This window comes from Abrus precatorius, unplaced genomic scaffold (genome assembly GCF_003935025.1).
Source record: "Abrus precatorius isolate BTA unplaced genomic scaffold, Abrus_2018 Scaffold11, whole genome shotgun sequence".
Classification (NCBI taxonomy): domain Eukaryota; kingdom Viridiplantae; phylum Streptophyta; class Magnoliopsida; order Fabales; family Fabaceae; genus Abrus; species Abrus precatorius.
Window position 1 is genome coordinate 9,938,389 of NW_020874303.1, and position 61,612 is coordinate 10,000,000.

A 61,612-nucleotide genomic window follows, 5' to 3' on the forward strand; every position below is an offset into this window, starting at 1 on the left:
TTAAATGTTGTTGAAAATGAATATAGGTTGTGTGCCGTGTGTTGTGACTGAATATGGGTACTGTGTGTCTTATACGAATATGAATGTGAATGAAATGCTAGAAAAAGTAATTGTAATACGGGAGTCAAAATAGATGAATGGATATAATTGCAATACAAGTATTATGGTACTATCCAAACGACGTACTCATAATATATGTATTGTAATAAACCAAATTATTTGGTTAAGGGTCACGTATTATGACTCGCTCTATAAAAGAGTGCGGAAAGAATAAGAAATGTGGTTGTAAGTTTAGATATCTATAGTGATACAACTGGGGTATAGAGTCCGAAGAAGATTTGAGAAATCTTGGGGAAATGAGGGTGGTGAATGCTTGTGTGGATAGTGCACAACGATTTACTGAAAATAAAAGCATTCACAGGCCAAACACTCATTCATTGACGAGACTCCTAACTATATCTTTGCTAGAAGAGACTGGGTCGACACACGTGTATTCGTGTTGCTGCGGCTAATCGGCAGCTATCTAAGCTGTGAAGTCCTCAAGGGATCCCAGGGGCATTGAATGTAAATGTGAAAAGAATGTGAAAGAGTGATGTGCATGAGATAGTATAGAAATGGTGCAGTTGGAATAGATGCATTATGTCATGCTGGTTGATGTTGTCATGATACATGTGTTGTAATACATCGACGGGTGTGATTGGAGCACATGTGTGGTGACATGTTGATTGACGTGGTATAAATCATGTATTTTGACGTGCATGATAGTAAGCATATGCATGTTATGAAAGTTAGCAGATATGATTGGTTGTTATCTTGCATGTATTATTCTATGATAGTAAAACATATGATTTGAGTGTTATTGTGAATTAATCCCTGTTGATTAGTGTTATTAAGTACTGCCTATGCATATAAGTATTTATTTATGTTAAACCAGAGATTTAGTGGGGCGGGAGATACTCACCCTTACTAATATTTTCAGGTGTTGGATGTCAAAGGAGAAAGATGTCTGCCCATCCTAGAATCATAGTCCAAGGGTATTGAAGGGAAGGCTGCTCTATAGATATTAGAAATGTTTGAGAAATTGTACTATTTTATTCAAAATTGTAATTTGTGATAACTAATTGTGTAAAGGATTTTAAAGGTTAGATTTAGAATTTATGATACTTGGGTCAATTTCATTGAAATTATTTCATTATCGTCCTTAGTAAAAATCCCAATTTTATATGTATTTGTAGTGAGTTACATGTTTTGTTGGAAATAAAGTTAAATTTTATCTAATCATCTCAAGTTTTCAAAATTTTACCCTTGGAATAATATGAAACTTTCACAAGAAGAAATTTGTAAATTTTGTTATTATGTTACTATGGAGTTTGAGAGTGAAACTAAGTAAATTATTTTCTATTCGCTTAAAAGTTTGTTTATTTAAATAAAGAAAATGAAGGTGTTACAAATTTCATTTCCATCATAATAGTATTATTAGGTACATCATTTACATCTATTGCAATCCTAAAGAAACAAAGTCTTTGATACTCATTAAATACATAATTCAGTCTATTATTTACAGAGCTGTTTACTAATTTAATCATCTCGGTGGGTGTTGTCATCTGGGTTCCCTGAAATGTTTATGTAAGGATGAGTCTCTATTCATATTACCAAACATACATTCACACAGTAAAACAAAGATAATACAACAATCAATCATGTTACAAAGTCATACTCATATTCATGCAATAATCTTTAAGTATTCAACTCATTACTCTTCATCTCTTTCTTAATACTCGGGATTCTCATTTCACTTTCATTGCCCCTAGGATCCCTCGAGGTCTTCCTTAGCATAGATAGTCGCTGGATAGCCGCAGCTACACGGATACAACGTGTGCTGATCTGGCCCTTTTTAGCAAAAGCATAGTTAGAAGTATTAGTCAGGAAACGAGTGCGAGGCCTATGGTGCTCCTACTCTCATTTGTTTTGCACAATTCAAGAAAAGCATCCACCACCCTCATTTCCCTAAGACTTCTTGGTCGTCTCCATCTTCCACTCTCCTAGTGTACCTCTGAACTATCCATACTCATCCTTATCATATTTCATTCTCATTTCACTTTCTCTTTCCATATTCCCATCTCATCTCTATATTTCTTACTATCTATTTATTCACATATTATTCATGCTTTTATATCTTTCTTTTACTCTAGTTCATTATTATATCACACATAAATCAATCCTTGCCAAGAGTTAGTTCCCTCGGACTCATTCCACCATGTACATGCATATACAGTCAAAATAAAAATCATACACATCATCAAACATCACAAAGCAGGCTTCAAATATAACAAAACATGTTTTCATCCAACATATACTTAAAATCATATATTTCATCACAACATCTTCATGAATACAAGCATACCACTTCTTTGGTAACAAAATTAAGCTCTCTTTACCTTAAAATGAAAGTTTAGTAAAAGGTTTTCGGAGGATCTTGCTCAAAAGGCTGAGTTCTTTCTAAATATCACAAGAGTTTCTCTTTAGAGGAGGAAGAACAAAAAAATAACTAAAGAAATAAAGAACAAAGCTCCAAAACTTATCAAAGAACAAGAGAAGTGATCTTCTAAACTTTGATCGGAGAAAAGTTGGGGTTTTTCCAAAGATTTGCTAAGAAAATGAAGAGAGAAGTCAAAGAGAACGTATGAGGGTCGTGACTTGGATTATAATCCAAGTTTCTTAACTTGGAAACCCTTAAATACCCTTCAATTCGCAATATTCTTGCTACAGCGAGCCAATTCTCGCTACAGAGAAAAAATCAAACAAAATTGCATTTTGTTGTCTGTCATTCTAGCTACAGCGAGAGCATCCTCGTTATAGCGAGAAGATCCTCGCTACAACGAGAAAGCATCAGAATGCCTGATTTTGGACGCTGATTTCTCGCTACAACAAAAAATCTTGCAACTTAAACATCTAAAACTCTCCTAATTTCAAGCAACATACATTAACAACTCATACCAAATACAAAACTAATAAATAATAAAAATAGGGGTGTTACAGAAATTGTGTGGTTGGATATAATGTGGCTGAACATGGGTTGACATACTCTTGATTGAGAATGTGAGTGAATGTGTGTGTTAACATGCCATCGATTGATGTCGAATAATTTGAATGGTTGAAAATGTATGTGAATGGCATGTTGGATGTGATTGTGATGATGTTTGGAATGATTGGAAACTATGAATGGTTCAAAGATACACTGAGGATGTGGAAGATGGGGGCGGTAGAGATACCTTGGGGAAGAGAAGGTGGTGGTGACACTAACAGTGAGCGTGGGTGCATCATAGGCCACACACTCTCCTCCTGACTCAGTCTTTGACTAACACCATAGCTTGGGGGGCTGAGTACTGCACACGTTGTATCCGTGAAGTGGGAACTATCTGGCGACCACCCATGGTGTGAACTGAGTAAGTCCTTGAGGTTGAGGGCATTAAGAATCTGTGATCATAGTGCCACAGTGAGCATGACTAGCGTGCAGTGAGCGCACATGGGTGTTGAATGATGACAGTTTATGATGCAATGAGCGTACCTATTTGTGAGTGAAAATGGAATAATAGAATGAGTACCTTGTACTTGTTGATGTGTGATTTAAATTATGTTAGAAAATGTGTGGAATGGGCAAGGTGAGACTTTATGCTTGTAGAGTACTCACCCTTATATTTATTTTTTAGGTGACCAAGACAATCAGTACCGAACTCAGTAAAGGAATGGATGATACTGCTATAGGGCTTAGAATAATTATTTTTGGAATTGAAATGTACTAATTAAGTCATGTAGCAATGATTGATTCAAATTTGTATTCCATCTTTATTTTCAAATACTTTCATGAAACTATGCATTGGGAACTATTGAATGAAAAAATTTTATTCCCATTTATTTTCAAAATTTATTTAATTAAAAATTAAATTAAGGTGTTACAATGATTGCCACTAAACCAGACCCTTATATTTGTAAAATATATGTTTATGAAATCTATATATCCTCTCTTTGTGAGTGTTTAGCATGATAATATTAATTTTTATGTCTTAATTATTTGATATTAATGCTAACATTTGGCTCTTTGGAGAGAATTAATGTTTGGTGATGAATATAATTTTAATAAATTGGAGAGTAGTCACAGCACCTTTGATTGATTAAAAATCATATATATAGTTTTTAAATAACATTGAAAAACATTAATTGTAATTGATTATATATGATGTGATGAAATCTACCCACAAAAATTTTATTGCATGTGTATGATTAATTAGGATAAAATATTGGATTATATTTCTTAATCTACCCACAGAAATTAAGAAAAGGAACATAATTTGATAGTTGTGTCATAAAGATGTGCAATGAGTCTAATTGAATAGAATTTTAGCCACAGGCAAGTTTTATGTTACTAGATTATAAATTAAAGCATGTTTGCATTGGTAAAACATGATATTTATTTTATCCTCAAATTATGATGACGAGCATGTGGTATTTTGAACTTTGCAGTTTCTCAATCTTTAAGTACTTCTAATATTAAATGTGATATTCCTGAGTTAATGGGTGACAACTATAAGGTCTGGAAAGAGAGAGTTCTTCTTCATTTCGGGTGGATGGACAATGATTATGCTGTTAGGAAGGACGAACCACCAGCTATTACTGTAACCAGCACTCCAGATACAATTGATCTTTATAAAAAGTGAGAGAGGTCTAATCGTCTTCTCGTGACTTTCATAAAGACCAATATTTCTGCTGGTTTTCAGGGTTCTATCAATTAGCATGATAAAGTCAAGGATTTATTTAAGGCCATTGATGAGCAATTTACTACTTCTGATAAATCTTTTGTCAGCACCTTTATAATGCAATTTTCATCCATAAAGCTAATTGGGATTAGAGGAGTACGTGAGGACATCATGTGCATAAGCGATATAGTGGCTCAGCTGAAAGCCTTGGAGGTTACTATGTCATATTCCTTCTTGGTACACTATATTTTGTGTACCTTGCCTCATCAATATGCCCTATTTAAGATCTCTTACAACACACATAAGGATAAGTGGTTTATTAATGAATTGTTGACCATGTGTGCTCAAGAAGAGGAAAGGTTACTAATGGAAGAAGGAAAGAGTGAACTTAACTACCTCTGCGAGGAGTAAAAGAATCAAGTTAATCACAAAGGAAAGATTCTTGTTCAGCTGGATATAAAGAAGGAGTCAAAATGTTTCTTTTGTAAAAAGAAAAGACATATGAAGAAAGACTGCCTAAAATTTGAGACATGGCTAGACAAGAAGGGTAATCCATTTGCTTTTGTTTGTTATAAATCTAATATGGTTGATATTAATCATAACACATGGTGGATTGATTCTGGTTCTACAATCCATGTTTGTAATACCTTGCAGGTTATGCAAAACCTAATAAGGCCAGTGGGAAGTGAACAATGCATCTATTCAGGGAGTAGGATGAGTTCACATGTGGAGGTCGTTAGAACGTGTAGTTTAACTTTAAATAGTAGTTTTGTTTTAAGTTTAGAAAAGACATTTTATGTTCTTGGTTTTTCTAAGAATTTGATTTCAATTTCAAGACTTGCGCCTTTAGGTTTTTCTTTTAATTTTTCAGACGTTGGTTTTACTTTATTGAATAAATATGAAATTATTGGTTTTGGTGAACTATGTGACGGTCTTTATTCTATTTTTTAGCAAAATAATGCTGCTTATAATTCCATGCATGTTACTGCTAGGGTAAAATGATATGTTGTGAATGATGATCTTTTATGTTGTGGCATTGGAGATTGGGACACATCTCCATTGAGAGAATTAAGTGATTAGTAAATGAAGGAGTACTTAGTGCTTTAGACTTTACTGATTTTGAGACTTGTGTGGATTGCATTAAGGGTAACAAGTCTAAAATTGGTGCTAAGAGGAGTTCAAACCTGTTAGAGATCATTCATACAAATATTTGTTGTCCGGACATGGACGCAAGTAGTTCGAGATATTTTATCACCTTCATAGATGATTACTCACGATATATGTATATCTATTTGCTTCGTTCTAAGGATAAAGCTTTGGATGCCTTTAAATTTTTTAAGGCTAAAGTAGAGCTGCAATGTAGAAAGAAAATTAAGATTGTGAGATCAGATAGAGGTAGAGAATACTATAGTAGATACACAGAGAATGGACAAGCACCTGGTTCATTGTCACAAAGCTGAAAGAACACTAACTAGCAAGTGTACTAGGTAGTTGTAGCAAGTAATAAAATTTGAAATTCAGTTTGAGTCCCAAGTATCGTCCTTAGGGATTAATTCTATCAATTATCAATTCACAAATCAATAACTAGTTGAGCTAAATGAATTTTGGAGTGTTTTGAGCATTTGTAAATAAAAACAATAAATTGTAGAAATCAAAAAATCACAGCAAAATAGAGTGATGAATTTAGAAATGAATTGATGTGTGAATGGAGTTAGGACTGATTTCACCTCTTTATCAATTACAAAACTGAACTCTAAGTTCCTTAATTGATTGATGATCAATTTCACTTATTTAATCAAAGAACAATCCCTTGCCTCAATGATCCTAATATTCAATTAACTACCCTAATTTCTTAGATGTAAATTAATCAAACATTGCATTAAGTATGAGAAATTAAGAGATCACAAATTCTTAACCCTAAGATATCCATAACCTTGACATTCAATTCAGATTTGAGAAATTAACTCAACTTTCATTGATGAAAATTCTCTAGGTTCAATTCAATTGAATAGCTAATTCAAGAATTGCATTAAAAAAAGAATTAAACATTCAATACAATCCAAATCTTAAAATCCAAATCCACAATCAATTTACAATATCAAAATCAGATCCATCAATCCATAAGAAAAAAAAATCAGAACATGTTCATAGAAGAAAAAGAGAGAGAAGGAGTAGAAGAAGAGGAGCTGCAGAATTTTCTTCATAAATTCAATCCCCAGTCTGATTCCTCAAGGTCCAAAGCTTGGAAGTCACTCCCAATCTCCCTCTCTAACTCTCCTAAGGTGTAAAAATGAAAAATGAGAAAAATATCCCAAGTTTCTGGGCTAATCTCTTATTTATAGAATTTTTCACCTTTTTGGCATGATCACTATTTTTCATCAAAGTAACAACGTAGAGGTTCATGGTCTGCACGTGTTTACTTTCATGAACAATAGGAGTCACACGCAGCTTACTTTGCTAGAGGGCTCTCTGGAACGATCACTTTTGTAAACAAAAGTGATCATGCGTAACTTGCTTTGCTAGAGGCTTCTCTGGAACGATCACTATCATCAACAATAGTGATAACGCAAGACCTCTTCTTCATGAGCGTTGTCACTTTTGTGAGAAAAAGTGATAACACACAGGTCGACCTTCAATATTAGGCTCTGGAACGATCACTTTTGCAAGGAAAAGTGATCACGCCCAGCTCTTGCTTCACCAAACCTTGTTCCTTGATTCCAATTTTGCTACTTTCTTCTACTTTCTCTCTTGATCCTCCAACCTTATGATCTCAGCTTAGAGTTTCCTGTAAAACTAACAAAATTACATCAAAATTCTATCAAATTCACAAAATCTGAATTATTAAAGACAACAATTTACTTTATTGAACGTTTATATATTTTTGTTCAGTTTTCACTTTCCAAATTACATTTTCTATCAAAAACAACCTAGAAAACTAAATAAAAACCTAGCAAAATCTGCATTCATCATTCATTTGCAAAATCTCTTCAAGAAAATGGGATTGTTGCCTAGTACACTATGCTAGGCTCTCCGTATCAGAATGGTGTGGTAGAAAGAAGGAATTGAACTTTGATGGACATGGTGAGAAGCATGAGGAGCAATGCAAGGCTTTCTCAATTCTTATGGATTGAAGCACTTAAGATAGCTGTCTATATATTAAACAGAGTTCCAACTAAGGCTGTCTCAAAGACACCTTTTGAACTATTCAAAGTTTGGAAACCTAGTTTGTGACATATACGCGTTTAGAGATACCTGTCTGAATTGAGAATTTATAACCCACAAGAGAAGAAACTTGACCCTAGGATTGTTATTGGGTATTTCATTAGATATGCTGAAAAGTCTAAAGGGTATAAGTTCTATTATCCATCTCGTAGCACTAGAATTGTGGAATCAAGAAATACAAAGTTTCTTGAAAATGATTTGATTAGTGGGAGTAACCTAATTCAAGACACTATTCTTGAAACAAATCATTATAAAGCTAAACCCTTTAAGTCAAATGATAGATTAGTAGTCATCCAAGCTCTTCCAGTTCAAGAGCGTATTAAATAACCAGTTATCCAAATTTCACAAACTGTTGAATATGATTTGGTAGATCAAGTTATTGATGAGGAGCCACAAGTAAATATTGATCAACTTGTTGAGGAAGTGATTGAACAATGTTGTTTGCAATCTAAACACTAGCAAGTGCACTAGTATTGCAGCAAGTAATGAGTAATTTTTAAGAACATGATATCGTCTCCACAGGGAATTTAGATTTCAAGTATCAATTCACAAAATTATAACCATTTGAGCCATACGAATTTTGGAGGAGAGTTGTAACATACAAAAGCAATAAACCAAAACAATTAAGAGTAAAGAAAACTTGCAGAAAAATAGATCAATAAATGCAATATGAGATGAGAAATGGATTGAAAGGTAGTTAGGAATTTACTTCACAAGAATGTCAATATTAATTCAATTATGCTTCTGAAAATTCAAGAACTTGGTTAATTGACAATCAGTTTCGCATATCAATAGCCAAAGGTTAATAATCCCTTAACTCATTGACCCTAACAAGCAACTAAACCACCCTAATCCCTTAGGTGAAGTTCAATTTCAAGTTGTATTAAGACTTAAAACCTTAAGATTGCTAACTCAGATCAGAGAATCAAATCCAACTTCCATTGGTAATTGTTCCTCTTTGATGAATCATACGAATTTCCATTCATAGATTGCAAGAAAAGCAGAATTCACAATTCAATTAATCCAAGAACTCAAAATTCAGAAGCAAGAGTCAAATCAATACATCAATTCGAGTTCCATAAACCCTTAACTACAAGAAAACTACTCAAACATGGGAGAAGAGAAAGAGAAAGAGAAAGAAGAAGAAGAAGAAAAACTCTAAAAAGCCATGGCCGGAAGCTCCAATCTGATTCCTCTTTGTGGAAGCTTCAAGACTTGACCCCAATCTTCTCTCTCAATCTCTCTCAACGACAATCTAACAGAAAAACGAAAAATAAAACTGAACTCCCTAAAAATCTGGGCGCATCTGATAATTATAGAAATTCCCAGATTTGCGCATCATCACTTTTATGAAAAATAGTAACTACGCATAAGGTTTATTGTTGTGCGTTAACACTTTTATGAGAAAAAGTGGCCACGCGCAACTTTCCTGATATTGGCCGCTCTCTGGAACTATCACTCTTGCGGATAAAAGTGACAACGCAGAGCTTAAGTGGTTACGCGTGATCACTCTTATGAGAAAAAGTGATTACGCGCAACTCGCCAAAATGAAGGCTCTCTAGAACGTTCACTTTCGCTGATAATAGTGGTTACGCAAAGCTTTTCCTGATATTTGCCTCTCTGGAACGCTCACTTTTACTGATAAAAGTGATAACACCCAAGCTTTCTTCTTCTTTGAACTCTGGAGTGATCACTTTTACTGACAATAGTGATCACGCCCAGTCTGCATTTCGTTGTTCTTGTGTTTTGGAGTCCAGACTTGCTACTTTCCTCTTCCTTGTCATCAAGCCTCCATTTACATGAACCTTGCTCGAATTATTCCTTCAAAAACAAGATTAAAAACTTAATTCCTAAGCAAAAATTCCACAATTGCTAAGATAACTACAAATTGAAAGAAAACTTCAAATCATTCTCTTTTTCTGAGTTTTTCTGCTTTCTTCATATATTTTCCTTATCAAATGAGTTAGAATTATGCTAAAATATCAGTAAAAATATGGATTCATCAAACAACAAGTTTCTCATTAAAATAATGAGACAAAATTAAGAAGATCTACTAGAGTCAAAAAGTCAACAATTTCTATTGACTTTGTGGTGTATTTACAAGAATCTAACTATAACGTAGGAGTCAAAAATGATCCTAAAATATTTTCATAAGCCATAAATTCTAAGGAATCAAATTTATGGTACAATGCCACGAAAGATGAGATAGATCTATGACATTTAACAAAGTCTGGAATCTCGTTGAATTGCCTAATGATGTAAAAGTCATTAGATGTAGGTGGGTCTTTAAAACCAAGAAAGATGCACAAGGCAACATTGAGAGACATAAGGCAAGACTTATCGCCAAAGCGTTCACTCAAAGGGAAGGAATCGATTACAATAAGACCTTTTCTCTTGTGTCTAAAAAGGATTCTCTTTGAGTGATTACGGCAATGGTAACTCATTTTGACCTTGAGTTACATCAAATGGATGTGAAGACAACGTTCTTCAATGGTGATCTAGAAGAAAAGGTTTACATGAAACAACCTGAAGGATTCTTCTCTAGTAACGATGAGCATTTAGTCTGCAAACTTAATAAATCTATATACGGATTAAATCAAGTCTCCCCGTCAATGATATCTAAAATTTCATGAAGTCATATCTTTATTTGATTTTGAAGAAAACATCATGGATCAATGTATATATATGAAGGTTAGTGGGAGTAAGATTTGTTTCCTTGTTTTATACATGGATGATATTTTGCTTGCGGCTAATGATAAGTGTATGCTATATAATGTGAAACAATTTATCTCAAAAAACTTTGATATGAAAGATATGGGTGAGGCATCTTATGTCATAGGCATTAAGATCCATAGAGAAAGATATTGAGGCATTTTGGGTTTGTCTCAAGAGACCTATCTTAACAAGGTTTTAGAGGTGTTTAACATGAAAGATTGTTCACCAAGTGTAGCTCCCATTGTGAAGGGTGATAGGCTTGAATTGAGTCAATGTCTGAAAAATGACCTTGAGCAAGAACACATGAAAAATATTTCATATGCTTCAGCTGTTGGAAGTCGTATGTATGCTCAAGTTTGCACTAGACCTGACATTGCATTTGTTGTTAGAGTTTTAGGAAGATATCAGAGTAATCCAGGTGTTAACCATTAGAAAGATGCAAAGAAAGTAATGAGATATCTTCAAGGAACAAAAGATTATATGCTTATGTACAGACGAGCTGATGCTTTGGAAGTGATAGGCTACTCTGACTCAGACCTTGCTGGCTGCATTGATACCAAAAAATCTACATTTGGTTACATTTTTATGCTAGCTTGTGGAGTTGTGTCTTGGAGCAGTGCTGCTACTTCCACTATGGAGGCTGAGTTCGTTTCTTGTTTTGAGATTACCTCACATGGTATATGGTTAAAGAGTTTTATATATGGGCTTAGAGTTGTAGACTCTGTATTTAGGCCATTGAAGGTGTACTGTGACAACTCTGCTGTAGTATTTATGGCTAATAATAACAAGAGTGGAAGTCGAAGTAAACATATCGACATCAAATATTTAGCCATAAGAGAACGTATTAAGGAAAGAAAGTGATCATTGAGTATGTTAGCACTAAGTTGATGATTGTCGATCCGTTGACTAAAGGCATGCCACCAAAGAATTTTAAGGATCATATAGCATGAATAGGACTTGGTTCCATGATGTGACAATCATTATAGGTACTTTTATTTTTTATAAGACTTTTATTCAGATTTGATGTTTTCTCTTTTGTTTTGTGCACACTTTTATTTGTTTGAGAAATATCGTTTAGTTTTGACATTAAATGAACATGTGGTTTATTCATTAAGTTAAGAGCTAGTGTTAAGAAACTTGATATATTGTGATACATGAAAGATAATACTCACCATTATAGGAACTGTAACCATGATTCATATATTTGATTTCTTATTATGGTTGATAATGGGATTAATGGATCAAATAGGAGAATCTTAGCAATCAATTTATGTTTCTAGTTTTGATTTTCAAGGACCGTTACGTGATCCACATAACTCTATTATTTGCATCCGTTTTTGTTCTACGCAGAGGTTACTTTCACTAATTTTTCAGAATGGGCTCTATGATGGGTAGAGCTTTTTAAATATTTTACACTTATAGTTTTAGATCACCGAATCCGTTCCTCTCTTTAAAACAAAATACACTATCGTGCTTGAGTAAATGAGAGTTTAAAAAACTAGAACTATAACTGCGAATCAACCTTGCAATAGTTTTCTCAATCTATTTCGCGTTTGCATAGCCTTATTATAGTTTTCATTTTGCTTTTTATCATTTACAAGTTCCTCCCTCGATAGGACCTGTTCATACTCAGACCATAATTCCTGTTGCAAACAAGTGAGAAAAGAGTTGTCCTCTTGCATGATTTTACGTGGAACTCCCTAAAGACGTCACGTCAGCCTCCGCTTGGTGAAGAATATATTCCCAAAGGTTTCTTTACTCAACTGTAATAGATTAAGTTGAGTAGACTTTAATCTGGTAGCCCAATCCGTACGACGGTGCCTGCTCTTCCTCACTTAATTTGAGAAGTCATGATCTGTAAGGCCAATACTATTTGTCATGTTACAATACACCTGCATCATATAAAAATATAATATTCATTATAACTTTTGAAGTCTAGTCCATAAATTTGATAAATTGTATATTTTTTTAATTAATAGTTATGATTTTTTAATATTTTAAAAATTAAAAAATATAATTTTTTAAATAAATCACTAGTTATACTATTTCTTAATATAAAATTTACTGTAATAATTAGTTTACGTGTAAAAAGATATAAAATATTTTTTTTATTTTATATAGCATCATAATAAACCTCGTTTCTTAAACCAATATTTAAAAAAAAAAAAAAAAGTTCATCTTTGCTATCCAAATTTATTCAATTTAAACGATATGAAGTCAAGTGTAGTAGATACTTTGAATCGAGGGTCACCGTTCAGAATGATTTATCCCTTTTGCTCCAACACATGCGTGCTACCCTAGAGCCCGTTTTGATACCACATTGACTTTGACTTCACGAGTTGGAAGATAATGTATGTAAAAACAATTCTATACTTATCTAAAATCTTTACATATTTTAATAACTAATTTTATTCATGAAACCAATTAAATTATATTAAAACCTTTTATAACAAAAGGTTATTATATAAAAAATATGTGACAGTGTTTTTACGCATTAATTCTTTTTCTATATGCCATAATTATCCATAAGTCATTTTCAAAAGAAATATAAAAGTAAATATCAATCATTTTACCTTTGTTTATCGTTTGAGTTTAAATAATACCACATTTTAAGAATATATAATTCGTTCATTTTCTTGATGAACCTGTTCTCATTTTGACCCACTGAGAGGTCCATAAAATAAGATACGTGACTCTTCAAAAATAAGCGCGTAAAGAAAGAAATATTGGATTGTTTAAACGATATATAATATAAATATTAAAAATATTCATACGATGTAAAATTAACAAAATTTATGAATTATTTTAATAAAAATATATATTGATTTTTATTTTATATATTTTCTAACTTTAAATTAAAGAGTCAAATCTCACAAGATAATATAAGAAAATTATTTTCTAATTAGGTCATTTATATTCGGTTCTTAATTAGTGTATTATATTAAGTATCATAAGAGTATGTTTATAAATTAGTAGAAATAAACTTTTTGGAAGTCAACAATTTTGATTAGATAAAGTCGTTAATATGTTACAAATATTCAACCCACACTGAAAGGAGTAAGATTGTGAGTTGGGAGAATCTCAATGCACAAAACTCAGCTCACCTATTATTTGTCTTTTTAAATGAAATTGTAGTGCAAATAGTTAATTTTACCAAATATATATAATTTGACAAGTTAGTGTAAAAGCTTTCAACCAACTTTTCAATTAACTATGCCCAAACATATCCTTACACCACTTCCATTAAACTCTATCCAAAGTCAATTGAATAATAATAACAATAATAATAATAATAATATAAGATATGCAAAGGCTTAAAATAAAGTAAGCAAGGTGGGATATTTACGGAAATACATAAATTAACATTATTCCAACAATAATGTAGAAAACTTGGTATACCCATGAATCCATATTTGGAGTTGGCATGAACATTATGCATTAAATGGGCTTAGGTCACAATATGAATGAAAAATTTAATTTTCAAAATAAAATCCAAAGCCCGGCCCATTAATCTTCCCAATCTTAGCATTTCAGTGTAATTGCACAAAGATTTTTTCTCTTAATCATAAAAAATTTACGCAAAGATCAATTTCTCTTTCTTTTAAGTTTAGTGGAGCTAGATGGTTCCGACCAGGATTGGATGGTGATTGTACTAACTCTCTCTACATATCTATCTTTCTATAAAAATCATCTAAGTCATAATTATTAAATAATTTTTTAAAAAATATTTTAAATGACAATAATTTTAGAAATTATATTTTTTTAAAACAAACCAAATGTGTAGACAGGATTTTATGTTGAATATGATTTATTTTTAAAATTAGATTAGTTCCAGTTTCAAAACTGGTTTTCAAACAAAAACTAATTTTAATAGCAACTTCCTCATAAGTGTATGCTATTTTAAAAGGAATCTCCATCGGCAACTTACTCAAGTAAGGGTTTGTTAGGGAAGAGAAAATTTAGAGTGTAAGGCAAGGTAAATTTTTTATTTTAAATAAATGTATTTCAAATTAATATTTTTTAAAATAAAAAATATATTTTGATGTATTAATATAAATTTAATATAATAATCATATATTTATAATTATAAGATATATAATTTTATTAATTTAAAAATAAAAATATTTATATACTTCTCTGGCTTCTTATTTAGAAATTATCTTCCAAAAGATACAAAAAAATTTCCGCAAGTGCCTTTGCATGACGGAACAAGGGCACACAACACAACGCCATTTAGTTGGCAATTAAAAACAATCCACACTTTGATGAGCTAACCCAAGTATATAGAATGTGGAAATTCAATTGTCTAACGTGTTTCGATTTATTATTATATCAATAATTAGATTTGAAAAAATAAATGGATTAAATGAATTAATTGATTTAAAATTTAAATTTTTTTCTTTGGATTGAATTTAATTTTGAATTAAATTTGAAAAATCCGTTACCATGCACAATTCCTACCTAGGATTACCAAATTTGTCAATTAAATTTTGAATTACAGGTTACAACATAGTATTTTTCATAATTGAAGCTTTAGAAATGATTAAATAAAAAGTAAAATTATACTTTTTATCTTTCGTCTTTTAAGTCAAGTTTTAATTTAGTTTTTTAATTTTTTAAAGCTTAATTTTGTTTTTATAATAAGTAAAGTTAGCATATTTTGCGATAAATTTCTATAAAAAAAAATTATTAAGATTCAATCCTTAAAAGTTAAGTTAATTTTTAGTCGTTATTGTCAACTCCATTCATTAGGTGCTAAACTGACAGATAAGAAAATCAACTCAACACTATCACATGGCATGTCACGTTATTTATTTTATAATATTTTATTATTTAAAATATTGCATCAGGTCTTCCTTTAATAGGGTTTGAAAACCCTAAAAACTCTTCATTATTGGGCTTTCCATAGATGAGCACGGCCGTGTAAGGCCTTAAGCACGACCGTGCATGGGCTTGAAGCACCCCCGTGCTTGTTTAAAGGGGTTGGGTGTGCTGACTGCTGTAAAGCTCTAATCTTCTATCAATTTGGGCTCAAAATGCACCCAAAATATATTTGCGGCCTCTTTATACAAAAATGTATAATTAAGAAATAAATTAGTGTAAAACCCAAATAAAATAAAGATCGAATATGAATATATGGGCTATAAAAGAGGGCCTAATTACAGACTTATCAACTCCCCCATACTTATTTGTTTGCTTGTCCTCAAGCAAAGTGCTAGTTAAGAGAATAACATAATAACTTAAAACATAATACCACACAAGGAACCCGAGATAAAGAAGATAAAGAGAGCAACAAAAGTAATATCACTGAGCATAAGCAATCAAAAGAATTCCCAATTAGAATCTTATATTTCCATACTTTTCACTCAAATATCAAACTAAGGTACTCTGCTTTCCTCTCTCACTAAGGGACAAAAATAAGATATCACTCAGTTCTCCTAAAGAAACATGTACTACCATAGGCTTGACTATAAACCAACTCTCTACTAAATAAATTAAATGCAAGTAAAAATCATGAGGTCTTTTTCAGGTTATAATGTGGCCAGGGGGTTATAATAATTGAGGTAAAATAAATGAAAGAAAGGACATATACAAAAGGGTAATAAATTATAACAATTATAAACATCCTCTAAGTTTACAAATAAAGCTCTTCAAGTAATTTTTATATTTTTTATATATAAACAATATATTTACTCCTCTCTCCTTTCAATCATACATAACTCTTTTTCTTTTGTTTTGTTTTCTATTATTATTTATTTATTTATTTTCATTTTCTTTTTCATACTTTCTTTCTTTTTGCACATCAGAGATATAGAGGAAAATTTATCAAGCAATTCAACAATTACTTCGTTCATAAACTCAAGGTCATTGAAACATTCTATAAATTTAACACAAGGGACCAAGAAAATCAATAAAACTCAAAGTGGACAACTAGTTGTATCTCAAACATGCGGAAAGCCAAGAATAAAAATCCTATTATGCCTCAATCACATTAAAACATGTAATTAAAAATAGAAGTCTTAAGTCGGTTACAAGTCAAGTTCTAGAGCACAAATCCTAAGGAGATAATCACACAAAATAATGAGGAAAGGGGTACAATTAATTAAATTAAGATAAAAATTTCCTTTAAGGCTCAAAACTCACATATGTGGGTTAAAGTTTAATGTAGAGCATAAAAGTAAAAAGCTTAGTTAATTATTAGCTTCCAAATGAAAGTATAATGCCAATAATAATCACTCAACATGCTCTTTTATCTAGAAAAATTGGATTCCATGAGAGAAAAGTTTTAGATTATCATAAAAAAATTAGAATAGACACTTTACTTAAGAACATGCAATAAATATTATATAATTAGGAACCAATTTTATTTTATTTTTGGATAAAAGCTTTCAACATTGAGCATTGTAACATTGAGCACACCTTGAGTAGAGAGCTTTCAACACTTAAGTACAAGGCATGCTTTTTAGCACTCCATAGCTACATGATTCTTGACAGAGGTAAGGTTCATTCAGCATGTGGCATGTTGTTATTGAACATGCTTTCTCTAGAAAGTTTTTTCAGTCAACACATGTGTGCTGATACGAGCATAAGCACGCTCTCTCGTCTTGTGTCCTTTACCAATTTCACCCATTCTGTATCTTTTCATGCAACTTTTCTCTTTATTTTGGTTAAATTTCATCAAGTTGCATTGTCACCATTGTTACAAAAAAGATAAGGGAAACTAATTCAATTCAAAAGATAAAATACCAATTACAATAACAAAATAGGCTAAAATATCATAGATAAAATGATTGTTTATCATCAATTAGTTATCTTCTTCTTTCTTTATCTTTAAACACTAATTGCATAAATATGGTCTTAGTTAAAATTTGTATCAAACAATGTGTGCTTATAAAATAGTTCATTCATCTATATGCATATATATTTCACTTACACATGCAACAACTTCACACATGAAGAAATATATACTATCCAAAATATTCAAAATTAAACAAAAAATAAAATGTAAGAAAAAAGGAACCCTTAATCGCACACCTTTTACTATAAGTCCAAGCTTCTATGCTTGTCACTCACTCTCTCTCTTTCTCTCTCAACTTATCATTAAGTCTCAAATGATGTGAACCATTATGGCCCAAGTTTGTCACCAAATTTGGATCTTGTTGTCACAAATAATGACGAAAGCAACCACTTTCAAGGAACTTGCAAGGAGCTCAAATGCATGTTGTCAACGATGCCATAGCTACCATGGTCAAGCTTCATTTGTTTCTTGTCCATTAATATACATCGTTCGTACCATCAAACCACACAAGCTTAAGTTTCCTATTTGAACCCCAAGCACTCTAACTTGGATTGGTAATGAACAAAAGTTCTACAACCTCTTTTCCTAAATCAAATCTATTACTATTTTTTAAATAATATAAAGGATTTCTTTACCAAAATAATAATAATTTACAAACTATTTATCAATATGATATTTTAAAAAAAAAACAACTTCCCTGTTTGGAGTTTTTTTTTTTTTTGTGTCATTTTAATTATAGCACATTTTAAAGGCAATATTTACTTCACACTTAACACGTGTCCACTAGTTTTACATATACAACATGTGATACTAATTGCAAAAGTTTGAAACTTATGATTTTAAAAACTCTTTCGCACTTATAGCATATATGATAATAGTTATGACACTTTTAAACTATAACAATTTTTAAAACTTCATAACTTGTTTTACCCCTATAAAATAGGATACTCATTGTGGTGATTTTATTTTTCATGTGATTGTTTGACAAAGCAAAGTCTAAAAAAATGTTAAGAGAAATAATTTTTTTAACATGTTTAATCTTAATTTAGTATATAATAGTAATAATATTTTTAATGATAATATAAAATAAAGGTAAATAGACTCTTCAAATTAAAATTTTATATACATTTTTTTACCTTTTATTATTATTATTATTATTATTATTATTATATTAGTATTTTTTCACAATATTCTTTTTTTATTGCAACGTTTATATTTTGATATATAAATTCCAATATTTCTTATTTTCGTAAATAGTAATGAAAATAGTGAGATAAAAGAAGGTTGTTAATTTACAAAAATTAAAATAATACATTCACTTCTATTTTAATTTTATTTTTATTTTTTTTTCTACATTTCATTTAGTTATTAATTTTAATACCTGATTCTTTGAATCATAAGATTTAGTTTCCTCTTTTTTTAAAATAAAAATAGTAATAATAAAGTAGGATTATCATAAAAAAAAATAGAAATATAATATTTATTTTTTATTTATTAATGTTGTATATGTCTCTCGTAAATTTCACTTGTAAATTTTTATTTCTTTCAAACAATAATATTAATAATAATAAGATCAATAGGAATAAAATTTAAATTTTCATGTTATTTTACTAGCATTATTTTATTTATTTATTAATATTGTTATCTTATTTTTATTTTTATTTTTATACAAGCGGATATAATTTGATTTATATTTATATATTGATGCTTTATTTTATGGTTAATAAATTATTTTTCTTTTAAAAATTGTATAACAATAATAAATAAGTACATAAGTAAAATTCATGCAACCATTTATAATATTTATTTATAATTTTTCTATTTTTTTTGTGTTATTAATTATTGATACCTATGTGTATCAATATTGTCTTAACTCTTTTGAAGTATAATTTTATTTCACTTTAACTCTAAATAATTAAATAATAATTTTATCAATAAAATTAAAATATATTATTTTAATATTTTTTTTAATTATCAAATTATTTATTAAATTAAGACAAAATTATTTTATTAATGTGATAATTTATAAACTATTGAAACTTATCTATACCTACGTTACTTTAAATTTGATGGAATATAAATTTTATTTTAAGTCAAATTATGTTTCATCTACAATTAATTATAATTTATTAAATAATTATTTTTAATTATCAAATAATTAATTTGTTAATTTATTGATTAGTTAAAATTATTTTTATTAATATAATAATTTATAACGTTAATATGTAACATATCTATTTTTATGTGTTATAAATGATTGAAACATATGTCTACTAATGTAATATAAATAATTTTAAATTAAATTATATTTTAAATTTAATTTATTAAATAAATATTTTATTAATAAACCAAACTATACTATTCATTATTTTCTTTAAGTATTTCTCTTATTTATTACTTAAATAATTAATTTTATAATTTAAGATCTAAACTAATTAATTAAATAATCAAGTTTTTAACCACTTAAATTTATTTTTTTATTATATTCATGCAACATATTTTAATACTTAAGTATAATTTACAGTATTTTTAGACATTGTATAACTCGTGTAAATTATATATAATCTAAGATATCTTAACTTCTATTCAATGCAAAGTCCTCTAATTAAATATTTATTTAAATATTTTTATAAATTAAAATACACTTTTTTATAATTAATTTATTAAATGATTTATAATATATATATATATATATGATATTCTTTTTCTTTCTATATAGTTGTATTGTATTTTAAATATTATAATTTTATTTTTAAAAAAAATTTAATTTTAAAATAAATTAATTTTAAATTTTTAAATAAAATTTGTATTAACAAAGCAATTTTATATTTTTTAAATAAAAATACGTATCTTTCAATTTTCTATTGTACATCAAAACACGTAAGGGAAGAATTCAACCTAAAATAAATTTTAAAATAACTCTTTTTTCTTTCTAAAATATTATTAATATTTTTTATAAATAAATTATTTTTTTTAAAAAATAAAAATATTTTTTAAGGATTAAATAATTATTTTTAAAATTATGATAAATTTACAACTATTTTTTTAAAGAAAACGTTGTAAGATATTAAATGATTCTATAAATTGTATCTAATTTTAAAAATTATATTATTTTTAAAAGAAAATTAAATTTTTTTAACTTAATTATATTTTTTATTTTTATAAAGTTAGTATATTTTATAATAAATTTTTATAAATTTTTTTTGTTAAGATTTAGTCTTTAAAATATTAAATAATTAAAATTTAGTCAAATTCTTTTCGTAATAGAAAATAAACTCTTATCTCACGTCACACACTGTTTATTTTATAATGTTTTCTTATTGAAAATAAACTCTTCTCGCTCTTTAACCCCTTACAACACCACCCTCAACCTCCTCTTTCCGGCATCCCCACGTCTCCCCACCTCCAACCTCCACCGTCACTCTCCCCTCCCTCTCCCTTCCCCCACTCCCACTCCTAACCTCCATTCTCATCCCCCACCCCAACTCCCAACCTCCATTTCCACCCGAACTCCAACCCCAATGTCATCCCACAAATGCTTCTTCACCATCACCCTTCTCTCCACTCCCTCCCCATCCCCCGACCCCCTCCCTCACCCCAACTCCCGTCCCTCCTCCCAATCTCCACTCTCACCCTGCAAACCCAACCACAATGTCATCCTGCAAATGATTTTTTTACACTCCACCACCTCGTCTCGCAAATGTCCCTTCACACTCCACAACTCCATCCGGCTACTGCAAAAAGTTGAAAGGTTAAGAAAATTGTGTAAGGATAACAAGAGAGTGAGTTCTTGAGAATGAAAGTTAAAATGTTATATTCATTCAAACAAGCAAACCATTAATGATTTAGAGTCAAGTAAAAGAAGACTAATCAAGGAACAAATAAGACAGAACTCGTACATGGATTGATAATGCAAAATACAGCTGCGCTGGGGCAATTATATTTTTACCAGTTGTTTGGTGTTCTTAAATGATAAAAGTACCTTATTATTAATAGCCAACTTATGCAAAAAGCAACCTATGAGCCTTCCCTGCTAGCAACCTCTAAACCATTACCTGCAAATAAAATGCAATATTAGGGGCATATAGATAGTAACCACCCGTTCAATCCATCAGATTTTAAATGTCGAAATTAAAAGACAAAATACTTACCATCAGGGTCGAAAAAGAAAACTTCTTTGATCTCGAGGGATCTCTGAAAAGTCTCGATACCTTTGTCCTGCATAAAACAAACTCATGCATCCACTCAATTTACAATATTGCAGCTACTATGATTTGATTTTACATTATTCGAACCCAAAAATCTGTATTTTATGTTATCATTCGGTGGTGATTTTGATTAGAGAAACAAAACAGATGAGACAGTAAGTGTGAAGAGGGACAGGGTTGAGAGGAGGTTGAGGGTGGTCTTGTGAAGTGTTGAAGAGGAAGAAGATAAAACTTTTATAAATATTTATTTTAAATAATAAAATATTATATAATAAATGATATGTTATGTGATAATTTGTATTTTTAATTGTCAACTCAATATTTAATAGAAGATAGTTGACAGTAAAAATTAAATTCTAATTGTTTAATATTTTAAAGATTAAATCTTAACAAAAAGTTTTATTAAAATTTATTATAAAATATATTAAAGATAAAAACATAATTAAGTCTTTTCTTTAATATATTTTAGTAGTAATTTTTTTAATTTTTCAAAAATATTTTAAATCATATTTTTTAAAGTTTATTCATGGTTTCATTACAATATATAAGATATGATTAATCATGATAAATTGACAATAATTATTGTGTATTTATAACGTAAAAAAATTTAAAAACGAGTTGTTAGTTAGGAATTATTTGTGAGCAATTAAAGAAGTTTTTTACGGTGATTTGAACTTTTTAAACAATTATTTAATTTGTAAAATGCATAAAATTATAAAATAAAAAAATCTAGTTCAAAAAATTATTCTAAAAAATTTGGTTAAATTAAAGGAAAAATAAATTTAAAATATTATTTTTCCTTGAAATAATAATTTAAATGACTAATGTGAGTTGAAAAAAAAAAGTTAAAAGACTCAATTAAAAATTAAAGAATTAAATCAAAACTTCACTTAAGCATCTAGGATGAAAACTATAATTTACCCTTATAAAAAGCTTCAAAAAGTAAGTTTCTCCATAAAAGAATATTTACAAATTAAATAAATAAATTATTTAAGTTAATATTATTAAAAAAATAAATTTCAAATTAGTATTTATGGATATTTGTTAAATAATATTAAAAAAACAAGTTTTGATGAAAATATAACAATAATATATTAATAACCTTAGGTTTAAATGCATTTTTTATTTTCTAATTAAGTGATTTTTATAATTTTAATTATTTTAGTTTTAATTTTATAATATTATCTTTAATTATTATTTTTTTCAAATATAGAAATTTAGTTCTTTCATTGCATTTTCAACATTAATTTAATATGACAATGTTAGCAACCTTTATTTGAGAGAATAAACAACGTGTGCATTATTATTTAAATATAATTGAATAAAATAAACAACAAGATACATTTTTTAGCACTTAAAATAAAAATTTAATAAATTAAACAATATCAAAATAAAATTAAAGGGTTAGACTAATGATATAATGTTTTATTATATTTACACGTGTAGTGTTGATATATTTAATAGGAAGTCTAATACTTTAATATTGTATTTAAATATTTTTAGACGATATGCTAATTGCAAGTTAAGATTATGAATTAATTATTACCATTTTACACTTGAGGATACATCATGATATTTACACTTTAATCAATACTTATAATAGGGTTTATCAATAAATATAAGTTCTAAAAGAAAACTCAATTAATACTATTATATTTCTCAAAATAAATTAAGTCTAACAGAGCAGTTCTTTCCCGCAATCTATTGCGAATATGATCTTAGAATGGGTCAATTTTTTTTATATCTTCATTTTCATTACCTAAAAAATATTAGTAAGGGTGAGTATCATCTGCTCTATGTTAATGATTTGGCAAGTGTACCAAGTTTTCGATGTAGTATAAAATGTTTTCGTGTTCATAGGGAATATGGACACTTAAGCGATTTCAGCTATCCAATTTAAAACTAACAAATTCTTAAATACTCACAAATGTACAACTAAGTGATATTTTAGGTTTTTGATAGTTTGGTTCATAGAAAATAAATGCAAATAAAAGCAAATTAAACTACTGTGATATGATTGGAGTTTGGACTTCATCTATCATCCACTTCATTTTTTGGTTCTAATACACATTAACAATTACCAAAGCTCTATGATGCACTCTCATTATATTCACTCGTTGAATTCCTCTCACCGAGATTCTAAGATACATTTATTGAGTGATAATTTCTTACCTAATCAACAAATAATTAAGCATTACTAGAAAGAGTTATATAGCATACAATAGATTAAAATCTACTCCTAAAGTCCTAACCTACTGCATATATTTATCTCAACTAGGTTCCAAGGTAGTTTTCCAACTCACCCCAGATTCCTAGATCATGAATCATTTCCCATAAGGTAAAAACAAGCATTATAATCAAAATAAACACACTAAACTCATGAAAAATGATTAAAAATACCAAAATATTAAGAGTATAAAAATTACATCCAATCCCTAAAGTTCTAGCCAATCATGGTATACATTACAATAAGAAAATCCAAGAAAAAGGGATAGAAAATAGTTCCCCCAATGGTTCTTGATCACTTTCCCAAGCTCTTCTCACTATTTTACAATGCCAAATTAGGTCACGATGTATTAGCGCTTCAAAGCCCGCTCCTAACTCTCTCTTTTTGAGCTGAATATTCTATTTTTTTAAGACAATAATTGAATTCTCGCTCAAGTGAAAACTAGCCCGAGAGCAAAGTCTGTTGCAGGATTTCTCGCTCAAGCGAACCAATTCTCGCTCGAGTGAGGTCCATTCTTGCTCAAACAAGAAAATCAACAAAAAAAAAATATGGTGTTAGTTCTGCATTTTTCGCTCAAGCAAGAAGTATCTCGCTTGAGCGAGACTTGAAATTCTGGGCGACTTTAGCAAATCTGACTCATCTTCAAAATATCATAAAAAATAGAAAACAATTCCAAATCCAGCAAACCATATATGCATTTTAAGACCCCAAATGTGTAAAATCTAATGCAACTGAAATCAATCAAAAATAATATCTATAAAAAAGTTATGGCCAAAAGTGTTGATAGAGTCAGATTGGCTGAAAATACAAAATTACAACATTCATGTAAAACAAGTTCAAATCATTTCTATCAATGAGAAATAGTAAAAACTCTCAAAATAAGGCATATGAAGAGTGTTTTAAAGACACAATAAAGCTATAAATATGAACAACTCATCAAGCCTTTTCCCTTAAAAAAATTTACACAAGAGAAGTGAATCAAATATCTTCTATTATTTGACAAAATTAAGGGTAAAGTTGCTGAATTTAAATTACATGAACTTAAATGTATTAAAATATAATTTTCATGAAATTTAAGTATAAACTATGTGAAAAGAAAGTAAATAAGTGTCAAAATATACACTGACAACTAACTTATCACTCCACTAACTTTCATTTAATTAAAATAGTCAAAAATAATATAGAAAATTAATATTTAATACAACATGCATAAAAAAAGAAATAATTCATTTATACAATTTCAAACAGAAATCATCCATGTACATTAATTCACACTTAACCAAACATCATCATTCGATCCATAATTTTGTGTCACTTTATCCATTTTAATTTTAAATTATTCACCAAATAAAAGTACTCTAAATACTTAGATAGTTGCTATAACCACCACACAATGGACTTACGCCAGCATAGCAAATGTACATGCAGGAGTTTAGGTCAAGAAATAAGCGTAAGGCTTATGAATGCTTTCGCTACCAATTGTGTACACATAAGCTATTAGCATTAATCACCTTCATTTCCTCCAGATTTTCCAAATCGCCTTTGGACTCTATACCCCAGTGTATCTCTGAACTATCCATATGGTAACTCAACAGTGGCACATATACAAAGGTCATACTATCTATATTAATCGATATTACCCTAATACATGTGTTACAATCACACTAATCAATGTATTACAACATATGTTATCTCACCCGTTGATGCATTACAACACACATATTATAATCGTATCAATTTGTATTTTTATGACACACATATTAGTTACTCCTTTTCCTTTTACTAACATTTTCTTAGAAATTCTCAATTATTCACACTCCAAAACTATTCATGCATAATAATCATTAATAAAGTTGTAGAACTTCTCAAAAATTATTTTTTTTTTTTTCAAAATTCTTACTATAGAACTTTACTCAGGTAGTAATAAAATACATATAGGCATTTCATATCCATAAGTTCATTTTTACACTGTAAACTTTAAGAAAACATTGTAGATTCGTCATCCTAAGCAAGAGAATTTAAACTTCTAAGCCAAAAACATATAAATATAAGTTAGGGTTTGGGATCAACTCCCCTTACTTGGAAATATGTCTCTAAGACTAAGTTCTTTGTGAGCTCTAGAGAAAAACTCTACGTTTTGACCGGAGATACTACTTAAGACTAGAGTTCTTTCTAACATTTTAGAGTGGAATACTATTATGAAAAAAGAGAACAATGAAATAGGAACGAGATTCGAGAGTTAGGCTCCAGAAACATAAATTTGAGTGGAATAGACTCTGAGCTTAGATTCGAGAGATATTTAGGATTAGAGGAGGCTTTCTCTGAGAAGGGAGAGGGAAAGAACAGAAGAGAATAGAGAAGTAGAGATGGTTTTGGTGAAAATGAAGTTTCCTCAATGTGAACTCTCTTAAATACCCTTCAAACTCGCATATTCACGCTTGAGCAAGATCATTCTCGCTTGAATAAGAAAACTAAATAATAGTTTTTTAACCTTTTTCTGATATTCTTGCTTACCTTTAGCCTGAACGAGAATGAGTCCAGAGAGTTTCTAATTTTTCTCACCTGGACAAGAGGACAATTGGGGCTGTAACGCCCCAAATTTTGTAATATAAATTATTGTTATTTATATAAATCTAAATGCATATATATATATATATATATGTGTGTGTGTGTGTGTGTGTGTGTGTGTGTGTGTGTTGATTTAATTGATAATGAATGTTTTTGTGTGTAATAAGTATATGGACGTGTGTATTGTGTATATGCATGACTGGTTGGGCTGAAATGGGCTAAGTGCCTAAGTGTAGGGCGTGTTACTGGACTGTTCTTGCTACAGCAAGAGGATTCTCGCTATAGCGAAGAGGCCCTGGGAGGAAGGACTAAAACTGTCACTTTCTCGCTGTAGCGAGAGACGTCTCACTGTAGCGAGAGAGCAACAATTTGGGGTGTATTTCTGGGTGTAGTCTCGCTGTAGCGAAATTTTGTAGAAATCAGAGTGCAGTTTTCTCTGATTTTTTTGCTGTAGCGAGAGGGCGTGTCGCTGCAGCGAGGTCCTTTCATTGCAGCAAGAGTGTCGTGACCAGAAAAGGATTTAAAGGGGGTTAGAGTTCAGGGAGAGTTATTTCTCCCTCTCCCTTTGATTCTCTCATGCCCAAAGCCCTATTCTACAGATTAATTGCCTCCAAAGCCGTTCGGGAGCGAGATTGGAGCTCAGATTTGTGTGGGGAACGCTTGGAGGTGAGTTTTAAACGGTTAGGGTTTTTGTTTTCCTTCCCTTTCTCTGTTCTTGGTGATTTTCGGGATTCTCATGAAATTCTTCCATGTGTTTAGGCCGAAAGTCGTGTGGGGAGCATTTCCGTAGTTGAGTTCGGACGTGGGTCTTCAATCCAAGGTAAGAGGGGACTCTACCCTATCTCAATGTATTGTAATTCTTGTGTGTTTTGATTATTAATGCAATGTGGCTGAGATAGAAGATAGAAATTGTGTGTTTGATGGAAATTGATACGCAATATGATGTGTGATAGAATAATTGGACCTCATGAGGGTGATTGTGTGTGATAGAATGCCCTTGATTGGTGAATTAATGATATTATGAATAAATGAAGGCTATGTGTCGTATGTTGTGAAATGAATGTGGGCTAGTGTTGTGTATTTGAATGCAATATGGGCTGTGTGCCGTGTGTAAGCATGATTATTGCATGCGTGAATGGAATATGTATGTGAATGGGGCGTATAGTGTCGTTGTAATGTGATGTGAATGGTTCAACAATACACTGGAGATGTGAGAGATGAGAACGGTAGAAATACCTTAGAGAAGAGGGAGTGATGGTGGCATCGACTGTGGAACGGGTGCACCACGGGCCACACACTCTCTTCCTGACTAGACCTCTGACCACTATATTTGCTGAGTGACCCGTGACTGACCACGTGGTATCCGTGAGGCGGGGGTAACCGACGACCATTCATGGTGTAAATTTGTGATCATAGTGCTATAGTGAGTGTGGTTGTTGTGCTTATGCACGAGTTTGTGTGTTGTGCTTGTGAATGTGAAATATTGCCTATAATTGTATTTGCTTAATGTATTGGTAATGTGTTGGAGGTGAGACTCTATGTTGACTGTGTATTTTTGAGTAGTGTAGAGTACTCACCCTTATATTCATTTTTCAGGTAATCAAGATAATCAGCACCAGACTCAGTGAAGGGGTGGATGGAACTGCTATAGGACTTAGGATATCATTTTGAAAACTGTTGTATTTGAATATGTCTTATAGCAACTGTTTGATATAATTTGTAACCCCTTCCTTTATTTGAAATGGTTAATGAAACTTAAAAATAAAATTTTTATTATCTCAAAAATTTACAAAATTTCTTATTTATGAAAATTAAATTTAAGGTGTTACAGGGGTGATGTTATCTTTTCTCGCTTGAGCAAAACTTATCTCGCTTGAGCGAGAATGCTCTAAAAAGCCTAGTTCAAAAATATATGTGTCATTTGAACAAGACATATCTTACTTGACAGAGAAACCCTGCACCAAAATTTCTATTTTTCAAAAACAAAGAAATAAAAATAAGGGTGTTACACCCATCAGCCAACTATAGTCATCACCACTACTATACCCATCAACTAATCATAGTCATCAACATGTCAATCACAAATTAGCACTAACTATGATTCATGTTCACCGAAAACCATCATTATTGAAACTAATCATCAACTAACATCAACATATTTCAACACCTTAATGCTAGAATCACTCACCATTCAAAAGGAATCATATTTGTGTCAATCAAATTGAACAAACTTTGTTTCTCCACTATCATCAAAACACGCATTCATGCTTCCAACAATTACTAAAACTAACTTTTACAAATTTCATTACACAACCACTAACATGATTCCACGTTAAATATCGTCGTCTAATTACACAACATGAAAAGATTATGGTGATGGTGGTTTACAACAATGATGGTGGAAAAATGTTCTACTAAAATGATATTTATGTGATGATAATTAGAGATGATTACTTGTGATGGTAGTAGCTTGAAATGTTAATGCAATGATGGTGGGAGAAGGAAGAAGAGAAGGAGGAACGAAAAAAACAAGTAGTAGAAAAAGATTAAGATGTAAATAGTAATGAATCAATTTATTTTATGGAAAAAAGGTACATAAAATAAATAATAAAGTTTAACTTTTTTAATACAAAATTAATTTATTTAAAACATATATAAAATTTAAATAACTAAATTTAAAAATAAATGTAAGATCAATTATGTTTAAAAAGTACGTGTTATTTGGTCCTATTATTATTATATTTTATTAAATTTTGAAGAAAGATGTAATAGAAAAATTAAAATTAATAAAATTAAATTTTTTTACAAATTATATATATAATTAACGAGTTTAAAGTGTAATTAAGTTAAAAATAAGTTTATAAAGTCTTAAATTTTTTAATTTTTAACAAATAGTTATAAGATCATTAGCATTAATTAACTTAAAACTAAATAAACATGTCACTGCCTCTAGGGTCTACCATGGACAAGAGTACATATCAACAAGCAACATTAAAGATGATAATATATACGGGTTCAGATGGGAAGTCACAACAGACGTACATTCTATCACGAGCCAAAGCTAGATGATTTACAATGTGTTTCATGTGCATTATTTTTTGTAAATTTCTGTCGAACAATAAACGTGGAATAGGTACAACCTTTTTATTTTCGGGGGAGGGCTCATCAAAAGCAAGTTTATAAGACATAAGCTCGTGGAGACAGAATATACATAGAAACTAAAATTTAAACTACGTTTCATTTCCCTTTTAAAAATAGTTTTTTATTTTTAAAAATAAAATGTAGTATAAAAAGAAAATCAAACATTTTTAACATTTTTAAAACTGAATCAATAATTTAACTGGTGAATATATTAGTTTGAAGTTTAATGATTCAATTGTTACTAAATTAGAGTTCAATTGATGATAAATATAATAATTTTTAATATTATATAATAAATTAAATAATAAAATAAATACAAAAATGTTATACAATAAATAGTTAAATAATAACAATATGTGTATATTGTTATATATTTTTATATATGGCCTTTTATTTATTTATAAAAAGAATAGAATTATATAAACTTTATAAAATGCCAAATAACAAGTTTTTTGAGAAGATTTGTTTAGATCAGTTGTATTGATTCATGCCTGAATTTGATCGATTCTTAATTAGTTGTATTGGTTAAATATAGCTTTCGTCCTTTATAAGCAAATACTGAATAATAAAAGATAGCATAACGGAAAACTGGAATAGTATAATATAATATGGAACAAAGCATGAATTAGAGAGTTTCAAATAGCATTTGTTTCTAAATTTGGTATTTGATTCTATTGTTTGAGGACAATTCACAAATGCGGGTTGTAAATCAGATGATGTAAGAGAACCCTTTTGGATGAAAATTTTCACAACAGAGATCAGGGCATGGAAGATTACAAAGAAATTTCTATTTTTAAAAACAATATTTTTAAAAAAATTGTTTATTGACATCAGTTTTACTTTTTTTTCTTTCTTAAAAACAGTTTTGTAAAATTATTTTAAAATATAATTTTTTAAAAATTAAAAACTAAAACAGAAACAAATATGTTTGTTTTTCTTTTTAAAAATAATTTTCTCTTTTTAAAAATAAAAGATAATATAAATTTGTATTATATTTTATTTTTTAAAAGAGAAAACTATTTTTAAAAAGAAAAACAAATAGTTTACACTTCTTTCCCTATTTAATATCACTTACACTGTTTAATTTGGGGAAAAGGAGGGGAGAAGTAAAAAAAAATACAATTTTTTCAATATTTAATTTATGTTGTTGAATTGTTTTTTTCCTAGAACATTTGACACAGCATGCAATTATGTGTGAGCTTAAAGCAAGAACCATATCTCATTCACCCTATTAATCAATTTAAAAGGGTAATTATATTGTCCCACGGCATAACCTCCTTTCTGAATGGCAGAAGACCACTTGGTGCCAGAAAGACTAGCGCTTAAGGCTGCAACTTCCTTCTCAACATTTGAATCAGTCACAAATCCACCAAACTGTCTAATTGCTGCATATACACTCTTCAATCTTACACCTCTGAGACCCTCTGCAGAAGGTGGGTTTTCTTGGTTTGCTTTCGGCAAATAGAAGCTCACAATAAATGCGGAGACATTACCCGTTGCGACTTCAGTGATCACTGGTGCAGTCATCTCGATCTGTTCCTTTCGGCTGTTATTACCATGAATATAACTAAATAGCCTGAGAAAATAAACAACAAAATTGGTTACTCAAGCTTGTATAGCTATTTGAATTGTACTATCAACTTTCAATTATCATAGTTTTTATTTGCTCAATTAAACATAAGATGGACCAATAAAATTTACCTTTCGACGCCAGTTCTTGTAGCTCCTACCAAAGAATCGCCTTGAACAGGGGAATTTGAGATCAACACAATGGATTCATAGCGTCGAATTTCAAAGTCATTGCCTGATTCTACTGGCTGCAAGGGGAGTTTCAATCCTGAAATTTTCTTTTATTAATTTTAAAAATATCTTGCAATATATTTTTTAATATACTTTTAATTATTGATCAAATTTTTTAAAAATATAAGTATAAATTATTAAATTAAAAAATAAAAAAAATCGTAAAAAAAGTATGTTATAAAATATATTATCAACTTTTTTAATAATTTAATGACATTCTTAGGTGTGAAATACCTACTTAGTAGTATCGATATATGTGGGGGTATATATAGGAGTATATTAGCATGTTATTTTCCCACCCTAGCATGTGAAAGTAGAGTTAATGCACGTAATAAAACAAACAAAAGAGAATGAATGCCAAAAGCAAGGAGAAAAGGGAACTCATTTAACTAAAACACTGAAAAAGGAATGAGAGAATATTTTATTTCCGACCATATTCCATCTTCCCTGTTAAAATATCCCTGTCACTGTGCTGTTCATTTTGAAGGACCACTTTGACCCAATGATCAAATCGATGTAATACAAAATTAGAATAATGCACTGTGCAGCAACTAGAAATTAAGGATTCCTTAATTTTAGGAAATATTTTTTATTTTTATTTTTAATCATAAAATATTACTTTTTTTTAATTCTGTTTCTTAGTTTTGAAAAGTTGTACAGGAAATAGAGAAAATAATAAATAGATATTTTCACTATTTTTATATAAATTTTTTATAACAAAAAAATTAAAACAAAACGAAGTAACGATTCCAAAATTAAAAGTATAAAAATAAAAAGGAAAAACAGAAAATATTTTATGGAATTAAATAACCCCTGAATTGTGAAGAGAAAACTCAAATCTTGCTGGATTTCGTCCCATAAAATCCAAAACTTTTGATTTGTTTTCTTAGCATGTTGGAACTTGGAACCAATTGCATGGATGAAACAATTGCATGTAATAGTAATATTGTATTTTCCTTGTCTTTACAATCACAGTTGTAACCACATTTGTCCGTAAATTCTCGTAATTTAAGGGATTTCAACATGAATTTTAATTTAATTTAATTTGTTTTGTCGATTGGAAACCATGCACTTGAATGCAATTATTAAACTCGGTCTCATCATCGACTCGGCTGGTTCAACCGCACAAAATAAAATAATATATAAAATATTACATAAAATTATGAATATGAAATCATTTCAATTTTTACTTCTTTTTATTTAAGGGTAGCAAACTGTACTCAACATCTCAAACAAATCTAATTTTCAGGTTCAAATCTTTTGTTGCTCTGCAGAAGTCTGTTGGGCCAAAGTTGAGTTATTAGCCCAAAATACATATATGTGTGAGAAAGAGAAACAAGTTTAATTTGTCGTAACTTTTGAGGTACTTCCTTCATTTTTCTCTTTGCTTTCTTGCACATATCTCCCCTCCTCATCTTTTATGCTCTCATGTTGTACCGTGATTCTTTCTTCTTTTCCTTTCTTATGTGTTCTTTGTTTTACTTTTTTTTTACATTGACCACCCATCTTATATGATAACTTAAAAAAAGTGTATTTTATTTATTTATTTATTGGTTATACAATGAAGAAGTCAAAAGCTTAAAAATAAAAAATCACAAGTAACAAATGCAAATGTGAAATTAAAAAATAAGAACACGTAAGAAAAATGTATGGCCTTTCTTTTTAAGAAAGACTACCTCCAAACAAAAAAAGAGAAAATAAAAGTATTTCTTACTTTATTGAATGAAAAAACATACATGTAGCAAGGATTTGCTCAATAGCAATTGACACGTAATTCAAAGAAATATCTTAATAACCTTGACAACTATGTCGTAATGGTGTCAAATAAAACTAGATTTTTCAATTAATTTTGCAATATAGAGAGCAAACCTAAGTCATCTCACACAAACAGAAATTTATTCTGTTTTCAATTTTAAACATGCAATGGTGGTTAATTTGGGAGTTTTGTGATTTTAAGATGAATTAAAAATGAAAGTAATTTAAAAACAAAAGCAATTTAAATGAATTTAAATGAAAAAAGATCTAAAGACTGAAAACAAATTTAAAATTTGAAAACGTATCTAAAAACTGAAAACAAATTTAATTTAACCCAGAAAAACGAAAACAAAAAATAAAAACAAATTGAAAACAAAATGAATTGGAAAACAAAAACGAAAACAAAAATAAAATGAAAATGAAACACAAAATGAATTGGAAAACAAAAACGAGAATTAAAACCACAAATTAAAATTACGAATCATAGACGCAAACTAGGATTACTATACCGAATTTTCCTAAATCTCAAATGTAAAAGCAATCAATCGATCAATATTACACTCAAGAATAAAACTAATTTCAATCGAATTATGCATGCACCAATCTTAATCAAGAATTGTAGAAAAGTAAAAAGACAAACTCGAAGCGATCAATCGATCTTGTAATCCATGCTTGAAACGAGATGATTCAATAGAAACAAATAATTGAGAATGCAACAGAATCCGAAAAAAGCAAGTGAATGAAATGAAAAAGGTTTTCTCTCAAAAGAGGGAAAAAGTCTTTTCAAAAAAACAAAATTTTGAAAAAGAGAAAGGAGAGAGGTTCAAAACTAACCTTTTCACCCCTATAAATACTGGTCTTAAATAAAAATGAAAATAAATGGGTCAAGGACTCTGCAAGAAATTATAATAAAAGCCCTAAATATAAAAGGTATGTTTTAAGTCTGAAATTTAAAAATTAATTAAAAAAAATAGCTCCAAACTCCAAGCAGCATGATCCATATGTCCAAATTGAAGCCTAGGAAGTGAGGAATTCATTGCAAAAAAAAAAAAAAATTCAACCAAAAAGGAGATCTACAGAAAAAGTTATGGCTAAAATAATGGATAAAGGTCATAATAGAGAAAATATGATATATATATATATATATATATATATATATATATAAAGTAAAGATAACAAGTATTCATGAAAACTCCAATTTAATGCAAGAAATGAAAAAACATGCTAAATGAAATAAATAAAGAAGGAAAGATATTATGGAAGATGCAATAAGACTATAAATGTGAATACAAAATATGAATCATCAAACCTCAAAGAAAATACTCCCATGCATAATGTTTATGTTATCATCCCATGTATCCCTTCGAACTAATTAGTAACAAAGTCTTTTAGGTACTTCAGTCTAATTCTATTATGTTTAGGCCTGAGTTGTGTGATTAGGCTTCCATTCTCATAATATTCCTCCAAACTATCTGAGTAACTATCCATATCTTAAGCCACAATATCTCTTCGTCCTTCAACAAAAACCTTGTCCTCAAGGTTTAAATTAAGAAATTCAGTGAGCAAGTCATTTTCAAGATACAATCCTTGCCATTGAACTAAGGCTTTGTTATCACAACTCTCTTCATTATGCCAATCCAAGATTGTTAGTGGCTAAATCTTGAGCTAGTTGTCATGGACTTTAGCAGGCAATGACAAAACTAGCTTAGTAGAGTCTCCATGGCATGATTTTGGTTTAGAAACATGGAAAACAAGGTGAATTTTAGATCCTTCAGGCAAAGCTAACTCAAAAGTCACATCACTCAAATGTCTTGTAATCATGAAAGGGCTATAACAGCGTTTAGCCAACTTTTGAATTTGTAATCCACTTACTGAGATTTGACAATGAGGATGCAATTAATAAAAACTTTATATCCAACTTCAAAAGAGTGGGGAAGACATTCCTTATTAGCATAAAATTTCATAGAACCTTGAGCTTTAAGTAATTTAGAACGTAACTTCGCAAGAAGCATTTTTGAGGTGGACATCTCAGTATCCGCTGTTTCATTCTCATTAGTTTCAACAATATAATAAGGTAAAAAAAGGTGGAAGTTTATTATAAACTACCTTATAAGGGATCATACCTGTGGAACCATGTTTAGCTGTGTTATAATGCCATTTTGCCCAATGCAAGTATTGTCCCCATTGCTTATGTTGACACTGAACAAAAGCTTTAAGGTACTATTGTAAAAAAAAATAATTCATTGCCTCTGTTTGACCATCACTTTGAGGATGATGAGCTAAGGAATATGTAATTTAGTGCCTCTAAGTTTGAAGAATTCTTGCCAAAAATTGCTCATGAAGACTAGGTCACAATCTAATACTATGCTCTTAGGCATACCATGGAGCTTACAAACCATAAAGGCAATTCAACCACTTTAATTATAGTGAAAGAAGTCGAAAGAATATCAAAGTGGACAGCTTTAGAGAAACAGTCAACAATTACAAAAATGAATGTAGTTTTCGAAAGAAGGGAGCCCTGTGATAAAGCCAAGAGAGATATATTCCCATACTGCAGTGGGCGGAGGAAGACGTTGCAGTAACCCATAAGGTAAATGCAAGGGTAATTTAATTTGTTTATAAGTAACATAGGGTTTGACAAAATCTGTAACGTTTTGTTTCATGCCATTCCAATAGAAATTTTCACAAAGTTGACCATAAGTTCACTGCACCCTTGTATGACCTGTCATAGGTTTAGAATGGAATTCATCAAGCAACACTTGTTTCAGAGGAGAATTAGCTGCAATAAAATTTTTGTTGTTACAAAACAGAACACCCTAGATAAGTTTGAATTTAGGATGTTGTGTAGAAAAACACAAAACAAATTGATATAAGTCTTTTAAAGCAAAATCAAAGTAATATTTGACTTGTATTTTTGTCACAAGGTCATATTTTGAGGCACTGTTAGTCCAAAAAATTTAAGGGAATCTTCTTGCATTTGACTTAAGGCATCCGCAACACAATTTGTAGCTCTAGATTTATACACAATTTCGTAAGAAAATCCCAACAACTTAGATTAGTAGTATTGTTGTTTAAGTGTTTGCACTACTTAGGTCATGAGTTCATAGAGGCTTCTTTGATCCGTATGAATAATGAATCTTTTGCCTAACAAATAAGTCTTCCATTTCTTAATTGCTGAACTAATAGCATACAATTCTCTAACATAGGTAGAAGCAGATAAGAGTTTAGTACAAAATTTCTTACTGAAATAACAAATAGGGTGCCTTTTTTGCAGTAAAACCACACACATGCCCTACCTGGAAGCGTCAGTCTTTAGAACGAAATCCTCTTGAAAATTCAGAAGAGCTAGCATGGGACCTTGGGTTATTGCATTCAATTTATTGAAAGCAATTTAAGCCTCATTAGACCAAGCAAATGCATCTTTCTTAAGAAGATATATGAGTAAAGTAGTAGTAGAAGCATAATGACGCACAAATTTGTCAGTGATCAATTGGATTTTTATAACCTTATTTTCTCTCATTCCTAGTTCATTAATCCTCTTTTATGCCTAATTGGTTTGAATTGGATCATTTTATAATGTTTGAATTTTATTTGAGCTTTATTTAATTTTTTCAGTATTTGTCAAATTCTGATACTGTTTTGGTTTCTGGACCATATATTGAGTTGTAGAACTCCTTTCATTGTGATTCTTGATTTGTAGGAAAGCTAAGAAAAAGGTGCACAATTCCTATGAAGAGGTCAAAAACCAATTTTGATGATAAGAAACTAAAAATGGGCCTGGAAAAAGTTAGAATGCTGCAGTCGTGGATCCAGAGCAAGGTGTAGTATTTGGGCCGTATCTCAGTCCACAGACATCCGATTAAGCCCATTCTAGTGGCATTTTGAAGCTGATATCCAAGGCTACAATTGTCTTTCAGGCCACGAACCAAAAAGAGGCCGTTTTCATAGCTGAAAAAATAGAACAAAGTGACGAACAAAATTTTGAATTTTGAATTTTAATTTTTTTGGCTCCTCTCCTCTCTTCTCTTTTTCATTTTTTTTCCTCCCCTTTTACGACTTGTTTCCCTCCATCCATGAAGGCTTAGATTTCCATCTAATCTAAGGATTGAAAGAGGGCTGAGACACTCTTGAGGATCGGTTTCGCAATTTATTAAACAACAAATTCGGTTTCATCTCTTCCTTCTTTCTTCTTTTGCTAATTATGATTTCGAATTGAAGTTCTTCATTTGGATTGATAATTGTGCAGCTGTTTGATTACATATTATTCGATTGATGTATGTAATTAATTCTTGAAGGAGTGTGAATTATATTTTCAGGTTTGAGATCTAAGATTAATGGCATTGGTGAATTAAATTAACACAAATCGATTAGGTTCTAGAAGTTTCTGAACTTTGAGCGAATTGTGCGTTAATCGAATGCATGAGGGTTCTCGTGTGAATGCTTAATTTGAATTGAGATTTCATTCAAATTTAATGTTAATCACTAATTTGTTGGTTGATGCATCTTCTTAGAATCCGGTGATAGAGTGGTCGTAATTCTTCTAAATTCTTATATTAGAGTTTTTAATTATTTTTAACTTTTGATTCTAATTAGTTATTCTATAAATCAAACCACCTCTAAAAATTTTATAATCGTATAACGTTATCATCGTTGGGAGACGACTTGGATTGCACCACTTACTACATAATTTTTATGCAATTCAATTTTTATTAATTTATCCGAGAGCGACACTCGCGATCAGTCAGTCAAACCAAGGAAACCGTGCAATTGCTTCAATATAGAAGTACTAGCCAAGATTGCATCACCCTAATTTTCTCCAGATCTGATCTCATTCTATACCTAAAGATACTGTGACAAAGATAGTCAATAGACTCTTGAGCAAACAAACACTTGGATTTCTTGAGAAAGAATTGGTTAGAATTCAAACACTAAAAAATAGTATTCAAATGTGATATATAGTCCTCTAGAGATTTATTATAGACTAAAATATCATCAAAAAAATACTATAACAAACTACCTCAAATAAGGTTGGAACAACATATTCATGGTTGACTAAAAAGAAGTAGGTGCATTGCATAGCCCAAAGAGCATGACTAAGAACTCATAATGTTCTTCATGGGTTCTAAAAACAATTTTAGGGATATCACCTTGACTCATGCAAATTTAGTAGTAGCAAAATTGCAAATATAACTTCGAAAAACATTATGTTCCATTCAGTTCATCAATCAACTCATCTATTGAAGGAATCAGAAAATGATCTATCACTGTGATGGCATTAAGGGCTTTATAGTCAATGTAAAATCGCCATGACCCATCTTTTTTCTGCACTAATAGTACAAGTGAAGAGAAAACACTGTTATTCCTCTAAATGATGCACTCATTAACATATCTCTGACTTGTCTCTCAATCTCATGCTCCTGGAAGTAAGGATACTGATAAGGCTCAACATTTACTGGACTGGATCCCTTAGGAAAAAGAATGTGATGATCAATCTCACAAATAGGGAGAGATCGCATGGGGTGTCAAACAATTGAGGGTATTTTTCTAGAAGGGCTTCAATTTTTGATATAGAATGAGTAGCAGAATGCAATTTAGAAGAAGGTATAAGTTGTAATTGAAACATTTCTGTAATCCCATTAATGACAATCATGCGCCTCAACTGATGTAAGGAAGCTTCTTGTGGAGTTTTACGATTTTGGCCTTTCAATTGCACCATTTGGCCATCCTTAATGAACTTCATTGTCAAATGTTCATAATCTATTAGTACCAATCCTAGGGTGGTAAGCCACTAAACTCCTAGTACAAGTTCTGCACCACTCAATGGCAAGACAAATAAATCAAGTGATTAACAAAGAATTTGTGTTCACCTAGCTGTAACGGGACCTGCTTGCACATGGAGAAGCATGAGAGTTTGTCTCTGTTACCAACAAGGACATGGAACCCTTACACCATAACCACTTCGAGACCTAAGAACTTAGCTGTACAATCCTGTATAAAATTGTGTGTACTCTCACTATCCACTAAAATTGCAACTGGAGAGGAATTTATGTGGCTAAAAACATGCAATGTTTGCAAAATTGAGTGGTCCAATAAGGCATGGAGGTTTATTTGAGCTGAGGTGTTATAAGGTGGATCGGGTGGCTCAATTTGTGCATGGTTTACAAATTGAAGTAAATGGATCGAATCCTTCTCCACATTTTTCAAGTTTCACAATTAACAACAAAAATTGTCTCTTACACTTGTGACCCAATTTGTATTTATCATCGCAATAGTAATACAAGCCTTCTCCCTTCAATTTTGAAGTTCAGCAGTAGAAAGTCTCTTAGTGGGTGAAAAATTAGTGTTGGAGCTAAATTTATAAGGTAAGGAAATGTTTATGATTTGGGTGAGATTGAAGGGGTGAAATTTGTCATTAAAACCGATTTTGTGGCCATGGGTGTGAATCGCTAAGAACGAATAAAAGTTACAATTTTTACAAATTTTTCTTCTTGCAATTTAGCTAGGCTGATTGCTTGTGATAAGGAGATGGTTTGGAAGGCCTGCACTTCCTTCCTAATCTTTGGTTTTAAACCCAAAACAAAACAACTTAAGAAGAACAGGGGCAATAATCTAACAATTCTATTGGCAAGAGACTCAAACTAAGCTTGGTACCGTGGATGTTTGGCACAATTTGAAGAGGGTTCCTTTGGGATCCTCATAGTGTGATGATGCAAATCTAATTTCCAAAGCGTGATTGAAAATTGCCCAAGAAATTAGCTGATTATTGGCATGCATCCATTGAAACCAACTTAAGGCTTCACCTTCTATGGAGAATGAAGCTATTCGAAGCCGTTATTCCTCTAGTGTGTTGTGAAAGTCAAAAAATTGGGTGATTTTAAAAATCTATCCCTAAAGATCAGATCTGTCAAAACGCAAAATGTTCAACTTCACTGTAGTGTGAAAGATCAGACTAGGGCTACCACGAAAAATTACTTACACTTTTAAATCGGCTATGTGATAATCAATCTCTTCTTAGAACATTCACTAAAAGTTGCTTGATAACTACAAGCTTATCATCAAATTTCGTAGAACTAGCCATGACACTCTCAGTGAAAGCATCAAATTGAAAGGTCTTTCTTCGGAGGAAGGATACCTCCAAGCAACAACAGAAAAAACAAAAATATTTCTTACTTTATTGAATGAGAATATTCACATACATATAGCAAGGATTTTCTCAACAATTGACATGTTATAGCTATTCATAGAAATATCCTAACAACCCCAAAGAAAATACTCCCTTGCATTAATGCTTATGTTTCCATCTTATGTACCCCTTTCAACTAATTAGTAACAAAGTTTTTTAGGCCTGAGTTGTGTGATTAGGTTTCCATTCTCATAATATTCCTCCAAGCTATTTAAGTAACTATCTATATCTTGGGCCATAACAAAAAAGTACAAATAAGTAAAAAAAAAAACATGATATCACAAATTCACAATAAAAAAAGTAATCTTAAATTCTAAAGATTTTTATCATCTATGTCTAATCTCTCCATGAAAAATGAAGGAACACTTGCGCCACCAAGAATAGGCTATTAACAAGATGTTTATTGACATGAGATGAAAGTTAGATGTGAGAGAAGATGAAGACATAGTGAAAGTAGGAGATGTAATTCGATGAATAAGCATAAGTAAGTAGTCATACTAAGTCTTAGATGTTGTTGTGTTGGTCTTTTGCTTTACCATGATGTCATTGAGACTTGGAGGAAGGGAGGAAGCCTAATTGAATGACAACCTTCTAGCAAATAAGCAAGGATGCAACATATTGAGCACTTTCATTGTCTAAATATCCAACCCATAAAGAAAATCTCTTCTTTGGATGTTTCTGGTTAGCTCCTATATATTGTAATGTATCTTTTAGTTTATAAAATATGAACTTCTTTCTTACAAACTCTCACCACATATAAGGAGTCATAATCAAAGAGCACTTGGTCCCATTGGAGGTTAGCTATAAGCAAAGTTACTTCTTCTCAAAAGGCTAAAAGCCTTAACAACAATAGGGGATGATGTTAAACATCTCCTAGTATATTTTGAAACAATTTATTGTTCATACTAGTGTAGAAAACACTTATTATATACATTATTTTTAGAACTGATGTAACAAATATTTTTTACATCGATTAGTTTAAAACTAATGTGAAAAAGTTCTCATAAATTTCAAGAATTTACATAAATTTTTTTCATAACCAATGTAAAAGCTAGTTGTAGTAAGTCATTTTTACTCTAGTGACATTATCTAAAGTGGTGATAATAAGGGAAGAAAATCCTAAATTAGCTAAGAAAATTGCATCACTATTGCACTTTAACTAACCTAGTAATTAAGGCCTCTGACAGGCATCATCTTAAATAATTTGATAGAAGCATTGGTTTGGTTTGGTTTGTTTGGTATAATTTAGTATGATTCTTAAACCAATGTATTGATCTAATGATCTAATATTTGTTATGCTACCATTTTCCTTTTAACTTTATATGTGTTATTGCGCTATCATTTACCTATTATCTTTCAGGCTTGATATGTTATTGTCCTGTCATTCACATGTTGCCTTTAAGACTTTATATATGTTAACATGATCAACTCATTGTTGCCACCCACTAGTAAAAGGAACAAAAGAAACAAAAGAAATAACTTTCTCACCACAAGCGGCAATGCAAAAAAAAAGGGGGCTAACTCATGAAGGGAACGGTCAACAAGAGCATGGTGTATACTGGCTTCTTCCAAGGACAACCCCACTCCAGCAAAACCATTCGATTCTTCTTATTCTCCATTGGAAGTGTACTTTGGCCAAGGCTAAGATGGTAAAGGGACATGCATCACTAAGTAACTTTTGCATAGTGTTTTCTCCATAATTAAGGTGAGAAAAGGGGAAGGAATCCCAAATGTAAAAACAAATTCTATCAGGAAGGGATTCAAGAGTGGTGTTGGTCTCCGAAGCACGGGTAAGCGAAATCTGTGAGCATATTGGTACCGGGTACGTATTCGGTACTAATACTCGTTGGGTACGTGTTAGGTACGTACCTGAAAATATTTCAAAAAAAAAAGGGTACATATTGGGTACTTCTTGGGTACATTTCTGATACACGTATCCATTAAAAGGATGTCATTTTTTGGTCATTTAAAAAAAAATTCAGGTTTTAATACTCTATCTTTCAATTTTCCTTTGTTCATTTTGTGCCCTAAAGCTCAAGCCCTTACCTAAGAAAACTGCAGCGCTAGTAGAGATCTCAATCCAAGGGCAACTCAGTTCTTTCTCTCTCAATCTGAACTGGTTTATTGCAGTACCCATCACGATATTTTTCTTGCTTCTAGGTATTAGGAGAGTACTCATCTTCATCATTCTCTCATTTGATTTTGTTTCTCCTATTGTCATAATTGTTGTTTGCTTTTGCTATTAAGCCTACGGACTTGGTCATGGCTCCCGTGGTGTTGCTTGGATTGCAGCTAATCTTCCTAATCGCATGCAAGTTGGGCTTAGTGATATTATACCATTCCATCATGACTCACAGCTACCTCCTACCTTCCCTCGATAAGAATATCAATACCAATCATCAAAAGTTAAATATGCATAAAGTTTGGGCAATTTCATCTGGGTCCATGCACATCCCATGCCAAAATAATTTCAAAAGATTCTATATCAATTCTTTCACTAACTCATCCCTTGTCACGTTGTATTCCACACCTATCTACAATATATATATTTCCAGCAACATGTTAGCGTTCAAACATACAAATTAGATTTTAATTAAATGGATTTTTTTTACCTTAGCAATGATGGTAATGTTGAGAGTAATTTTTTCAAATGGCTTTACACTGCTCTCGACAATAGAAAGATGTATATTTTGAAGAAGGCTCAATACTGTAAGTAAGATGCCCTTTTATTTCTCACAAAGGATTCTAATAAGTAGTTCCTTCTTATATATAGAGAGAGATTTGAATATCTTTATCTGAAATATTTATAAAGTAAACATTGTTGCTTCTACCATAAGTTGTCTTGTTTCCCCTATATATTGAATATCATTGCAATCTTTTATCTTTTGTACCTTTGCATTATTTATTTATTTATTTTACCATGAACCCTTCTATTCATGTTATCATGCAGTTTTCTTATTATTAAATTTAATTTATTAATCATAACAAAAAAAATTTGAGGCATTTGGTTTGGTAAAAAGTTTTATACAATTTTTCTTATTATTAAATTTACCTTTGGATGCTTATTGTGTGATTGAATGGTTAGGTTGATTTGTCAAAATGTCTTCACACCATTCAAGTAGTGGATCTGCAAATGTTTCTTCCAATCCTTCCATATCTAATAGTAGTAAATTTGCTTCTAGAAGTGTTGAGGGTCACTGTACTCTTTAGGCCTATGTGACAATGCAATTTATAATGGTTTTTACGCTAGAGTTAAGAATCATTTGTTGAGGGAAAAGAGACGTGATGTAACAATTTGTACAAAAGTGTCAAATGAATGTATTGAAGAAATGAAACAAGTTGAGAGAATGGTCGTTGAGAAAGCTAAATTGTGCAAATGTCTTTACCTATCGAAACAACAAGTTTGAATCCACCTGTGAATGGAAGCAAGAGAAGAAAAGGAGGACCATTGGTTAACAATGAGGCTAGAGATCACTTGACTTGTGAAATTGCTAGAATGTTTTATTCAGCCAGTTTGTCATTCAATATTGCTCATAATTCATATTTTGTTTGTTCCTACACATTTGCTACTAACACTCAAATCTCAAGTTTTCTTCCACCGAGTTACAACTTCACTCTTGCAAAAGAAAAAGGCCAACATAGTAAAGTTACTCCAACCTATCAAAGACACTTAGCCAGAAAAAGGTGTGAGCATAGTTAGTGATGGTTAGACTGATGCACAGAGAAGACCACTAATTAACTTCATGACAGCATGTGATTCCGGTCCTGTGTTTTTTAAAGCACTTGATGGATCTAGTGAATACAAGGACAGGAATTATATAGCAAACCTAATTCTATCTACCATTGATGAAGTTGGAGTACAAAATGTTTTTCAAATAATCACAGATAATGCACCAGTTTGCAAAGCTGCTGGATTTATTGTGGAATCTGTGCATCTTCACATTTTTTGGACACCTTGTATTGTGCACACACTCAAAAGGTATTTGTTCTCCAAAAAATACACTAGCTAATGAGGTTGCTTATAATGAGTGTAGTTGGATCTCTCAACTTACTAGTGATGCATACTTCATAAAAAATTTCATTATGAATCATTTTATGAGACTTGCATGTTCAATCAATTTAATAATTTAAAATTGCTTGTCATTGCTGAGACTTAATTTGCATCAAACATTATCATGCTTAAAAGGTTAAGAACCCTTAAGCATGGTCTTCAAACTATGGTGATTAGTGGGTAATGGTCTCATTATAAAGAAGATGATGTCCCAAGAGCTACCTTTGTGAAAGTAACAATTCTAAATGACAATTTTTGGGATAAAGATTGATTATATCTTGAGCTTCACAAACCCTATATATTAGATGCTTCATTCTTGTGATACTGATGAGCCAACTCTTCATTTGATTTATGAAAAATTGGATGTCATGATCGAGTAAGTGAAATATGCAATATATCAACATGAGGGCAATGAGTTAAATGAACATTCATCCTTTTATGAAGTGGTGTATAACATTTTGATTGATAAGTGGAGTAAAAGTAACACACCACCTCATTGCTTGGCTCATTCACTAAATCCTAGGTAAAGCTAATTAATTTGTAAGTTTCAATTTATTTTACTTAGGTTATAGTGAACTAACTTTAAGTTATTGATAGGTATTATTGTAGGCAATGGCTTAATGAAGCACCAAATTGAGTACCTCCACACAGGGACAATGAGATTTGTATAGGGAAAAACAAATGTTTGAGAAGCTACTTTTTGTATCCAAGGGAAAGATTAGAGGCAACCCAGAAGTTTGTTAAATTCTCAAGTGGTGGAGAAGAGATTGGTCAATTTGATTGTTTAAAAGATAGGTGGAACTTGAAGCTAAAAGAATGGTGGGTTATGTATAGTGCTGCACTTCCTAAACTTCAAATCATTACCTTAAAGGTCCTTTCACAACCATCCTCTTCTTCTTGTTGTGAGTGAAATTGGAGCACATATTCTTTCATTCATTCCATGAAAAGAAATAGGCTCAACCTTAAGAGGCCTAAAGATTTAATTTTTATACATACAAATCTTCGATTGCTCTCAAGAAAGAGTAAAAATTATTATGAGAGTGAGACCAAAATGTGAGATATTGGTGGTAATGAGTAGGATCCATTTGCAAGGACTAGTTTTCTTGAAGTTGCTACTCTTTCCCTTGATTAACAAGATTTGGAGGCAATACTTTTTAATGATGATGGAGAAGGGAATGATGAGATTGACACTGTTAGAGTAGGAATGTTTAGCCTTTTGTTGTTGATTGTATAACAATTTATAAATTTATGTTTTTATTGGAATCTTATTTGTTGAACAATGTAATTCAATTTATGTTATATCATTTTGAATAGATTGATAGACAATTTTATATAATTTAATTATGTTTATATTAAATTTTATTTATTTATTTATTTATATTGTATACAGACGTACTCGTATCCATACAACGTGTGTCGGTGAAGGTAGTCATTGAACTGGGGTGAGTAGCCGAGAACTTAGGACAACAATTTTGGCAGATTTGATGCAATCCATGGAAGGAAATAAGAAAGCCAAGTGCAAGAAAAAAAGACAGAGAAGGGGAAGAAGAAAAGAGTGATTAATGGGATTTATACTTTACGATAGTAAAATGAAAGGGAGAAATTGCAAATATGGTGAACTTAATTTTCAAAGTAACGGTTACCATATACTATGAGAGAGAGGGAAATATTCAGTTAAGGGAATTTAAATTCAACCTAATGGTTACCACTATGTCATAATGGAGTGTAATGGGAAAGTTTTATAGGACACTTTTTTTAGGGAGTTGAAATACAAGTAATTGTAAAAAGGGGAAATTTTAAGAAAGAAGCATTAAAGGAAGGGGCTAATGAACGAATACGCTTGAGCCTAGCCTCCAAACTCAAGTGCAAAAGGGCTATTATTTGGAGAAAAACAAATAATGAAAATATAGATTTATATCACTAGAAGTCTTAAGGAAAAGAAGGGCACAAAGTTTGCTTTGCACACTCACATGTTCCTCGAGAACAAGCCAAGCATCCAACTTGTGCCGAAGAAAAAGTCAAGAGACTACGAACACTGAAGCACTGGGAACCACCAGAGAGCTACTACGACCCAACAAATAGCGTTCACCAAAAGAAACCATGCTGCGAAGGAAACTACTCATTATCCAAGAAGAACCAAAAGGTTTTAGGCACTGTGCATGACGCAGCAATTGAACATGTCCTGTGAATTGATGCTACAACATTGTGTTTTAGTAGAAAGGGGCAACAATTAGTCATCTCGTGTACATCATCTCAACCCTTGCTCTTACGGTTATAAATAAAAGTAGCAATGCATAACAGAGAAGGGCAAGAGGGAAGTAATAAAATAGAAAGGTCAAGCTAAAGACGAGCATTTTGTTATATGTGCTTCATTAAGTTTACGAATCTGAGTTCCTGAAACAGTATTCATCATGGATATTTTGCACTGCTTACTATCCTTGATGGCACTGTAGAAAATTTTCTATGCAAGAGAACTAAACGCTTGGGATAGCTCTCAGATTCAGTTCTATTGTTTGTAAAACAGAGGTAGGGACGTGCCGCTTAAGGCTAAGGTAGCAATGAATTCTCACATGGTGAGGAGAAAAATTGCAAGTCACATGATGGATCAATGCCTGCTTCAACAATTGTAAATTCCTACCAAAAAATGCATTGGTTAGTAATAGTGGCAGTCCGAAAAGAAGGGAGGCTAGTTCAAAAAAAAAATTTAAAAAGAGTATTTAAATTAATTATTAATTCTTTAAAAAAACATAAATATTTTTTAGAAATATTTTTGCAATATTGACCTTTTAATAATAAAATATTAAAAAAATACCAAGTACGTATGATTTGATATTAATAAATGAAACTTTTATTATTTACTTCATCATTTAACATAACTCAATTGATGATAAAGATTAATTTTTAATAAATTAAAAAATTAAAGCTATATCTTAATATAAATTTTTTAAAAAATTAAGTTTAAAATATATAATTTTCTAAGGAGCTAAATATTTAATTAAACTTTAACTTTAAGAATATATTTATAGCATCATAAATTTTTGGAAGAACGGATGAACACTTATATTTATTATCCTTTTTGAACGATCATACCAAGGTGAGCAACATAAACAAAGAAAAACACTAACCAATATCTTAGAAAAATTAGTTAAAAAATTAAAATATATATAACATTTAATATTATTGTAAGTTTTCAATAAAGTCTTTATTTATTAATTTCTTAATGAATATATGTAAGATATGACCAAACAAAAACTATCGAGACACAACATATGTTAATCTGAGTGACAAGCAGCTTGGTATTACTTAAGTAAGATCTCAGATTTGAGTCTTTATGTGTAAAAAAATTTTAGTGGTAAATTTATCCACCATATCTAAATGCATGACTCAAATTAGATTAGATTAAATTAGATTAAAAAAAACTATTGAGAAACAACATAAATTATTGTTAAAAACCACAATCTTTTGTACCAGTGGTTGTCCTTAATGGGATAAGTAGACCAGAACTAGGAAACGGCCAAAGTCAATGGAGTGTCACAAACTCCGTGGCTCATAAGCCGACTCATCTTATCTCCATATCACAAAGAAAGAAACAAAAACTAATTGATTTGTGCCTTTAATTTTTCTTTTGTCCAACCTGTTTAACACATGGGGAGTTCTCATAAATTATAATTTAGATAAACTAATGGATCCATCTTTTTCGCAGTTACTTTGTTAAATATTCATTGCATTTGTAGAATATAGATACACGTTCATAACATATAATTCGGCTGGAGTCTTGTCCTCATTTCTCTCTAGCTATTAAACCCATGTCTCGTCTAAGATAATTTTGCCTTTAAAATACTCATCGAAACATATTCAACGGTTGGTAGGAGTTGCATTTCATAGGCAAAATGTAAGGACCCTAGAACCACTTACTGCTGAAAAGAATAAATACTTGTTTAACTTCTAGGTAAGAATTAATTTTTCTATTTTCTTAGAAAAAATGACATTTTAATAAAAATTATGACTAAAATTATATTTAACACGTTCTAATTGTACTAACACTTCACAATTAATTTTATCAGAACCAATTCTATTCAATTTTAAAACAAACATATCCTAGTTTGACTCAAATGTACGGTACACTTCCGTAGATCAAATGCAAAAGTGTAAAAATTAATTTTTAAAAATCAATAGTGAAAATTATAATAAAATAATACACAAATAAATTATATGATACAAATCCAAACTCTTAATTTTCTATATATATATTGTTAAAACACGCACTAAATTCTAGAAAGCCGAAAGAAGGGTTATTTGTCATTTTAAGGTCCACGGTTAACTGGACTGGATTAAAGAAATTGAGATTCCAAGATGGATGTAACATTGAATGGGCTAGACACTACTGTCATTTTTAACAGATTGGTGGGCTCATACATAATACACAACAAATACAAGAACTTATAAACTACCATCCTGTATACAAGCATCATTTAGTCCTAGGTCAATTCTTGCAACCTCAATAAATAATTATTACAAACCTACATAATTGTCATCCTACTTAAACTATCAGGGAAACTCTTTTCCATACTACAATGCCTCCTATGCCCAGTGTACAAGGTCTACCATCATTGTCGATCTTGTGCGTGTGAGAAATGGTGGCGACCACCCTCATCTGTATAAACAATAACATCAAGAATGGTTATGCAAATAATTTAGGACCGATCAGTGATACATTGAATAGCATCATACACCCAGAAACACCATCTTTAAATACTATTTACGAAGATGGTGATTTCCACAATTAAAATGACATTTTCATAATTTCATGTTTGAATGACATTTTCATAATTTCATGTTTGAATGACATCTAATTTTTAATATGAAAGAGTGCCGAACACTAAGTACATAGGCTATAGTTGTTTGAATAAGAGAAAAAGAGAAGTTAAAAATAAGGAATCAAATTTTGCTTCACACTTGCTGGGTACAATAAACTGTTTCTCCACTCTACCAGGTAACAATCAGCAAATATCAAAACCTTTTCCATCGCAAACCACTGCTACTTTTCTCCTTATTTACACTCAAATTAGCAATAGTCATGGGCATTTGGTGAGATGCCAGCTTCAGGAGTGAACATCGCTAACATGTCAGACCATAAACTGCATTATGCCAACCTCCCTATCACATGTACATCAATTCAAATTGCATATAGAGAAATCCATGTGCCTCCTCTTTTGGAAAACACCAATAATCAATTTTTTCCACCGTGACACATACATGAAAATCTATGGCCAAAATTAAGTTGAGCACACGTCCTAATTACACTGAATAGTTAAAAATTAATTATATTATATCAAAGTCAATTTTACTCAACTTCGAAATAACCTGGCCTATAGTGCTGAACCAATGTAAACTCTAATATTTTATGATTGGATTGACACCTAATGCCCACAGTATTCTGATTCCTAATTTAGAAGACTATTCGTGTCAGGGAAAAACTGAGATGGTGTTGCAATAAGGTATCAAAATTGAGAAATACTAATTTTGCCATCTTAATGATCTGCAAGTCTTGCAATTGCATCATAAAGCTAAACCAAATGGGCCCTTAGTGCTGAACCTATGAAGCACCGATTCTGACACAAACAGAGACATGGTTGATGTCCAAAATATAGGACACGAAGACACTGCTTATATATATATATAAATATATATATATATATATATATATATATATATATATATATATATATATATATATATATATTCTTACACCAAATTTTAACCGTACAAATCAAATAATCTAATAGTTGAAAAGCTACCTGAAAAGTATGTAAAAATAAAATAAAAAGAGATAACTTTTCAACCATTAGATTATTTGATTTGTACGGTTAGGATTTAGTATAAATCTTTTAAGGTCAATGGATCCTATCCCATATATATATGACTAACATGACAAAAATCTAAATTGAAAATTAAGATTTGTTCATTCATCTTCTCAAAACAAAATTGTTAGACTTTACAATTTTCATATGATATCCTAACAAAAAATATTAAGAGCCATTAAGTTTCATATGACAAAGAACAGAGATGAAAGTTGACTAGAGAACGACAATCAGCAACTAGAGAATGGAAAATGGTGAGTAGAGGAACATTGCGATGTAGAAACAGAAATATGTAGAGGAATGGAGGAACAGAAGTCCCTCCTTTCGTGCAGATGAAACGTTTTTTAACCTTATAAGTTTTAACCAAATTTTTTTATAAATGTAATTTCTAGTGTCCGAGCCATGTCCAAGCCGCAAAATAATATTTTTAAATTCAAACACCTGCAAAACGGTATCCCACACGTGTCCAAGCCATGTTGCACCGGTGTCAATGTCAGAGTCATGTGTGACACCCGAATACTCCTTTGCATAGAAGTGTCCGTGCTGAACTAATGCAAATCCTAATATTTCATGATTGGGCATTAAATAGATCCATTTAATACCCAAATAATGTCACCAGTATTTAAATTTCTACTTTATTTGAGAACTCTTTATGAAAGGAAAATCCCAGATGATATTGCAATAAGGTATCAAAACTGAGAAATACCACTTTCGCCATCAGAAAGATCTGCAAGTTTTGCAATTGCATCAATAAGTGCTTGCTCATGATCCTGCATTTATTTCATATCAATTATTCGTACATACACCATTGGCAAGAAAATAAAACAAATCAGCAGCAGAAAGTAAAGAAATAGCATAGTAAATTGTCCCTTACTTTCAATGCTTTCTTTGCCTTCTCAATTTCAAGTGCATCAGGATGAGTTGCACTGAATACCCTCTCCACCTGTCAAATTCATCAGATACTTACAATGTCAATAAAAGATCAAACAATCTCCCTATACTCTGATTGAACTGTTTTCAGTTACCTCCTTGACAAGCGTTTCTGTGTGAAGTATATGTATATCATCTAGAGTCTTCTTTCCTGTTCCATTCTGTGATGGTAATAAATCTTTTCTGGATTGCCCCTTTGAGGCTCCCCTGCCCCTTCCTGCTCCAGGAACACTGTCTCGTCCTATAGGCCTACCCATCCCATTACCAGGTCCACCAAAACCTCCACGATGATTGATTCCAGGATCCTCACCAACCCACTGAATATCTTCAGGAGAGATCTGCAGTTGTACAATATTGTATCAGAATTGGTTAAAACAATATTGTACTAACAAGTGTAAAGTATATCAAGCAGATGGAAAATCCATATTCTATGTAGCTAGGTGTCAACAGCATTTGATTGCACCGCTACAGCAGCATTTCATCACAGGAGCTTGTCACTATTCTCAGGTTGTCGGTTTGTCCAGTTGTGCTTTAGTGTCACAGCTATTGCTGCTGTAATCGTGGAAAAAATCACGGTGTTTTGCATGCACCTGGGATCCTATTCTGAAGGTATCTGAAAACCCAAAACCCTGAATTTTAACTTTAGTTTGGGGATTTTTGGGTCAAAATGAAATCAGTTTCAAAATGGTTTGGGAGAAAAGTCAGAAAATCCTCTCTGACTCTTCCCATTTTTGCACTCTCTTCTCTCTGACCCGCTTACTATGCAGCTCATCATCCCATTGCTCTTTGGCAATTTTGTGGCCACAAACTGGTGTTTTCCAGCCAGCACCTGGTGTAGTCTGGCAAACCCACACTCTCTGTCCGCAGACTCTGCATTTTCAGCCAAGTGTTGTGCTTTATCCCTTTTGTTCTCATTATCCCATAGGTTGCTTCTCTCTCCTTGTATTCTTTGTTTTTCCCTTCTCTTTTTCTGTGTTTGTTGGTTGGTTACTGACTTTCTATTCTATTTTTTTTATTATTTTGTCTTCTCTCCTTGTTCTAATTTTTGTTCTCTCAAGTCTCAGTTTTTTCCTAGACCTGAACTTTGTTATTATGTCTACGTTCTCTCCTAGCTACATACTAACTCTGATTTTTATTGATAATTATGAACGTGTCATGGATTGGGAGTCTTTTTCAACTTTTTAAGAGCGCACACAAGCACACACATATATATAGTATGAATTAAGTAATTTGTATAAAAAATTTCAGAATAGTGACCATTTTTTGGGATCAGCCACAGGGCCACCACATATAGCTATCCAAGATTGACAACAATGCTACATAATATTCAAGATGCAAGGAAAAGCAATGCTTCCATCTTATGAAAGTCAAATAACCACCACAATTCAAGGTTCAAGGAAATTTTAACACAAGTGAAAATTATGTTCATCCAAGTACATTTTTCTTTTCAAATGGTATCAGTAGCTGCAGTCATCAACTTTGAGGTATCACACATTATATACTAATTCCTAGATGAAAATAGCTAAAAGTAGACTTCGCAAATTTCAATGCTGAGAATGAAAAGATGGCAAATTTGCAACACGACAAAAATAAAAGAGCTGAAAATTTTCAGCACAAGGTCATTAACTGTATTTATGAGCAATCATTTCTTTATTTAACATGCCAAGTAAAAATAGTTTTTATTAGTATAGTCAATTTTATATTAAATGCCTAGTATCCTTTAAAACTATTTTATCATTTAAATTGAATGTTTTTAAATATTACAAATTTAGAGACTATTTTTGTCACTGCTATACAATCCAAACAGAATCAGTGCTAACAGTTTTATTTTTATCAAACACTCAAGCTCTCAGTTTAAAGATGGAAATGGAAGGTTACAAAAATATTTCAAAGAGCCATACAATAGTATGAAGCATGGATATGGGGAAAATAAAGACCCCGTATTTACTATTTACTACAGAAATCAAAATTTTATAAATTTATTATTAAGCTAGTATACACTAGCACAAGCTAATTAAAAAAAAAGAGTTAATACAGGGAAAGGAATATTTGATAACCGAAAACACAATCAATTACTATTAGAGCATTTTATTTGATAACTAAAAATAGCATCAATTATCAGTGGAGCATATTATAAATTAATAAATCATTAGTACTCTAAAAAATTTACTCCTAAAAATATGATTGCAAATGTAATAGGAAATTAAAAGATATTTTGCACTAATCTTTCATATTATAATAAGGGCAGATGGCTAGTGGGAGGAAATTCTACACCACAAAAACTTTATCCTGATAAGTGAGGTTGTTTACAAGGATCATATGACGTCATTAGGCTTGATCAAAATTAAAATCCTTGGAGATATTATTTACCATGAGATTTTAATAATTTTCTCCAAAGTTCTTATGAAACCTCCCTCTACCCTTTTCACAAGACTTTCATGTGATCCACATTTTTCACAAGCGCCTCTGGTGACTTTATTTACACATCCAAGCCACCTAAACTGATTTTCTGACACCTTTTCCTTAATAAATGCTATTTCAATATCTCCTCACATACATTCATTTCTTATCCTATCATTTATCATGTGGTTATACATCCATCTTAACATTCTTATTTCTACTGTAGTAGGAGGAAACTCTAAATAAAAGCATCCAGCCCATCCCCAGCTGTGTTGGGATGGTATTTTCACAATCTTAATTGTTCCTCCTTCCTCCTGTGCCAGCCTTTTTTCACTTTGGTGGAAGTTTCTGCAAACATACAGAGCCAAGAACTAAGAAAGAGCATGAGGAAGAAGTTCTGCTTTGTCTTATCTGTCACTCTCACTATCAGTTATTCTGTTTTACTTGACGACAAAACATCCAACTTCAATTCACTCAAATCTCACATCTTAAATTCACTCAAATCTCACATCTTAAATGTGTTAAAAAATTCGATGAATTTGGTAAATGCATTAGAAGTTTAGAGCAGGATATTTTTTATGAATTTTAAAGGTTTGGCACATAGGGTTAAAACACTTTGGTTCTACTCTAAAAGGTGAAATCAAAGAAGATAGAATGGAATATTTCAACTGAAACTGTTAAATGTCCCACATTAGTATTGAAAGGGATAAGATAGTCCTCCTTATATGGCTTAAACAACTACTCAAAGAATTGAAATTTGGAAAAGTTAAACAAATGGCACTTATTTGTGATAATCAAGCGAGATAGACTCTCTTGAGAGAGAGTATTGGAATTATGTAATTATAATAATATTATAAATTAGGAAATTAGTATCTTTGTAATTACGATAACTTCTTATTCTATTTATATGCTCTTATTCTATTTATATGCTCCTATTTGAGAGGGAGTGTTGGAATTATGTAATTATAGTAATATTATAAATAGGAAAATTAGTATCTTTGTCATTACGGTAACTTCTTATTTTGTATCAATGGTCCCTGTTATAAATATATGTTCCGATGTGTAGTCAAAACACACGAATTCATCCTATGTTTCTTGTTCTCGTTTCTTAACATGGTATCAAAGTCTATCCACTTTAAATGTTAGGCTGCCCACAGATATCCAGTCCTATTAGGCCATGTCCAATCCAGTAAAGTTAACTTCAGGCACCAGATGTCCAGTCCTGGGCGTAAACACCTTATAAGTACTAGAGTAGTCTTCCTCCTATGAGCTAACTTTTGAAAGTGAGTTAGGCCCAAGTTTCTTAAAAGGAACCTCACATCCCACTTGTCCATGCAACAAATGCTACATCAGAGAAAGCAACTTCCGATATTGCAGGCTAGGGAGTCCAAGCAGAATCCAGCCACCACAACGCCAGATCCAGTATTGAAAAAACATTATTGACATATAGTGCATGTTCTGAACTGGATGTGGCAGCTAAAAGAAATTGCTAGACTTTTCAGTTTTAATAACGGTACATGAAGTCTCAAATAATAAGAAATTTTTAACACATTTCATAATTCTTAAAAACAAAAGAGAAATCCACTCTATCTTTAGTATTATCAAATAGACAAAAGTCACTTTCTAACTCTAGTCCAAGATATCAAGTGACAAACCATTCCAAATCTTTTTGGATATTCTACAAAATAAATAATAAAACCATGACACAGACATGGATTAACTTAAATTCTTATGTAATATTACAGCCATTTAAGCGATGTTAACACTATTTGTTTCTATAAGCATGAAATATTAACTCCAGTAAAATGTTATTTTGTTGATGATAAAATGAACATTATGCTACCGCATGCATGATGAATCACTTCTAGGGCTCATGAGAAAACTAGAAACCTATTTTTTTTTTAATGAAATTGAACACCGTCAGCACTCTTTTATATTGTGGGAGGGGGGGGGTGTCATGAGAACATTCATGCCTCCCTGTTCTCTGTTTCATTGCTATTTCAAGTTTCGCAATCCAAATATTTTTACAACCATAAATTTTACAATGATCATTAATAGCAACGTGTAAATCTTAAGTACACAAGAACTTCACCACAGTAATCAGTATCAGATATACCTCTGACAGATTAACCCATTCCCATGTTTCATTTGCACTCCCCATGTCATAGACCAAGTTATGTCGACCCTGAAAAGTTAGAAATAAAAATAAGCATGTCAGCAACATGCTAACTGACAAAAAAGTTCTTAATTAATTGGGTGGCTGTAAGTACATCAGCAGGATTGTAGTCAGTGATAACTGCTTCATAGAAGTTGTTATCATCAGGCCATCTGGTCCGTACTCTCCTGCCAATTAGTGAATCAAATGATGTTCCCTCAGCAAGCTCACCCATGACAGTACCAGAGGTAACTCTATTTGGTACTTGATTCCTACCACTTGGTCCTGATGAAGGGTATTGCTTTATTGAAGATGCACCAGGTAACACTTGGCCCTGCAAATAAAAGAACCAAAAACTGCAATAATTTTTCTGATTTAATTTTTCTTAGCAGAAAATAATGTATTTCACAGTTGCAAAGGGAACAAATTCATGTTCAGTGAAGATAACAAAAGAAACAATGAGCACTGTAAAGTGATTTGATTGTTTACTTACATGTTTGTGCTTTTTTCCCTTAGATACAGGGACAGATCCTCGTTTTGCCACTGAAGAAGATGGCTGGTGGGGTGCAGCCACGGATTGGGGGTGAAATGGAGGAGAAGGCCCACCAAAAGATTGTGATGGTACAGACGGTGTTATCTTCTGCTTCTTACGAGATGCAGAAATAGTGGGACTTGGAATTGAATCACGAATAGCTTGCCCAGTAGTCAGCACACCAGGCTGATGGCCTCCTGCCTGTCTCCACTCCCTATAATTAATGTTCAATACGGTGTCGATTAAAAAAATAGCAATACATATGTGGAAAATGAAATGCCAATCGCACTTATAAAGTATAGATTAACAAGAAGCAATATTTCACAGTTTTATCATACCTTATCCTTCGGATGACATCATCTGCATTAACACGACCTAGAAGTTCTCTATGTTCTTCATTTGATAATCTTAGTTCTTTTCTAAGTTCTGTAATCAAACTTTCCTTCTCCTGAAGAAATAAACATCATTTAGAAGCCATTTAAACCTGATCAGACAATTTTAAAAATATTTGATACATCAAAACAAAATGACAAAATATACCCATGTAATGGCATCAGCTTGAGCTTTAAAGGCTCGTAGAACTGCACTGTATGCTTCCTGCTCAAGTTGGTGAATTTGAGTTTCCATATCAATTTCACCATAGATCCTGGGGTATGGAATTGAACCTACTGCAGATCTTCCATTCCCAGCAAGACGTGCCCCTCTGGGGATTCTATTTTGATGTGTTGGTGGAAGATCATCATCAGTTCCTGAAATCATCAAGCAAATTGATGTGATTATAACATGTGAGGCCAGACTATGAAGCCTTGAAAATATTTATGAACCAGATGTTAAATGCACTGGTGAAAATCTATCTGATGCTAAAGAAAAGCATTATAAGAACAGCTTTGTGCATCAGGAATAGCATATTTGCATGTACTAACACAGTCCACTCACCGCAACAACTAATTAGATGAGAGATACAATAGTAAAGGGGGGATTAATAGTTTAAAGCAACAAAATTTCAACATGGATACAATGCAGAAAGTCTGCCATACATCAGTCTGACACCGTATCATATAGAGAACTATTCATGCAATATGTCAAGAAAAAAGACGGGGGAGGGTGGTGAGGGGATAGAAAAGGTAGACATACTTGAGTGTAACCATTTAATTCAAAAAAATTTTAATTCCTTGCAAACAAATGAAAAGGCATTTTCATATGTTTCTTCCTTATTATGTTTGAAAATTTTAAGAAATTGTTTCTCATTCACACTGTCAATTGGTATAGTCCAAAGTGGCAGAAAGATCAGCATACCACTGGCCCCATTGGTGTGCCTTTCTTGTTGAGGTAAGACATGGCTAAAGTGCCTTATATCTAACTCAAAGAAAGAAACCCAAGCAGCTCAGCCATCAGATTGTCTAAAAGAATGACTAGTTCTCAGTCTTTAAAACTCTGCATAATGAGCTTACAATCTTGAAATTGAACATTTCAACTTTTCTCTTTACCATAGGAGCTTAGAATTTTCAAATTGCTTCTTAATCCTAGACAATTATAGGTAACAGTGAAACTTATCATGAAGTTAAATTTATATGGCACATTAATGCATAACAGTAAAATCATTTCCAGCTTTCTTCTTTCCAATGCATTTCTATAGCAAGGAATGCGCTCTTTCATACCTCCCAAGTCATCAAAACCCTTAAAACCTCAAGACACTTTTCTCCATGACTAACCATACTCCATAGGAAGACAAGCTAACAAGTAAACTCGTAAATTCACATGAAGACTTCTACTTTCACTATGGAATAAAAACATTCAAGGAAAACACTAACCCTCTAGCCTCTAGATATAATACCAAAACAAACAGGTCAACTCACCAAACGTGCTCATAAGCACAACACCCATTAATCAAACATACTCGTAAGTTTCTTACTGTTACATGCATGGATTACAATCATTACATAAAGTTAACACAACTCAGATTCCCCAAGAAAAGAATAAAACCCATCACTTTACCTAATTGAAATCCACAAACTACTCAAAAAAATAAAAAGGTCAAGCAAGAGAAGCTGAAACGAAGAAACCCAAACAAAACCCTAATCCTGGAATTAAAAGAGAGGAAAAAAGATTCAAATTTACGGAACAGAGAGGGAAAAAGAAAAGAACTTCAAATGAAGCTCACCGCTACTATCGTAGGGTTCGTAGTCCATAGCCAGTTTGCAGCAAAATTGAAGCAGGCAGACTCAGGAGAAAAGCGCAAAAACTCAGATTGCAGCGAAATCGAAGCGAACGAAAATGGAGAAGGTGAAGCAGAGAGAGAATCGAAGGTGGAATGGAAGATCGAAGCGTTGCTATGTAGAGTAGAGCCTTAATTTGTCGGACTCGGACACTGAGTTAAGAGGGCGACTCGCTATTTCTTATTTTATTTTATTTTCCTGTTTCCCTTTTCGGTTCTTGTGCTCCCGCTCATACTCGGATTTAAGAGTATATTTAAGATTTACCATCTCTCTCTTTACCAATTTTTTTAATGGTAATTAATACAAGATTTTTAGTACAGTTTTACAATTATTATTAATTTTTTATATTTTATCTTTTAAATATTTATATTTTTAAAAAATATTTAGATTTTTTAATTTTTCAATAATTAATATAATAATTAAATTTATTTTTAAATTTAAATATTATTTTAATTCTTACACAAAATTAACTTTTGTATTGAATTTTATTAAAAATTATAAACAGGTTCACAAATAAGGGAATATTTTTTAAATATTTTATGTTGTTCACTTTGGTATAACATTATTATTTATATTTCAATTTTTTATTTTTTTTATATTTCAATTTTTTACTTTAGTATTTATATATAACACATTTTTTATTGTATTCTTTATATATATTTATGGTGATCAAATAAAATATATATATTATATAAAAAGTTTAAAATAAAATATAATTTATCCATTTTTAAAATATCATTTCTTTATAATAATCAAGTTATATGACTTATGACAATACTTAAAAATATTAAATTATTTGTAATAATTTGTTATGAATTGTCGTAATATTTTTTTATAACTTTGTTTGATAATAAATTTTATTTTGGTCTTAGTTAAAGTATTTACAGGTTTTGTTAACTCAACAAATTCAATTAACTTAATCTAACCTAATTAAAAATTAATAATATGAGTTCTATCTTAGTTATGATATAAAAGGTTTCTGACCAGTAATGGTATTAAAGCCTTCAAATTATTTGATACTCAATCTCTCACGATTTATAGGCTGAACAGTTGACAGACACCTATCGAAGAGACTGTATTTACGGTCACCCCTATCTGAAACAAAGCCACGAACACATGTGTTTATTCAAAGCCTAAAGTCTCTGTTGAAGAAGGGAAAAAGTATGATAGTCATTATAAATAAAGTGAATAAGAGTTACCACAACCTCATGAATACAACCATTACACAAACCAGTTCAAAAATTTCACCAATCTACCAAGATTCACCACTTTCTTTACCAAGAGATTATATACGTACAACTGCTAATAAAATTGAGAATCTGATTGAGTATACATATGTTCCAGAAGAAGCCAAGATAGAGGAATCAATAGTTCCCCTATTGAGTCCTTACAATGTTTTCAGGAGACATAAGTCTTTTGCCAACAAGGTAAATAGGCTTATCCTGATAAACAAGTTGCCCATAAAGAAGTATGTTTAATCATCAAGGATGGACCAGTGTGAGATTAGTCCCAATCTTCAAGAAACAGATATTAATTTTGAGATTCTTAAAATGTTCATTAGCCATTAGAGAGAAGAAGGATATACATCTCTACATTTTGGAGCTGTTAGGTTAGTTCTATCATTACATGATAGGAAAAATTTACCTGTCTCTACTAAAATAGCCCTACTAGACACCTCCTATATTCATTATGAGCATGCGGTAATTGCTACCCTTATGAATACTTTACATGCTGGAAGTGTTGTTCTTACAATCTTCCTAAATTACAATGTTTCTTTAAAAGACAAGACTCTTCCTACCAGACTGAAAGTCCAAGTCCAACTGACTGGAGTTGAACAGGTGGAAGAAGCTCTCTCTACAACCCTCCATCACCAGATCATTTATAGACTTCAGAATCATGCTCATGATTTACCAGTCCCAGGTGGAGCCCATGATAATATGTTCGTAGCTGCAAATAGGGATGAAGATGATGTCCTTTCTATTGTCCAGATTCCCAGATAGATATCTAGGGATGAGTTAATCAAACTAATCCAGGTAGAATGGACAACCAACTATGAAAATATTATGCAATGCAAAACACCAATACAATTTTCTAAAGCCACATTCAGGAGATTTGTAGATGGCTTTGTCACTACCATTTTCAAAAGACCAAATGTTGAGAACAGTCAACTTTTAAACTATTTTCAATCAATGATAATTACACTTGGAGAAAGAGAAGATGGGATTCCTATCTACAGTTTTTGCACTGATGGAACACCCATATATTCAGATAAATTTGATAGACACTTTATGTGAGACATTGATCCTTCTATGTGTGACCAGACTGTGATTGTTAGATGCATTCTGGAGATACCTCAAAGGAAGAATCTGAAGATGATGATAAGGATAACCAAAAAAAGAAAAAGCCATGCAAACCTCCTCCTAAACCTCGGAGAAGAGATCCTGGATTCAACCCATGGGTAGGCATAAGACAGAAAAAAGATCCATTACCTATCTATTATGAGGCCCTTGATATTTTAAGAAAGGAAGGATTATTGACAAATCCTCCTAATGATCCAGATCTAATCACATGGCCTCCTCCTCCATTACTTTGCAATTCATTCTCCTCCATTCCTGAAAAAGTACCACAACCAATTCTTTGTATGATGTTTTCTCAATATGATGATGATTTTCCTTCTCTCAAAAGGAAAACAAATCCTGTAACTAAGGTCAATACCAGGCCTTTAGTTATTTCTTTTGAAGTTCATGCTGATGGTAGGCAGAAAACTCTGTCTCAAATTGAGGAAGTTCTGAATTAGCAAACTAAGAATTCCTTAGCCTAGAATAAGTTCCTAAAAAAGATAGATGGAAAAATGGACAAGATAGTTGAATCTGTCCAAAAAAATGATAAAAGATTACATCATTTATCAGAAAAGCTTCACAAGTACTACAAAGAATCTCAAAGGCAAATAGCCAAGCTAGAGATAGATATTGCGAAACTTATAGAAGAAAAAAGCGTGTTTACGGGTGAATATCATAAGAAAGATAGAGAAATCAGGAGATTGAAAGAGCAATTACAAGAAATAGATGAAATCATTGCAGCCAAACAACAAAACA

At 31.3% G+C, this 61,612-nt stretch overlaps 2 protein-coding genes across 2 annotated transcripts; both read right to left on the minus strand.

The window, feature by feature from the left end:
- Window positions 1-30,834: 30,834 nt before the first annotated feature.
- LOC113855606 (heme-binding protein 2-like) lies at window positions 30,835-38,705 on the minus strand. Its single transcript, XM_027487237.1, has 3 exons — window positions 38,586-38,705; window positions 31,336-31,451; window positions 30,835-31,210 (listed from the first exon to the last, which is right to left on the minus strand). The coding sequence occupies exons 1-3, from the start codon at window positions 38,703-38,705 to the stop codon at window positions 30,835-30,837; spliced, it is 612 nt and encodes a 203-aa protein (XP_027343038.1).
- A 9,933-nt stretch (window positions 38,706-48,638) lies between these two features.
- LOC113854379 (protein EMSY-LIKE 3-like) lies at window positions 48,639-58,742 on the minus strand. The gene is made up of 10 exons (XM_027485336.1): window positions 58,463-58,742; window positions 56,842-57,050; window positions 56,640-56,749; window positions 56,263-56,515; window positions 55,885-56,103; window positions 55,731-55,799; window positions 51,310-51,552; window positions 51,159-51,227; window positions 50,991-51,054; window positions 48,639-49,077 (listed from the first exon to the last, which is right to left on the minus strand). Exons 1-10 carry the CDS (start codon window positions 58,488-58,490, stop codon window positions 49,031-49,033), a joined length of 1,311 nt encoding a protein of 436 aa, XP_027341137.1. The 5' UTR covers window positions 58,491-58,742; the 3' UTR covers window positions 48,639-49,030.
- Between the last annotated feature and the right edge of the window lie 2,870 nt (window positions 58,743-61,612).

What these genes read in the sequence shown, in the direction of transcription:
- LOC113855606 (XM_027487237.1), bottom strand. Translation starts at nt 38,705, where the DNA reads ATGCGATCTCTCCCTATTTGTGAGATTGATCATCACATTCTTTTTCCT. An exon ending in AGCATGAGATTGAGAGACAA is followed by an intron (nt 31,452 to 38,585) that starts GTCAGAGATATG and finishes CTCCCCTTGCAG; the next exon opens with CCAGTAGAATCAGGCAATGA. An exon ending in ACAAGAACTGGCGTCGAAAG is followed by an intron (nt 31,211 to 31,335) that starts GTAAATTTTATT and finishes TTATTTTCTCAG; the next exon opens with GCTATTTAGTTATATTCATG.
- LOC113854379 (XM_027485336.1), bottom strand. Translation starts at nt 58,490, where the DNA reads ATGGACTACGAACCCTACGATAGTAGCG. An exon ending in AATGGGTTAATCTGTCAGAG is followed by an intron (nt 51,553 to 55,730) that starts GTATATCTGATA and finishes GTACAACTGCAG; the next exon opens with ATCTCTCCTGAAGATATTCA. An exon ending in CAGAAACGCTTGTCAAGGAG is followed by an intron (nt 51,228 to 51,309) that starts GTAACTGAAAAC and finishes TGAATTTGACAG; the next exon opens with GTGGAGAGGGTATTCAGTGC.